Source organism: Mustelus asterias, chromosome 7 (assembly GCF_964213995.1).
Source record: "Mustelus asterias chromosome 7, sMusAst1.hap1.1, whole genome shotgun sequence".
NCBI lineage: Eukaryota > Metazoa > Chordata > Chondrichthyes > Carcharhiniformes > Triakidae > Mustelus > Mustelus asterias.
In genome coordinates, this window is record NC_135807.1 from 73248699 (window position 1) to 73320787 (window position 72089).

Consider the following 72089-nt stretch of genomic DNA (forward strand, 5'->3'; position numbering starts at 1 on the left):
AGCTGGTGGAATTTAAATTCAATAAAAAATATCTGGAGTTAAGAATCTACTGATGACCATGAAACCATTGTCGATTGTCAGAAAAACCCATCTGGTCCACTAATGTCCTTTAGGGAAGGAAGTCTGCCATACTTACCTTGTCTGGCCTACATGTAACTCCAGAGCCACAGCAATGTTGTTGACTCTTATGTGCTATCTGAAATGGCCTAGCAAGCCACTCAGTTGTATCGATCGCTGAAGAAGGTAGCTGACCACTATCTTCTCAAGGAAACTAGGGATGGGCAATAAAAGCTGTCATGATGTGGAGATGTCAGTGTTGGACTGGGGTAAACACAGTAAGAGTTTTAACAACACCAGTTAAAGTCCAACAGGTTTATTTGGTAGCAAATGCCATTAGCTTTCGGAGCGCTGCTCCTTCGTCAGATGGAGTGGATGTCTGCTCGCAAACAAGGCACACAGAGACACAAAATCAAGTTGCAGAATACTGATTAGAATGCGAATCCTTACAGCCAACTAAGTCTCAAAGATACAGACAATGTGAGTGGAGGGAGCATTAGGCACAGGTTAAAGAAATGTGTATTGTCTCCAGACAAGACAACCAGTGAGATTCTGCAAGTCCAGGAGGCAAGCTGTGGGGGTTACCGAAAGTGTGGCACGCACCCAAGATCCCGGTTGAGACCGTCCTCATGTGTGCGGAACTTGGCTATCAGTTTCTGCTCAGCAACTCTGCGCTGTCGCTGGGAGAACGCTTACCTGAAGATCCGAGGCTGAATGCCCGTGACCGCTGAAGTGCTCCCCCACAGGAAGAGAACAGTCTTGCCTGGTGATTGTCGAGCGGTGTTCATTCATCCGTTGTCGTAGCGTCTGCATGGTTTCCCCAATATATGCAGATGCAATGTATGCAGGCGCTGCATGGTTTCCCCAACCATGCAGACGCTTCATGCACAAGTTTGAACAAGACTTCTTCACCGCACATGACCTTCAACCGATGCTATACACTAGATACATCGATGACATTTTCTTCCTTTGGACTCGTGGTGAATAATCACTGAAACAACTATATGATGACATCAACAAGTTCCATCCCACCATCAGACTCACCATGGACGACTCTCCAGAATCGGTTGCATTCCTGGACACACGCATCTCCATTAAGGACGGTCACTTCAGCACCTCACTGTACCGCAAGCCCACGGATAACCTCACGATGCTCCACTTCTCCAGCTTCCACCCTAAGCATGTTAAAGAAGCCATCCCCTAGTGACAAGCCGTCCATATACACAGGATCTGCTCGGATGAGGAGGATAGCAACAGACACCTCCAGACGCTGAAAGATGCCCTCATAAGAACAGGATATGGCGCTCGACTCATCGATCGACAGTTCCGACGCACCAGTGAAAAACCTCCTCAGAAGACAAACACGGGACACTGTGGACAGAGTACCCTTCGTCATCCAGTACTTCCCCGGAGCGGAGAAGCTACGGCATCTACTCCGGAGCCTTCAACATGTCATTGATGAAGACGAACATCTCGCCAAGGCCATCCCCACACCCCCACTTCTTGCCTTCAAACAACCGCACAACCTCAAACAGACCATTGTCCGTAGCAAACTACCCAGCCTTCAGGAGAACAGGGACCATGACACCACACTACGCTGCCACAGCAATCTCTGCAAGACGTGCCGGATCATCGACACGGATGCCATCATCTCACGTGAGAACACCATCTACCAGGTACACGGTACCTACTCTTGCAACTCGGCCAACGTTGTCTACCTGATACGCTGCAGGAAAGGATGTCCCGAGGCATGGTACATTGGGGAAACCATGCAGACGCTACGACAACGGATGAATGAACACCGCTCGACAATCACCAGGCAAAACTGTTCTCTTCCTGTGGGGGAGCACTTCAGCGGTCACGGACATTCAGCCTCTGATCTTTGGGTAAGCGTTCTCCAAGGCGTCCTTCACAACACACGACAGCGCAGAGTCGCTGAGCAGAAACTGATAGCCAAGTTCCGCACGCATGAGGACGGCCTCAACCGGGATCTTGGGTTCATGTCACACTTTCGGTAACCCCCACAGCTTGCCTCCTGGACTTGCAGAATCTCACTGGCTGTCCTGTCTGGAGACAATACACATTTCTTTAACCTGTGCCTAATGCTCCCTCCACTCACATTGTCTGTATCTTTGAGACTTGGTTGGCTGTAAGGATTCGCATTCTAATCAGTATTCTGCAACTTGATTTTGTGTCTCTGTGTGCTTTGTTTGCGAGCAGATATCCACTCCATCTGACGAAGGAGCAGCGCTCCGAAAGCTAATGGCATTTGCTACCAAATAAACCTGTTGGGCTTTAACCTGGTGTTGTTAAAACTCTTACAATAAAAGCTGACCAGCCAACGACGCCCATGTCCCACGAAAGAATTTTTAAAAACAGGACTCATCTCGCAGAGGCAGCAGGTCCGGTAACTGCGCTTTGGTGGGACAGTTAGACAGATAGTTAGGGTTTGACCTGGCCACTCACAGTATGCAAGTGAGCAACAGCAGACTGTGGTGACAGGGGCAGAGGATGGTCTTTGTGTTCCATCTTCTGTGTACTGACAGGCATTTCACACACCTTGTCTACGATTGCAGAGAATTGAGGCATTCAGCCCACGCATGAGTAGGTTGACATTGCAAGGGTGACTCCTTCCATGGATCTATTGGATAACTCAATGCAGCAATCAATGGAGTCATTGACCATGGCCAGGAAGACTCTGGATGTTATCATGCTGGGCATGGTTAACTAGGGTGACTGGCATCTTTGACAGGCTGTTCCAGAGCAGTACTCGCTCCCCTTCCCTGTCTGAAGAACAGAAACGCTACACATACAGTCCTGGTGTTTTGTTGCTATTTGTCTATGAGCTGCTGTGTAGGATGGAGATGCAATTCTGTGTAAATAGACTACAGGTGAGGAGGAATGGGGTGTGGGACTGAAACCATCTGATTTACTTCCTATAAATGTCGCGAGAAAAAACTGATCTGAAATGATCTGCAACATGTACCTCTGAAGAAAATGTTAATTTGAGCAGTTTTCAGTGGTGAGTTTGAGTGTTTGGTTAAAGTGACCAATAACCAGTTCAAATGGATAGAGTGAGCACAGTGCAAGTTCAGGCATTTCACAGTCAGTACACAATACTATACTATAGCAATGGTATATTTGCATATTTAAGGACTAGGATGGCACGGTGGCACAGTGGTTAGCACTGCTGCCTCACAGCACCAGGGACCCGGGTTTGATTCCCGGCTCGGGTTTCTGTCTGTGTGGAGTTTGCACATTCTCCTCATGTCTGCGTGGGTTTCCTCCGGGTGCTCCGGTTTTCTCCCACAGTCCAAAGATGTGCGAGTTAGGTTGATTGGCCATGATAAATTGCCCCTTAGTGTCAGGGGGATGTGGGGTTACGGGGATGGGACCTGGGTGGGATTGTTGTCGGTGCGGGCTCGATGGGCCAAATGGCCTCCTTCAGCGCTGTAAGTTCTATGACTAATGCCCGAAATCCAACTGCAATTCGAGTGTAATTTCAGCACAGACATTTACAATGAAACATTCAAAGATTTTGTGCTGAATTAAGGCAGTCATGAATAGAATTTCTTCACTTCAGTTCTTGCCAGTGTGTCTCGAATTGGGTAATGATTGAATTCAGCTGGTTTGTTTGAAATCTTGGCCCGAATCTTCCAATGTTCGGAGAACTGAAATCGGAGCTGAAGTTTGTGTTATGTGCCAGCAGCCTGCAGAGGTCATGGCACCCATATGTGCACTGCAATCGCTGGGAGGTTTAAACTTATGATAGGCTGATTTCTACTGCCTCAGTACTCACTCACTCACTCAGTCACCCTTGCACTCATTCACCAACTTACTCACTCACTCATGCATTCCTCACCCTCCTACCCAATCAACCACCCATACCCATTTACCTACTCTCCCACCCAACCACTTAGCCACTCTCTCACCAATTCACCCACTCATTCACAGACCTATTCACCCACCCACATATCCACCCACTCACTCACCCACCCACTCACCCACTTATTCACCCACTCATTCAACCACCCACTCATTCACTCACACACCCACCCACCCACTTACCCAGTCACTTACCTACTCTCCCAAACATTCAGTCACTCACTGACTCGCTCACTGAAAAACATTAGACCTTTAAAAACTTATCTGAACATGTCAACTACTGCCATGAAAATGGAATTATCCTCTCTTTGTCTGTCTTCTCTTGTGCTCACCACACTTAGAAACATAGAAAATAGGAGCAGGAGTAGGCCATTCGGCCCCACTATTCATTATGATCATGGCTGATCATCCAACTAAACAGCCTGATCCCACCCTCACCTGATCCCCTTTGCCTCAAGAGCTACACTAACATCTTCTTGAAAACATACAATGTTTTGGCCTCAACTACTTTCTGTGGTAGTGAATTCCACAGGCTCACCACTCTTTGGGTGAAGATATTCCTCCTCATCTCAGTCCAAAAAGATTTACCCCGTATCCTTAGACTATGACCCCTGGTTCTGGACACCCCCACCATCAGGAACATTCTTTCTGCATCCACCCTATCTAGACCTGTTAGAAATTTATAGGTTTCTCTGAGATTCCCCCCTCATTCTTCTAAACTCCAGTGAATTTAATCCTAACCGACTCAATCTCTCTTCATATGACATACCCACCATTCCAGGAATCAGTCTAGTAAACCTATCATGCACTCCATCTATAGCAACAATGTCCTTCCTCAGATAAGAATAACAAAACCGTGCACAGTAATCCAGGTGTGGTCTCACCAAGGCCCTGTATAATTGCAGCACGGCATCCCTGCTACTCAAATCCTATCACTACGAAGGCTGACATGCCATTTGCCTTCTTTACTGCCTGCAGCACCTGCATGCTTACCTTCAGGTACGAGGTTACCCAGGTCTTGTTGCACATTCCCCTCTCTTAATTTACAGCGATTCAGATAATAATTCTCCAGTTTTGCTACCAAGTGGATAACCTCACATTGATCCACATTATACTGCATCTGCAATGCATTTACCCACTCACTCAGCTTGTCCAAATCACACTGAAGCATCTCTGCATCCTCCTCACAGCTCCCACCCAGCTTTGTGTCATGTGCAAATTTGGAGATATTTCATTTAGTTCCCTCATCTAAATCATTAATATATATTGTGAATAGTTGGAGCCCTCGCACTGACCCCTGTGGGGTTACTGCCTGCCATTCAGAAAATGACCCGTTTATTCCTACTCTTTATTTCAGTTCTGCCACCAGTTTTCCATCCATCTCAATACACTACCCCCAATCCCATGTGCTTTAATTTTATACGTTAATCTCCTATGTGGGACTTCTGAGAGTCCAAATAAACCACATCCACTAGCTCCCCCTTGTCAACTCTACAAGTTACATCCTCAAAGAATATCAGTAGATTTGTCAAGCGTGATTCCCCTTTCATAAATCCATGCTAACACTGTCCGATTCTACCACTGTTTACCAAGTGCTAGGCTGTAAAACCTTTGATAATGGATAATAGAATTTTCCCCACTACAGACGTCAGGCTGATTTATAATTCCCCATTTTTTCTCTACCCCCATTTTTAAATAGTGGGGTTACATTTCTACCCTCCCATCTGTATGAACTGTTCCAGAGTCTATAGGACCTTGGAAGATGACCACCAATGTATCCACTGCATTCTTTAGGGAAGGAAATCTGCCGTCCTTACCTGTTCTGGTCTACATGTGACTCCAGAGCCACAGCAATGTGTGGCTGACTTTCAACTGGCCTCTGAACAAGGGCAACTAAGGATGGGTAATAAATGCTGGCCAGCCAGCGACGCCTATGTCTGGTGAATAAATAAAAAAAACTAGATCCACATCCTTAAGTACTCTGAGATGTAGATTATCAGGCTCTGGGTATATATTGTTCTTCAACCCCATCAATTTCTCCAACACCAATTCTCTACCAATGCTGATTTCCTTCAGTTCCTCCCTCTCATTAAACCCTGTGTTCCCCAACATTTTTGATGTGTTATGTATGTGCTTCTTTTGAAAACAAAGCCAAAGTATGTATTTAGTTTGTCAACCATTTCTTTGTTCCTCTTATAAATTCCCCTGTATCTGACTACAAAGGACCTACATTTGCCTTAGCCAATCTTTTTTTCTCTTCACATACCTATAGAAACTTTTGCAGTCAGTTTTTAAGCTCTCTACAAGCTTACTCTGATACTCTATTTTCGCTTCTTAATCAATCCCTTAGTCCTCCTTTGCTAAATGGGTGATTGGAGTCTCAGGGGAGAGGCTGGGGGGAGAGAAGGGAGGTCTGGAAACCACAGGACCTGAAGGAAGGAGGGGGAGGGGTGCTCGACTTCAGAAGGGGGCTTCTGATGAAGACTTCCCACATGACATGTAGCACTTTTGATTCTCAGCCTTCCCCCATACAATTTTAATGCACCCATCCCAACGTAAAATTGCTGCGTGGTTGGGGCAGAACCAGGAGAGAAACCCATCATCTAAAAGCCCACCATGAAATTCTAACCTATGCTCCTGTGCTCAAAAGCTCATAAGCCATTTTTCACTAAGTGATCAACAGCTGTATCCATGACCCTCCTAGGTCTAGTTGAGCAGTCGATCTAAAAGATGAAAAGGCAAATCATTGCAAATGCACAAATCAGAAGTGCACAGTATATTAGTTCTTGTCGAGGGAGAGATTTGTCCAAAGTTTTAAACTGGTTTTGTTTTTAAATGCTGACTGACCTGCAAGCATTTTCTGCATTCTTCAACTCTTACATGGGCTTCACTCTGAAAAGGCAAGTCATTTTACATGCAAACAAATTTAAAATAATTTCATCCAATTGCTTTATCTAAAACTTCCAGTATGAAAAAGAGCTCTGTTTAAAGAGGTCTTGTTGAATAAAGGGTCCAGTGAGGAAACGTCTCTCTAAATAAGCAGCTGAAATGAAGTGTGAACAGATGGTTCTCACCAGGTACTAGCAAAAGTTGAATTGAGGCATCAAAAGATGATATCAGTAATAATTGCTGATAAAGGTGATCTTTCAGTACAGATTGGGGATCTGGCTTTCAAAGCACTTAATTGTGATCAAATGCATTTTCTAACATTGCTTCTTAAAACTGTAATGTCATTGAAATCACAAAACGGATGACTTGTGGAAAAAATATGTGCACAATGTATTCCCTAATCTCCCAAGCAACTCAAAACATCTTCATTGTCAGAGTAATTTTGAATAGTATGCTTCATCCAGAGGCTAGAGGCTATTTCCACTTTTTTATCAATTGTAGAGATGCCATGGTACACAGAAGTACCACTGCAACACCGAGTCATGAGGATGATTCATCTGCATAGAGCTTAGAATCCATTCTTCATTGTTCCACAAGAATACAACTCTCACATTCAAAACTTATTACTCTTTCCAAAGATTATTGGCTATGGTAGTATTGATAACAGCAATATCAATCTTGAATACTCTTTGCACTGTGGACATATTTCCTAACTCATCGATTCCAGATAGATGTCAACAACGCCAAGTTGGCGCCGGAGCATGGTGATTTCTTGTAAGCTGTGCTTGGCATATCCTCTAATTCTATTTTTTACTCTTATTCTATGCTTTTAAAACTTTTCTCTAATTCTTTTAAAATCTGTAACAATGTTTTAATTCAATCTCTTACAGATTTGGATCTTTCTCTAGCTATGACTGTAACACTGCATTCTGCACTCTCTCGCTTCCTTCTCTATGAATGGTATGCTTTGTCTGTATAGCGCACAAGAAATAATACTTTTCACTGTATACTAATACATGTGACAAGAATAAATCAAATCAAATCAGTTAGAAATTATGCAGTGCTTCAGGCGTGGATCGAATATCGTTCCAAATGATTCACAGTAAGAAAAAAATCACAAGTCAGGGATTCCGGTAACCATTTTGACAATGATTTTCAGAAATGCTGCAACAGTCAATATTTAATTTATATTGACACCAGAGAGGTCCTTGAGCTGCTGGGTACAGGCCTGTGGGCTTTCTGCACCCAGTGGCCAGCCCAATTTACATTTACCAAATTTCTTAAATATGGGAAATTAGAAGACTGAGTAAAAGCAAATCTTCACAATGGCCTTATTTTGGAAATCCATCAAGCTTGCCTTGGGTTGCTGCCAGCTGTATAAGGCTCACATTCTGTGTACCAACTGCATGTTATGACGCCATTCTAAAGACAATCAAAGAGGAATTTAGAGCAAGGTAATAACTGGGCAACTTTCAAGAATCCGACCGATTATGTACTAGCTTGCACAATTCTTAAATGATTTGGCACAATATCACAGAGTAATAGGCCCCACAGCAAAAACCAAACATGTCATAAATGACTTGTTTTATTGGTCAGATTCCAGTTGCATCATGTACTAAAACTGTCGAAACTCTCCATACATGGAGAAAGTTAGTTGTTAAAAAAGCTCAAATGACAGAAATTGAATAACCCCAATCAAAATAAGCAGGTCATGGAATCCCTTCAGACTGCTATATATTATTTAGTTTACAACTTGACCAGATTCTGGAAAATGGATGTTTGTCCCTGTGCAGAAGTCACAAGGGTTCAGAATGAGTGAAGTAAGCTGCTGGCAAGTCTGAACATATGCTCACAGCATTGAATTATCTCCAGTGAATTTAAACTAATAAAGAAAAGTGAGTGTCTTTTCTGGTTTTCAAGCATGTAGCATGCATTCAACTTTCCTAAAGCCTTAATTAAAATGGGATTCGCTGTACAAACATAAATTTTATTTTTTTTAATATTAAGTCATGATGTCTTTCATAAAATATTGAAACTCCTGGTAGATTGGTTGCTATAACCTTGGCAATAATGTGTGCGGATTAGTTGGCTGCTGTTACTTGGTTTGCAGGGACATCTGAAGCACCATAGTGCTAAATTCTATTCCTTCCTTCCACAGTGACTGCTCTAAAATGTGTTCCCAAAGCATGAACTAAGTGGTCTATTGGCATATGGTGAAGCCTTCATTTGAGAGCCAAAAGCTAGATGCCTGTTCTGAAACAGCTGCTGTGGAATTCTGCACTATACAGCTGATTCCCTGTAACAGCTGGGAGTCCTCTGTAATCCATAAAGAAAACACAAACCCTGCTGAGAACAAATATTCGTGAAAGCAAAATTATTGGCAAGATTGAAAAATAAGCTGATCAATAATTTAAACTTTTTAATAACCATTTTGTCATTGAGGCTCTGAGTGTAAATTCATATCTAAATCAAATTGAGCAAAATGCATAAAATTGGCCTTTTTTGGGAGATTTGGGAACATTATTTGTTTATTTATTCACAGGACGCAGACATAATTGGCAAGGGCAGTTTTTATTACTCGTCCTTAATTAAGTAGATGGTGGTGAGCTGCCTTCTTGAATCACTACAGTCCATGTGGCGTGAGTACCAGCCACACTGCCGTTAGGAAGAGAGTTCCAGGAATTTCACCTGATGATGATATAGTTCCAAATCTGCATGATGTCTGACTTGGAGGGAAAATTGCAGGTACCGGTGCCCTATGAGCCTTCCTATTCCTCTAGATGTGGAGGTCACAGGGTTTGGGAGGTGCTGTTGAAGGAACACCAGTGGATTGCGGCAATGCATCTTGTAGATAGTACACATGATATGCCAGTAAAAAGGTGTGAATGTTTAAGGTGGTGGATGGAGCGCTAGTCAAACAGGTTGCTTTGTTATGGATAATATTAAGCACCTTGAGTGTCATTGGAGCACTATCCAGGTAAGTGGCAAGTATTCCATCCCTCTCCTGACTTATGCCTTGTAGATGGTGGAAAAGATTTGGGGAGTAAGGAGATGAATCACTCACCACAAAATTCCTAGCCCCTGACCTACACGTGTAACCACGGTATTTATAGGATTGCTTCAATCATGTTTCTAGTTAATTGTAATCCCCATGATGTTGATGATGGGGGATTCAGCAGTGATAATGGCGTTGGATATTAAGGGGAGATGGTTAGAGCCCCTTCTTGTTGGAGATGATTACTGCCCGGCACTTGTGTGGCATTAATGTCATTTGTCATTTATCGGTGCAAGCCTGAATACTGTACAGATTTTGCAATGGGTCACTTCAGAATCTGAGGAATTATGAATGGAAAGGAACACTGTGCAATCATCAGCAAACATCCCCACTTCTGACCTCATGATGGAGGAAGGTCTTTAAATAATTATGAAAATAGCTACGCCGAGGATATTGTGTTGGGAAACTCCAGCAGTGAAGTCCTGGAGCTGAGATGATTGGTCTCCAACAACTATCACCATCTTTCTTTCTGTTAGCTATGACTCCAACCAGTAGAGGGCTCTTACTCCGATTCCCATTGACTTCAGTTTTGCAAGGGGTTCTTGTTGCTACTCAAACAATGCCTTCATGTCAAGGGCAGTCACTCTCACCTCACATATTCAGCTCTTTTGTCCATATCTGGACCAAAGCTGTAATGAGGTTTAGAGTTGAGTGGCTCCGTTGAAAACCAAACTGACCATCAATGAGCAAGCTATTAGTAACTAGGTGACCTGGATAGCACTGTCAATGACACCTTCTATCGTTTTGCTGTTGATTGATAGTAGACATAGAGTGATAATTGGACAGATTGGATTTCTCCTGCATTTTGTGTAAGGATGCACCCAGACAATTTTCTACTTTTTCAAATAGATGCTAGTGTTGTAGCTGGAATAGCTTGCCTTGAGGCATAGCTGGTTTCTGGAGTACAGGTTTGCAGTATTCAGCGCACTCAGCCACGCCTTGATATCACTTTTCTTTTTATACTTTTCCAATTCAATCAAATCAAATCCAATTCAGAGTCTCAACAAGTTGAGACATTTCAGATCCAGGCTGATCTACATGAGCCAAGCTGATTGGAGAAGGGGGAGGTTCCTCCTCCAAGACTTGAGCTCATTTGCATCTTAGCCAAAAGGCCGAGATGCCACTTTTAAAAATTGCTTCATATGAAACATATGAAGCTTCAGTGTAACCTAATGACCTCAACCAAGCGCAGCCGATCCATACTACACTTGATCCCAGCCAAAAGGCCGAGAAGCTGATATCACATTTTTAAAAAATACTTTTCCAATTCAATCAAATCAAATCCAATTCAGAGTCTCAACAAGTTGAGATATTTCAGATCCAGGCTGACAAGACAGGGCGAGCGACCAAAATCACCCTGTCCTGGGCCTGATCTACATGAGCCAAGCTGATTGGAGAAGGGGGAGGTTCCTCCTCCAAGACTTGGACTCATTTGCATCTTAGCCAAAAGGCCGAGATGCCGCTTTAAAAAATTGCTTCATATGAAACATATGAAGCTTCAGTGTAACCTAATGACCTCAACCAAGCGCAGCCGATCCATACTACACTTGATCCCAGCCAAAAGGCCGAGAAGCTGATATCACATGGTGTAAATGGAATTGGCTGAAGAATGGCATCTGTGATGGAGCCCTCGGGAGGATGTGGAGATAAATCATCCACTCGGCACTTTTGACCGAAGATGGTTGCAAATGTTTCAACCTCGTCTCTTGCGCTAGTGTGTGGGCTCCCTCATCATTGAGGATGGGGATGTTCGTGAAGCTTTCTCTTCAGATTACAATTGACCAGAAACACAACTGAACCAGTCTTTCTTGCTTTATGTAAAACATCATTCAGAAATGGAAATGATCAGAAGTTAAGGTATGTACGATGAATTGATCCGATTCAGAATGGAAAAGAACAGTTGAATCTGGTTATTTAAACCACGGTATGAAGCTGAACTCTTTTGGAAGCGGCTATGATGATGGGAGAAAACTGAGCTCCAAAGAAAGGGAAACATATTGTCTTCCCAATCAAACTGCAAGTTTGTCTTTCTGAACCTGGTCAATAAGATGGAAACATCGGTGCTGATGATAACATTTGGTGATGCCATCAATTTATCCTGATATTCGCAGCAAGTGCACAAGACTTGAAACAACAATCTGGTGAAAGCTCTGTTGGAAAGAAATCTCACAATACAGGCGTTAAGTGCAGAGAGTTGAAATTTTTTAGACATGTTGTAAGATTTTGAACAAATAAATCAATTAATTGTGTACATAAACAGTGTTACATGACTAGCCTGAAAGTAAAAATAAATAGCCCATTACTGGTATTTTTATTACCCAATTAAGCTGAAAGGTGCTAAATGTAATTCAATTCTAACATCTGTCCTAGTTCATTAGGACTTTCGAAAGATCTCAATTTTCAAATCCCTCTCCCATTTCAGCATTGCATACAAACTGTGTACGAATCGCCATTTCTGCTGCATCACCTCAGGGTACTGGCATGGAGGAACATCACTTAAAAAGTAATTTGGTAAATAAATACATCCCTGTGGAGAATTTGCTGGGGAAAGTGGTATAAGCATTTAATGCAGGTGGTGAATGCTTTGGGAAAATGAGCCAGTCCCTTCAAACCAACAGCAACTTTTTTGTGTTATTGTTCTTGGGGCATTGGCTGTCAGTATTGTTTAAAGAGAATCCCTTATGATCTACTCATTAATTAATTGCGGTGTTTGTTGATTCTGTACTGATTCAGAGAGCTCCCTGGTGAGTGTTTTGGGTATTCAGTAATGTTTAGATGCAGAATTTTATTTGCAGCCCTTTGATTCCCAAGATGACTTTTGGCTGTCACAAATAGAGAAGGCAAAAAAAGAGACTTTGAAAGAAAATGATAATCTGATTATTTTAAATTCAGATGAATTTTTTGAAGATTTCCCCTGCAGGATAGGTAAAAAAAATACCTGGGACAGTGATTGATTGACAGTTATCATTTAATAGACCAGGGAAAAGAACCACACTTTATGCAAAATAATTAGAATTGTTTTCAGCTAATGGCTTAAGAAAATGTTTTTGGTTGCATTGTTTACAGGTCACATACATACAGAATGCAATGTTGTTTTCTCCGGTGTGAAGTAATGTGTTCACAATGACTATTTAATATGATCCCTTCTCTAAGGTTCGAATGTTAAATAAAGACAGATGATTAATTTGCAATGCTTATTTTGGTGACTGTCTTGCACTATTTCATTGATGTGTTTTTTATTTCTCATCTGAATTAATGTGAATGTATCTTTTGTCAACCTTCTATTTCTCATCTTTCCCTTTCCTCTTTAATCTGTTCGAAAATATTATAATTCTCTCATGAACTATTGAAATCTTTATCTCAGTTTATTTACACCAGAACTCACTTATACTTTGCTCAATTCTGATCAAATAATAAGAAGCAGAAGAATGCCCATTTTGATTAAACAATGTAAAATCCTTCCAGAAAATTGCAGAATTGATATGTAAATAATGTATGCATCTTTTTCCTGTCCATTCCTGATAAGGGATTCAGCCTTATTTCCTAATTTGATCATTAACTGCCCCACCAACGGCAGGGTCCTTCTTAGCTGACACATTTATTCATGTACAGCAATGTACAAACTTCCACAAGATAACAGCCACAAAATTGGGCTCCATCGCACCTGCAGTTTCAGTTATTTTGTCTATTTTGCCAGGACAGCGGGCTCCTCCATGGCACAGGGTGCCATCGAATGCAGATATGTGTTTTTGTGGGCCTCACATCCAAGTGATGAAGATGTTTCACACAGATTGCCACTTGCTAAATTTGCAGTTGGTCTACAGTCATGTCAGAACATTATGCTGGCGAAGGCCTACATCCTGGTAGTGGTCATTATGCATTTAATCTGCATCAGTCGAATCTTCCCTCAGTATTTGAACCCCCCCCCACCTCAAAGTGATGTGACAAGGACTATCTGTTCTAAACTTGGCTCAGGACTCCATTCTGCAGCCAAATTACACATGACCAGCATGAATATAATGAGAATCAACTGCCACAAAGAATGTTGTCAAGCAGAAAATTCCCTTCTTCCTATTCCTCCTTTTCTTATTTCTCCTCCTCCCCCACTTTCACTCCCACTCCTAAACTTCTCCCTCCCCCTTCTCCTCTCCCTCCTCCTGTTTCTGACTCGCTCACCATATCCCTGGTAGCAAAGACTCAGTCTGAGGCAAGCTCCTTTGCCCATGAGACTATGTCCTCATGATGATCAGGATCAATGGCCTGTTTTCCATGTGTCTTTACCTGTCCTAGTGTTCCTCCACAGTGTAACCCCTGTGGCTGCAACATGGCTGGAGGAAGGCTATTGACTTTCAGCAGGGGACACAAAGGGTGGTTTTGAAAGACACACTCGAGTAGCTGCCCCACTGTGGCATATGTGACAACAGTTTGGGCTGACTGGCTAGCAAGCAATGGTAGGATACTGGTGGAGTGGTAGTAAGGGGGCCATGCTGCACCAAGCCACTGTCACTCACCCAGTGAAAGACCTCAGCAATCCGAGTGACCTCCTAGAGTTCCTATTGCTGGACTAGAATCATAGAATCCCTACAGTATAGTACAGGAGGAGGCCATTCGGCCCATCGTGTCTGCACCGACCACAATTCCACCCAGGTCCTATTCTCGTAGCCCCACACATTTACCCCGATAATCCCCCTAGATACTAGGGGCAAAACCCGGGTCCCTGGCACTGTGAGACAGCAGTGCTAACCACGGTGCCACCATGCCGCCTCTACTACTGTGCCATCCTGCAAGCTCTTTTGAACATTGGTATCGCAACCATGATGGCAGCAGCTGAGCCGGCATGGCATCAAGCTGGATTTGCAAGGCAAGGAGCTGAAATTTCATGACCTCAGTCTGAGTTTCCACTGCAACATTCAGGCATTGGGTAGCTTCTGCTTATCTTGCAATAGAAGTTAAGGCATTGGTCATCAGAGCTTGCATGATAGCCAGGCATGCAAGTGTTCGTCTAGAGCTGGCCAGCACTTCAACGCTGGAAAGAAGGAGCTTCGAGCTCTTTGTGAAAACCTGTGCCAAGTGGGTTTCAGACTCCTCCACTAACAATGACAACATGCGGTCTGGCAGGCCTGCATAACGCACCAAGAATCTCAGTGTGTACAGCCTTCAGCCCTTTTCTATACACTGCCCCATCAAAGTCCTCATCTGAGTCCTCTGCAACGGAACTCAAAAGGGGAGCTCGTACCCAAGTTACGCCTTGCCTCTGCCCTGGCTGCAAGCTCCTTTGCCCAGTATTTACAGATCATGCCAATCTGCTCCTCTCAAAAGTTTACATAGTGTCAATATAACAGCTGGTTCCTGCAGCGTGAGAATGAATGGTGGTGTTTCTTCCTCATCAGTTTCTTTTTCCTCTAAGACTTAATACGCCCCCACCAATTCTTGACCTGGTGGCAGGTTTGGTTATCTGAAAGGATAAAAATAAGACAGTCGGGTTGGGGTAAGGGGAAAGGGGCAAGCAAGGGGGGGTGGGGGGGGGAGGGGGGGTGGCGAGTATTACATCATCTGTAGATTGTAAATCTGAAGAAACTTTGTGGTGTGAGGAAGATTAGGTCATATTGTCATCCTCGATGCATTCAGCCCATTAATTGTAAACATGCCAATAATTGCCAGCTTCAGCTCATCCAGGAGGATGATATTATGTAGCTGTGCCTGTTCCCATTGGTTTAAGTGCTGCTGCCTCTGATTATGGGCCATCTTGTCCTGCAAAAGAGAAGGCCCTGTTTCAGTGAGTGCGGAGTATTGGGCAGGATTTTATGGCCTCACTTGGACAAGATCGTAAAATCCTGCCTGAGACCAACAAAGATTTCCGTTCTGGGAACCTCACTCGTCCTGGTAGGGTTTCAGCCATTGTGTCTGGATGATGTGATTCTCAAGGTTGAATAGCTGACAGTGTGTGTAAACTGTGATATGTGAACGCGAGGCTTGCAGGAATCTAAGTATGTGAGGTCAAGGTGAGGCTAGGAATATTAAGTATGCATTGTGTTTGAGAGAGATTATTAATAGATGAGTGAAGGGGGTTTGTGCATTGAACAGTGTGTGAGGCTAGGGATGCATTGGTTGAATATGAAAATGCAGTCACTGACCTTGACGACTCGTGTAAGATCATTGAACTTTTTGCAGCACTGCATTCAAATCCTAGGAGCTAGACCCTGACATTTACCTCAATCTCAACAGCTCCCACTACCTCCTATCTGTTTTGAGGACCTCCTGAGGGAAGAGGAACTCTCTCCTCCTATCCACTTCCTGCACCAAGGAATAGATGACTGGCACAGAATTAAAGCATCATGAACAGGACATTCACCAGTGTGATCTGCTAAGCATCACCATGCACTAACTGCAAAGACAGTCAGTGTTACCACAGTGATTGTCAGATTGCCACTTCATTCAAAAATTCTTCCGATTCGGCATGGTGCGCATTTCTTCTGTAACCTTCCGAGTTTGGCTTCCATGGAAATACGCAATGCAGCATCCTTCGGGGGACTCCATTGGAATGGAATAGAGTTGGGGCAAGAGACCACAAGCCCCTCTTTATGGCACTACCTGCCGCATATTCCAGTTTGAATGTTAGTAAATGGATGAGTGAATGGGTAAATGGGTGAGGTGGATCAGTGGGTAAGGTGAGTAAGTATATTAGGTGCATAGCTGGATAAGTGATAAGATGGATATGTGGGCAAATGTAGCTGGGTAAAATGGTTAAGTGGTATGGTGGTGAGGTGGATAAGTGGGTATGTGGGTAAGGTAGGTAACTGGGTAAGGTGGATAAGTGGCTGAGTTGGATAACAGAATAAGGTGAAAAAGTGGGTAGGTTGGTGTAGCGGGATCCCTCTTTTTAACTCCACTGGGCTTATTATAGGTTTGGTTCTCCGTTACCCAAACCCCACCAATGCCCGAGTGATTCTCTCTCTCGCCGATGGAACAACGGCCACCTTGCGTCTACTTCACTAGAGTAGCGCTCCCAAGAGAGAGAAAAGGAAACTGCTGCCTATCCACTACCTGGCAGCCTTTCCTGAGTGGGCGGTTTCAAAGCGCCCAGGGCACCCTCAGTTCTAGACTCCGGAATTATGGTAAGGGATATTTAATATTGTGACTTGGTCAGAGATCGTTGGTGAGAAATTGAAAAGATCAAAACGGACTCCAATGGAAGTCAAAGATATATATATATATATATATATATATATATATATATGGTGTTATATATATAACACCAGGAAAACAATACACAATGCCTTATGCTCTATAAGACTATGGCTATGGAAGGAATACTAAAACGGGCACAACGGGAATGCTTACTTTACACAAGTTTACCAGTGACTTAAACTATGAAAGGTGCATGCAAAAGCCCCCCCCCCTTTCCCCAAAGCCTCATCCACTATGGTGATCTCGGGAACTTCGCGAATTACCGGAGGATACTCACAATCCTAGTTTAAATTGCTCAGTGGGCTTCAGGCTGCGTGCTGGAGATGAACGAGAGGCAGCCAGGAACAGGAGAAGAGAGCGGAGAGAGCGAAGCCAGAGCTTGCTTGTCCCTTTTTAAAACCTGAACCAGTGATTCTCTCACACAAAACAGTTTCTGATCATTGATAGTTTTGATTGACTGGAACAAAAAGGGCCGGAACTGTCAGGACCGCCCTTAATTGATATTTTAATGTCTTTTAAATGTTCTCTGAGTCATCCTGATTGGAATCCCATCAGCGAGCTGAGTCATTGATGTTGTCTGTGGATGGAATGATCTCTGTTCTCATTGTTTTGCTGCTGGGCTATTTACTCCTCGTCTGCTGGCCATGGTTTCTCCTTTGTTTCCTGTTGATTAGATTATCCCTGTCTCGACCTTCTCGTTATTCCCAGCCTCTTGCATATTCATGTGGCTGTAAAGGTTCCTGACAGCCAGTCGGCCATTTTCCTTATCCCTGGGTTCTTTAATCATGGAGGATTTGCCCTAAAACTTACATTGCTGAGGTGGGTAAGTGGGTAAGGGAGTAAATGAGTGAGTGGGTCGGTGGGTAACTGGGTAAGGTGAATAAATGGCTCAGGTAGTTAGGTGAAGTGGATGTGTGGGTAAGGTGAGTAGGTGGATAAAGATGGTGGGTGGATAAGGAGGGCAAGTAGTCGGATCCAGGGAAGTGGGGGTGAAGAGTTGAGAAGGATAGTCAGGTCAATGGGGTGGTCAGGTCAGGTCAGGCCAGTAAATGGTTGGGGGGAGGTCAAGGGGCAATTGGGGAGTGCTGATTGTGGGGGAGGATTAAGTTTTAATCTAACATTTCCTGGCTAACTATTACCATGGAACTGTCCAAAGTCTCTGACTCTAACTCAGAATTGGTGGGCGGGATTCTGCGGCCATGCTCACCTCAAAACCAGAGAATCCCACCCGAGGCCACCCCCTCACCCGCTACAAACTCCATGGCGGGCACAACGGGAGAATTCCAGCCGGTGTCATTCGTGGGGGATCCCAGGGAACAGGGAAATTGCCCATCAGAAGTTGAGACTTCACAGGCAATTCCTATGTAGGTCCATGAGATCAAATAGACAATTGATCAATCAGTATCAATAAATAATAGAACAAACCCATACAATGGGTTGAGAAAGATTTAATCAGAAGTCACGTTTGGTAGCCAATGGAAAGGTCGTACAATAATTTCCCTTAGCTTCATTTCAAATATCACATTGCTCAGCCTCATTTTACACTCTTTGATGCAGGAACTCTTCTGCCTCAGGGAAAGAGTTCAGCAGACATTTCCTTAAAACAGGTTCTGTTAGTCACCAATCACATAAATAAAGTTGCAAGTTTACAAATGTGCAACTGTACAATTTACACTTTTTTCTGTGATGAATAAAAGCCACAAATTTATGGGCTTAAGAAAAACATGGGGCCAGATTTTCAAGTAATGATTCATTTCACATCAAGATATTTGCAGATCTTCTGTCTTCAATGCATGCAATTTCCATGGACTTTACTCTGCCAGTTAGACTCAATGGCAAGAGTTATAACAAATACGTTTGCAGAAAGAAATTCTGAAAATGCTTAATCTCATTAAAAGTTCCTTCTTGTCTTTTCGGTCAGTTCTGCATTTAAATATAAAGGAACTATTTACCCTCATAATATTAATGAATGTCTCCTTGCACTGTACTATCCGTTAGAAAGTTTATTTCTGATATTGTGCTAAGCATTGCACAAAGCAGCAATTTGAAAGTAAGTCAGTAGGCTAGATTTGCCTCAATGTTCAGTAACAGGTTTACTACCCATGGTACAAAGTGGGAAATTATTGTTTTCTAGTTAATAGCCAGAAAGATCAAAGTTAAATATTTTAATAATGTTTACTTAGGGGATGATTTCTATTGCAGTGCCCAAGCATGATGGATGGTACCAGTGGCAGTCGGATATAATCAGTCTATGTGACTTTTAATATACTTTTATTTCTTTACACACAGCTAAAAAATAGTTGGAGCAGTGATTGGATGAGAAATATCTGTTCCAACTTTGTTTAATAAGCTCCTTTTTTAAAACAGCCAATTGTCAAGTGTTTCAAACTTGGTAATTAAAGATTTGTAAGCAGTTTTCAACATACAATGGCAAATAATGTCGAGGGACTGTGCAAATTCTCATCTTTAAAAATATTTTGAAATTGTTTAAGTTGCAAATTTTTTCAAGCTGTATCTTACCTTCAATTTACTCCTTAAAATTCTACAAAATATCTTGCACTTGAAACGATTCAGCATTTGCCAACCCCATAAGGACGCATTTGAACTCCAAATTTGGTTCTGTTTAAATGCATCCATTTCTGAGATCTGCACCATGGCAGTTCCTCTTTAAGAAGCAATACAGGGTTTGTTTGAGACTGCAAACCTCTTTATGTTTAGCAATATGGTTACTTTGAACTAATTGCTTTATCACCCCATCATAAAATTTTACAATCCTGTCAGTGAATTATTTGGTGATATAAGAAGTTTAGAAACATTGCCTCAACTGTCTAATTATGCTGCAGAAAACACAACTACCTAATGGCCATATCATGATCGCAACCCTTCAGTCACACACAATGTTTTATGGCCTAGATGGGATTCTGCATCAGTGATTGTAACTATCCGAGGCTGATATATGAAGCGACGGTCTGTAAGAGTCTTTCCTAGGCAGAGAGTTAGGGAGGCTCATGTAGTTGATGTGAAGAAATGATTTAGCAGCCAACCAAAGGACATTTTCTCCACTATTAACTCTTGTTTAAGCTCAAGCCTAGAAAATGCTAGGGAAAGGCCTACATATACCTCAACTATGTTACTTTAATTTCAGTCATATTGATTAAGGCAAAGATTATTAAACACAATTATTTTCGTATGTCATACAAATTAAATAATTTGAAGCTGCTTCAAAGTATTCTTCATAGGATTTTATTGAGAAGTGTAGCTCATTATTTTACTTCAAAACATAGCAGCCTTGAATTTAAGTTGTGGTAATCTGATGCAGACCAGGCGGACACCAAAACCTGGAAAGATCTTCTGCCAAATGAAACACTGTCTGGATGGATGTCAGGTGGTTAGAACGTGGTGCTAAGAATGCCAAGGTCATGGGTTCAATCCTTGTACTGGACAGTGTATCTGTTCTAAAAAAAAAGGAAAGGGTGAAGTTACAGCTCCTGTTCCACTTTTTGCTCAAGTTTTGCTTGCACTTCAGTCCCAAGCCCCTGACTTTTGGCCATGCAGTATGGAAGGGGGCAGGTGGATCAGAGGACCTCCTCATTTGCTTGATCCTGGGCCTGGCGAAGGGGGGCATAACCAAGGCAGTGGGCAGTTGAGGGGGTCTTTCAACCCGACTGTCTGCCTCTCTCCTGTGGTTATAACCATCCTTTGTTGTCCTTGGAGAGGAAGCATACAGTGGCCACTGGTACGGTTGAGGCTTTCCTTAACCAATGAGCGCCACAGGGGCTGGAGTGTACCACCTCCCTCCAGAATATTATTTTAATCCAAGTAAGTTTCCTTGAAAGTTCTGATTTTTGTTGCAGTGCTCCTTTAAGGCCTTGTTAACTTATTTGCTTAATAGTTAATTTGTTTACGTGGTGTAAAGAGACACTACGTAATATTTCAGTCCTTCTTTCATGATTTGCGGGGGTTGCTCCTTAGGTTTTGCATGCACTTGAGCCCTGAGCTGCCATCCTTTGGCCACCCAGTGTGGAAAGTGACAGGCAGATTGGAGGACCTCCTTGTGGCCCTGCTCCAAGACTGAGTCAAGGTATCACTAAACATGTTCAGGCAGTGGGGGGGCGTGGGGGGTCTGTTGGACCCAACTGCCCGTCTCTCTTTGTGGTTACATTTGCATTGAGTGTCCCTGGACAGGAAGCATGCTGATCCGCCAATACGCTTGAGGCTTTCCCCTCCTGGTGAGTGTCACAGGGGCTGGAGTGCCCTGTCAGCCCCGGCAATTACATTTGAATTTGTTTTGTATGTTTTCTTTGATGTTTTTGATATTTGTTACAGTGCCTCTGTAGTGGGGTTTTCATTAGTTAATTGTTTCATTTTTTAATAATTTACTCAAAAGATTTTAAAGAGACTCTTCTCATCCCCGTCAGCCATCTGGATACATTGTGGCATTCCATGTTGCCATCCTGGGAAGGTAGGGCCGCCTGGTGGAGGGCTCTCCAAGATGGAGTCCTCCTTTCCTTCTTCAGGATTTGATGTGGAGGATGTTGCATGTAACAACACTGAGCAATCGTAGATGAAGTCGATTCACGGACTTCCAGGCCACTTATAATTTCTGCATCTGTATTCCACATCTAGAGAGGTTGTACAAGATTGCATCCCTCTTTTCATTAATTGAGGGGCTGCTACTCGACACTTGTTTGCGCTTCAACCTCACGCCTCTGATCTTTGGCGACCTGGTGCAGGATTGGAGGGGGCGGGGGGTAGATGGGGAGCAAAGAGATTGGAGGACCTCCTTGGTAGCCTACTTCAGGGCCTGGCCAAGGTGGCTAGAAATAGGTGCAGCCAATGGTCAGTTGAGGAGGTCATTCGTTCAAATTGCCTGTGTCTCTCCCATGGTTATATCCGAGCTCAGGTGTCCCAGGACAGGGAGCATACATTGTCCACCAATATGCCTTAGGCCTCTGTGCCCAATGGGGGTCACAGGTATTGGAATACATCACCAGCCTTGACCAGGACATTTTAATCTTTTGTTGAAGATTTTGGGTGGAATTTTATGGCCCCGTTGGGAGCGGTGGGGAAGAGGGATTGGAATGGAAAATGTGGCAAGCCAAAAATCCCAATGTGGTAGGAGCTGTAAAATTCCACCATTTGTTTCTCTTTACGCTAAGATGAAAGTGCTCCTTTAAGGAGTTGATTTGTGTAAAATTCTTTGGAGGCAGGAGTCCCTCCACCAAAATCCCTTTATTTACAAACTCTAACAGCAGTACAGAGTACTAGTAGTCAGCAGTTTATCTCCAGGGATGTCAGGGGAACTGACACTCCCAGTTAAGTACAAGGCAAAGATTCCCTGATTGGCCCATCAATTGGATCCTTAATCAGGGAATTCATACTCCAATAGGCCAGCCTCAATGGCCTGATTGAAGTCATTACAATTTGTTTATTTGATTTTTCAAAAGAAATACTTGTTGACACTGGTAGTAGATTGTAGAGTTGGAAAGCTCTTTATTTGTCATGTCTCATTTTGTGAATAAACTGAAATGAGTAACAATTGACTTCTGGTCTCCTCCATTAACAACTGGCAGTAAGACGTTTAACAGAGTTGGTGGTATGGGTGGGATTTAAATGTAACTGATCAGTTAGCACAGGGCAATCACACAGAAAAGTGCCAAATTTACAAGTATTGAACTTCAAAAATGTTTTATTTAAAATCTTCAGCTGAAACAGCCAGCCAATCTATGATGCAGCAAATCAATTCTCCACCTTCCCTGCCTTGTGACAGGGTTGAAGACAATAGCTTTGGCCTTCTGAGTGGTTAGTTGGAGGAAATTACAACTCTTCCAAATCTTGATAACAGATAAACAGTCTAAACACACAGGAAGAGTGGAGAAATTTAAAAATGGTTAGTTTAGAAGTGTTAGCTTAAAGTGGAACTTTAGAGAGATGGAGCGGAGTGTGTCAGCATACTTTTGGAAACTGGCCCACGTTTGGAATGATGTTGCTAAAGGGCAACAGGTAATTAAGAAAGTGAAAAACGAGTTCCGTGGGGGGATTGTAAAGCAAAGTCATTGTTGGAGATGTTCTGGTAACAATCAGATACACAAGTACGAAACAGCAGTGTCACTGACTAGACAATGGAGTACCGGCATTGATAGCTTTTAACACATAAGTGAACCACACTGCAAGCCTGACTGAATCTTAAATTGGTTGTCAGTGTAATTCTTAGTGCAATCGGGCTTGTTTAGAAAGTGCTGTTCAATTGCAGAAAGCAATAAAGATGTTTGCTAGAGCTGGGACCAGAAGGAATCCTGCTAAGTCCCAGGAATCCCAGGAACTCAACTGTGCAAGTTGCTAAGTTCATAAGTTCAATTAATACAGATGCAGGTGATGGCTGCGCATCTAGATCACCTTGATATAGTGACACGGTGCAAATGTCTACAGCTTCCTGAAATAGTACATTAGTGAATAAGCCAGCAAAGGGCGGCACGGTAGCACAGTGGTTAGCACTGCTGCTTCACAGCTCCAGGGACCTGGGTTCGATTCCCGGCTTGGGTCACTGTCTGTGTGGAGTTTGCACATTCTCTTCGTGTCTGCGTGGGTTTCCTCCGGGTGCTCCGGTTTCCTCCCACAGTCCAAAGATGTGCGGGTTAGGTTGATTGGCCATGCTAAAAATTGCCCTTAGTGTCCTGAGATACGTAGAGTAGAGGGATTAGTGGGTAAATATGTAGGGATATGGGGGTAGGGTCTGGGTGGGATTGTGGTCGGTGCAGACTCGATGGGCCGAATGGCCTCTTTCTGTACTGTAGGGTTTCTATGATTTCTATGTCAAACGAGCACATAGACATGGCATTGCTATCAGTATGCAAGTCCTGTGTGATCTGCACAAAGTTGAAGGACCATGTTTACTCAGAACTAGTTGTAGTTAGCCAATTCATGTGGTGCAGAAACAGCCATAGATAAGATAGGGCAGAAAGGGACATCACTTCTGTGTGTCTTTGGCAGCCCATATCAATGCCAATGCAATCAATCGGAAAGACGAACCTTATATGCACCAACAGGCAGTTTGTTACATTTACACAAGTCCAATAAGTGTTTTTGTAACTTGCTTTCAAGAAGGATACAACTCTATAAAAATTTGGACCTGTTTTTAAGAAAGGCATGCCTTTTGTCGATACAGTCATGCTTGTTAAGGATGACTATTCCAGTCCCTTTGTCAGATTTACAGATATGTATCCTGGGTTAGCCTTGAGGACCTGCAACACTATTGAATGTTTGTGCTGGGTGTGAAAATAAACCAAGTTATTGGGTATCCTGTAATATGCGTACACTAGATCAGCTAAACACACTTTAAAGAACTCAACATATTAATTGGATGCTGGTTTGTGGTGGGATAGCTGGGGGTAGAGGAGGTTGAACTCGGCAAATATTTTTTGCTGTTCACTATGGGATGAAGGCACGCCAAAACTGAAGCCATACGCAAGAACAAACTCCTCACTTTCAGAGAGTAGATGGTCAGAGACGACCAAATAACTATTTGTAGGCCAGAGACAGAGGGACAACAAAGAACAAATTCAGGATATCAACAACAGTTGGATTCAGAAGTATGTTGAGAACAGGTCTGCTATCTATCAAATTTCTCAGAAAATGTATTAAACCCAAGATTGTGGGTTCATTTCCAGGCATATTGATAATGTGAAATTGAGACACAGTCCTACGATCAAGCGAACATTTATGCAGAATGTGTTTGAACAGATTGGTAACAGGATTACTAATTTATGCCCTACACTTTGCTTGGTCTGAGGTGCACAGATCTCTTTCATTTTTCAATTTGATCCCTTTGTGCTGCTATATTGCCTCAACATATGACTGCATCATAAACAATCCCTGCTTGAAAAAAGCCTGCACTGTAAACTCACTTAAGCGGAAATGGTTTGGCAGTGTAATTAATAACACCACCAAACATGTAGTAAATTTCTCTAACCATGTACTTATTTCAACAATACCCACATGGTTGTAATTGTTGGAAGACAATGATCTCAGCCCCAGGGCATCACTGCAGAAGTTCCTCAGCAAGTTCCTAGGCCCAACCATCTTCGGCTGCTTCATTATAAGATCAGAAGTGGAGAAGTTTGCAGTTTAATGGAAAGAATAAATTAAACTTCCTCGTCAGGTTCAGACAACAGCAGGGGGGCCAAGAAGTGATGGAAGCACTTTGTTGAGGCCTGGTTCGGGTGATCCTCTAATAAGCATGGTCCCTGAAGTAAAAGGCTATGAGTGGGGCAGAAATTCCTTGATCCTTTTGGTTAACACTTGCTGTAATTTTGGTAAGAGTACTCTGAAAGTATAGGCAAGTAATTTGAGCCTATGGGGGATTCTGTAAGACTCTAGTTATTTGAGAGCAAGCTCTCAGAGTTACTTAAATTCTCTCATGGGATGCGGAGGAGGTATTGGTGGTGCAGTAGGTAGCCAGAAACTCTGGGTTCGAGTTCCCAACCCCAGAACTTGATGGGCAAGGTTAAGTGTCAACCTGCAAATCCTTCCAAACGTACCAATGGTTGGTGGTAAGAGTGGAGAGACTCCTGGTCAGCCAAGCTTGATGTGGAGTGGCACCCCTCAAGCTATAACAGCCTCTTCTGGGGATTACTAGCTTGGGAAATGAGAACTGTCGACTATTCCAGGATCTACCCTGAATGTAAAGATAAACCACTGTTTCTTTTTTCTGCCGCATTCCATCTTCTAAAACCCCTCTATTCTCTCTCCTGTACCCTAATCTCAAACAACAAGTGCTAAGAGCGCATGAGATTACTTTGTCACTAAGATTGGGACCACCTGATCAACTCCTTCTGAAACTTCCTTCCCTTTCCTTAGCCCACTGGCTCTCTCTTTCCCCTGTCCTAACCCGGAATTTGCATCTTGCTCCAGTTTCTCTTCTATCTCCCTTAATTTCCTCTCTCAGCTCATTTTGACTCTGAGACCCATTGCCTGCTCCCATGATCCTATTCCCAATAAACTGCTAACATCCAGCCTTCCTTCCTGGCTCCCATGTTAGCAGATGTTGTTAACGCAATGTCAATATTTCAGTACTATATCTGCACCAAGGCCACATGTTTCACCCTCTGTAACATTCCCCAACTCTGCCCCTCTTTCAACTCTTTCATTGCTGAACCCTCACGCATGTTTTTTTTACCTTTAGACCTGACCTACCTTTAGACCTGACCTACCTTTAGATCTCGGGTCACTGTCTGTGTGGAGTTTGCACATTCTCCTCGTGTCTGCGTGGGTTTCCTCCGGGTGCTCCGGTTTCCTCCCACAGTCCAAAGATGTGCGGGTTAGGTTGATTGGCCAGGTTAAAAATTGCCCCTTGGGGTCCTGAGATGCGTAGGTTGGTGGGATTAGCGGGTAAACATGTGGGGGTAGGGCCTGGGTGGCATTGTGATCAGTGCAGACTCGATGGGCCGAATGGCCTCCTTCTGCACTGTGGGGTTTCTATGATTTCTATGATTTCTTTTCTATGACCATTCTAAGTTACACCTCACTGACCTCCTAAATTCTTCCCTCTGTAAACTTTTGATGTCATCCAAAACTCTGCTAGCCAGGATCTATCTTACACTGATTCCCATTCATCTCTCCACTCCATGTTCACTGAACTATACTGATTTGCAGTTGAGCAATTCCTTAGTTTTAAAATTCTCATCCTTGTGTTCAAATTCTCCCGTGGCTTTGCCCCTCCCTAATTCTGCTATATCCTCTAGTCCCACACTCCTCCGTAATATCTGCTCTCCTCTTTTCTGACCTCTTGAGCATTCCAATTTTAATCGCTTTACCATCAGTGGCCACACCTTCAGTTGCCCAGTCTCAAGTTGAGGAATTCCCTCCCTCTTTGTCCACCTTTAAGACACTCCTTAAATCCTACATCATTCACCAAGTTTTTGATGATCTGTCCTAATAGCTGCTTATGTCACTCAGTGTCATACATTATTTTATTATTCCACCGTCTTGGGATAGTTAATTGCATTGCCGGTCCCACATGAATAACAAGTTGTTGAAGAAAAGTCCAAAATCTTACAGAAAACAATTAAACTATTATTTCCATTGCTATGCGAGCTGAAGCAACAGGAACCAATGTGCAGCTCATCCAGTCTGACTGGATTCTTTTAACTAGAAATCCTTTCTTTGGCAGATTCCCCGCCCAGTCTTCCTGATTGGTCCAGAAATCCAGAATCGGAATGCTAAGTTAAAAGTCACAGCAAAGCTTGCAACAGATTCCAACAACTTTCTAACTCCCTTACAGGTTCCAGCAAGGATTTTAATTCCACATTTCTGCCCTCGGCACCTAGAGCACTAATCAGAAGTTCCAATCGTATTGGGGGGTGACCACCCTCCAATCTGCACATGGTTTGGGTCCATCATGAACTTTGCACATTGTGTATTGGTTGTAAGCATCAACAACACTGCAAGCTAAAACTGCAAGGTTTAGGGTTCAAGTATAATTAAATCTTAGGGTTCCAAACCTGACAATACAGAGTGAAAGGGTTAAAAATCACACAAGTTTAAAAATCACATAAGCTGCAAGCTGAACCTCAGTCACACAGGGAAAGCAAATGACAGGTCTTGATTAAAGTAAGCCTAGATAACGCTCAAGGACTATCTAATCGAATGATGTGCGGCTGCAGTTCATGTCTGCCCATCAGAACAAGGAACAATGGAAAGGGATGTTGAGATACCATTGGTCAGAGATATAGCTATAATTTCTTGATGATATAACATGCACAAGTTTTAACTGGACATTATACCCTTATGTATGCATGATATAACTGTAACTATGATTGGATAGAGATAATTCCTACTCTTTTATTGGTATATGCTAATTACTCGTAATCAATGCTGAGACTTTAATTACCTTTGTATTTCTGAATTTTTCACTCTGAATGCCCTCATTGGACATTCAGGGTCCTGTAGCTAGCTATAGTAAAATTCATCTTGGAACCCACTCTGTTACTTTGTTTGGATACTTGAGGGGGAACAATAGATTTTAAATACAACAAGAAAACCATCATAACAGCCCCCAACACAGAGCATCTTTCATCACCTTATCGCACCATGTCTTCTTCGATGCTTCTAGAAAAAGTGAGAGGGCATGGGATCCAAGGGGCTGCTGCCCTGCGGATCCAGAACTGGCTTGCCCAAAGGAGGCAGAGAGTGGGTATAGATGGGTCTTTTTCTTATGTGCCCCAGGGATCTGTTCTGGGACCCTTGCTGTTTGTCATTTTCATAAATGACCTGGATGAGGAAGTGGAGGGATGGGTTGGTAAGTTTGCCGACGACACGAAGGTTGGTGGGGTTGTGGATAGTCTGGAGGGATGTCAGAAGTTACAGAGGGACATAGATAGGATGCAAGACTGGGCGGAGAAGTGGCAGATGGACTTCAACCCAGATAAATGCGTAGTGGTCCATTTTGGCAGGTCAAATGGGATGAAGGAGTACAATATAAAGGGAAAGACTCTTAGTACTATAGAGGATCAGAAGGACCTTGGGGTCCGGGTCCATAGGACTCTAAAATCGGCCCCGCAGGTGGAGGAGGTGGTTAAGAAGGCGTATGGTGTGCTGGCCTTTATCAATCGAGGGATTGAGTTTAGGAGTCCAGGGATAATGATGCAGCTATATAAGACCCTCGTCAGATCCCACTTGGAGTACTGTGCTCAGTTCTGGTCGCCTCATTACAGGAAGGATGTGGAAAAGATTGAAAGGGTGCAGAGGAGATTTACAAGGATGTTGTCTGGATTGAGTGGCATGCCTTATGAGGATAGGCTGAGGGAGCTCAGTCTTTTCTCCTTGGAGAGACGTAGGATGAGAGGAGACCTAATAGAGGTATATAAGATGTTGAGAGGCATAGATCGGGTAGACTCTCAGAGGCTTTTTCCCAGGGTGGAAATGGCTGCTACGAGAGGACACAGGTTTAAGGTGCTGGGGGGTAGGTACAGGGGAGATGTTAGGGGGAAGTTTTTCACTCAGAGGGTGGTGGGCAAGTGGAATCGGCTGCCGTCAGTGGTGGTGGAGGCAAACTCAATAGGGTCTTTTAAGAGACTCCTGGATGAGTACATGGGACTTAATAGGATGGAGAGTTATAGATAGGCCTAAAAGGTAGGGATATGTTCGGCACAACTTGTGGGGCCGAAGGGCCTGTTTTGTGCTGTAGTTTTTCTATGTTTCTATGTTTCTATGATGTTTTTTGGTTTTCCAGTATCCTATCTTCAAGAACAAAGAGTGTCAATTAGGTTTCTTATGGTTGAACCAACATTTTATTAAGAAAACATTCATCAACTTAATTATTTGTACAATTTTCATCCGAAAATTGACTGACTTCTCCCTTCTAACTGATTGGCACTTGCCGATGGTAAGGCGACATTGATAAATTCTACGCTCCACTGAACATATCATTACACACTCTCCAAGCATTTCTCACAGCATACAAGCCAAGAAGATGTAGGCTGAGATTTTCCAGTCATACAGGTGATGGGCATCATTGTGGGCAGAATGAGAAAATTTGGAGAGCGGTCTAAAGCCTTTTGCCTGGTCTCCAGATTATCCTGTCTTGCCAGCGACAATGCCCCTGCTGGCGGAGCCAGAAAATCACAGCCATAGTGCTAGTAAGGTGGAAATGAGATCATTGCTGTAATAGTTCAGAAAAGATTTAAAAATTGGCATCTTGTTGTAAAACCAAGTAACATTTTCCATGTGATAGTCCGTAGATTCTTGTCTAACAAGGGAATCCAAGCATACCATGGACAGGTGGAACATGGAGTTGAGGCCACAATCGGATCAGCCATGATCTTATAAAGGTGGAGCTGACTCGAGGGGCCGAATGGCCTGCTCCTAATTGGTATGTTTGAATGCCGTATTAGCATGAGAGTCACAATCAAAAGAGGAAGACATATTAAAAATCCATTCAACAAACTTTCCATACATGATACATAGATCATGTATTCCTACCAAGGTGAGTGAGCATAAAGTGAGTGAGATTTAACAGGTCCGAGATTGTGTTCCTCTGGACGTTGTGGCACAGTGGTTAGCACTGCTGCCTCCCAGCGCCAGGGACCTGGGTTCGATTCCTGGCTTGGGTCACTGTCTGTGCGGAGTCTGCACGTTCTCCCCAGATAAAGCTCGGCACAACATCGTGGGCCGAAGGGCTTGTTCTGTGCTGTACTGTTCTATGTTCTATGTTCTGCGTGGGTTTCCTCCAGCTTCCTCCCACAATCCGAAAAATGTGCTGGTTAGGGTTCAAGGCAGTGTGCATTGGCCATGTTACATTCTCCCTCAGTGTACCTGAACAGGCGCCAGGGTGTGTGATTAGGAGATTTTCACAGTGTTAATGTAAGCTTACTTGTGACTAATAGATAAACTTTACTTTACTTTGGTCACAGAAATATTCACATCTTAAATTTAGAAGATATACCATGCCTAGAGATGCACAAGGCAGACAAAACACATGCCTCCATCTGTTTTCTGTAGCTTGTTTTTCCAGGACAGATTGTTAGTCTGAAGCTAGAGCTTAAAGGACGACACACCATATCAAGGATGGCCGACCAGGAATTTCTGCCATTCTTACCATGAGGAATGGGAATGTTGGAAGGATTTGCTGCTTCTTTTATGAACACATCTTCATGGCCATCAAATCCTGGAGTGGGACTTGATCCTGAGATTCTAGCTCAGAGGCAGGGACACTGCCGACAGCTCCCAACAGGGTAACCAAATATCCTGGATCTAAAGTTAAAGTTTATTGTCACAAGTAGGCTTACATTAACACTGCAATGAAGTTACTGTGAAAATCCCCTCGTTGCCACGCTTCAGCGCTTGTTCGGGTACACTGAGGGAAAATTTAGCATAACCAATGCACTAACCAGCACATCTTTCAGACTGTGCGAGGAAACTGGAGCACCTGGAGGAAACCCATGAAGACACGGGGAGAATGTGCAAACTCCACACAGACAGTGACCCAAGCCAGGAATCGAACCCAGGTCCCAGGCGCTGTGAGGCAGCAGTGCTAACCACTGTGCCAACATGCCGCCCCATGATCCCAGGATTTCCTGGGATCCTCCCAGATTGGAAGACTTCGACCTTAATGCCAGGTTGTGCGCATCCAGACTGTTTGACCCTTAAACTCAATCATCGAATTTTGTACATGTGCAATACGCAACTGCCTTTGGTACACTACGATGCTACGACAGACTTGCCAATGCTGCCCCGCCCAGGTCTGCCAGCATCTGCACCCCCAACATATTCGCCAGCACTCCACCAACCTCCATCCCTGTTCAGATGTCAAAGTTTCTCTAAATTTAATTCCTGATAGTTGGTCACCACAAGACATCACTTCCGGTTGCATCACAGCGTGATATAGCTCCTGCTCTGACCAAGACCATAAGAAACTACAAAGGATTGTAAACATAGCCCAGTCCATCACACAAACCAGCCTCCCATCTATTGACTCTGTCTACACTTCCCACTGTCTTGGAAAAGCAGCCAGCATAATCCATGCACCCTGGACATACTCTCTTCAACCTTCTTCCATCTGGAAAAAGATACAAAAGTCTGAGATCACATACCAACCAACTCAAGAACAGCTTCTTCCCTGCTGTCATCAGATTTTTGAATGGACCTACCTTGCATTAAGTTGATCTTTCTCTGCACCCTAGCTATGACTGTAACACTACATTCTGTACCCTCTCCTTTCCTTCTCCCCTATGTTCTCTATGGATGATATGTTTTGTCTGTGTAGTGTGCAAAAAACACTATCCCAGTATGTGACAATAATAAATCAAATTCATACCTCAACCTACTATTAACATTTTTTCAGAATATGATGATATATGCAAACAAATAAAAAGTGGACTTGTGTCCTGGAATTCTGCAATAGATGCTCGTAAAACAGTGTACATTCCACCGGTAGAAAAATAACAAAATGTTAACTTTTAGACTTGGACTGAACAATGAAATTACACCAAGGTTGTGTTCCTTCATTTTGATAGATGAAGTTTATTTATTTGTCACAAGTAGGCTTGTATTAACATTGCAATGAAGTTACTGTGAAAATCCCCTAGTCACCACACTCTGGCACCTGTTTGGGTACACTGAGGGAGAATTTAGCATAGCCATTGCACCTAAACAGCACGTCTTTCAGACTATGGGAGGAAACCGGAGCACACAGAGGAAACCCACGAAGATACGGGGAGAACATGCAGACTCCTCCCAGACAGTGACCCAAGCTGGGAATTGAACCCGTATCCCTGGTGGTATGAGGCAGCAGTACTAACCACTGCATCACCATGCTGCCTGCATGATAAGATGGTAAGATCATTCTGACAAGTGACAAGTAGATGAAGAAAGTTAAAAGATCAGATGAAAAAACTAAAGTTTGATTATACTGGCTTTGTTATATCATTACCAAATTAAATATCACCTCACTAGCCAATTTTTGTTTAATGGTTTTAATGAGTAAAAAACACACTTGCCGGAATATTACTTTCCCGCCTGCCACGGGAATTGGAGCAGGCAAAGGGCAGATCATGGAAAGGTCCATTGACCTTGGGTGGGATTGTACAGTTTCGGGACGAGCGAGGCCATAAAATCCCACGCCCAGTGACTATTCCTATACTTTTCCTTTGTGTCAAATAATACAACATTGTGATGCCACGAGCATTAATATTTTCATTAAGGCTGGAATTCACTGTTAAACAATAAACAGAACCCATTCTCATGGTTACAATGATAGATGCTGCTGATTTAATTTTGTATGCCGTATTGAGAATGTGCAGTCTTCCAAGTAAATTCTACCAATGGATGCTAGCACAGGGTCACTGCAAATGAAAATGCCACATTTAATGGAGAGGTGACCTTGAAAGAGGTCTCATTAATGGGTGTTTGCCAAGAAGGAAAGTTCATCACATGATCATTGTAGATTACAGGATGTGGGGCAGATGCCAAATTTGTGAAAACAGAATGTGTACAAGGGTCCAATATATTATTTTTATTGTTTTACTGCTTATGGCATCACAGCAAATTATTTATGTTCCTATTGTGTTTGCATTTGCCAATTATTGTGTAATATTCACCACATTATTAATTGTAATTACATCAACTAATGAAGGGAACCCTGAAGTATTAGAAGCCAACACAAATTGCTCAACTAAAAAAAAATATCTGCACAATCCCCATAAAGCAGTTTTATTATGGTACATTTATATGTCTAATGTTCCCTAAAATGATGAAAACACATCTAGGTTACTCACTGACCCTTTCACAGCAGCAATTATTTGGGGTTTATACTCCATGTTACCTTTCACGAGCACTTGCCAGAGTCTCATTGTCCAGCATCATGAAGGTAGAGATTGCCAAATGACAGCTGATAGCATTTCATGAATAATGTGATATTAGTCATCACTTCAGCAACAACAAATGCTTCAGATTAATGCACATAATCTCAGTCTGTCTGATAGTTTAGTTCTTGGAATGCTAGTCAGTGCTCCATTAGAATGAGTGACAGCTGATTCTATGAGCCAGTCACAACAAAGACACCTTACTGCTGCAGTGCCACCATGTAGATGACAATGTCAGCTGCGGTGAGTGACATTCAGCAATTTGTTACTTCCTGTCTTAAATTGTAGTTAATCTTTCATCCTAAACTGTACACATGTGTGGCTTTAAGTAGGCTATCACAACAAGTACCCAGTGATATTACAGCACATGGAGAATGACAGAAGGTAAATTGCTTGTCAGGAGGCCTGTATTTCAATTCGAAGCATATTCCTTCCATGCTGCAAACATTTTCCAATGAAACCTCTTCTGAACAGCTGCTTTCAGTGCTAACTATTTTTGATTTAAATGTCAATAAAGCTCCAAGCCCTTTCAGATTGTTGGCAGGGTACTGCACAGACTGTCCTTCTTTCTCTATGTTTGCTGGCAGGTTGAGTTCTATTTACCTAATCCTAGGAGCATGCCCCATAATAATTATCATCCCAAGAGACGGTTTACAGTGATAAAAAAAATGCTGATCAGGACAATAGGTTGCTGAATTTCATTTTTGGATTACTGTGACAGGTGACTGCAGTTGTAAATACAAATCCCTCTGGGGGATTCGAGCAGTTTGTAGCGGACCAACAGCTGTGAAAATGTTGTCTTGTGAAGCACATAAAAAGACGCATATCTCTAGAATGCCGGGGTATTTAACTTCCACTTTGAACAAAAGAAGTGATGTTTTCCATTTTACCATTAACAAGATCAAATCCAGCAAATGAAGAAGTTGCTTGCTGGAGCTTGAAGGTGTTTAGCCTTGCTAATTAAAGGCAGGAGATGTTTCTCCAAACTGAATTCCCACAATCAAAAACTGAAAATGTTGGAAATAGTCGCAGAACAGTCAACATCTGTAAAGAGAAAAGCCAACTCCTCACAACTGCATGGGTCTTCCAGCAATTGAATCATAAGAATCTCTGCAGTACAGAAAGAGGCCGTTTGGCCTATTGAGCCTGCACCGACTACAATTCCACCCAGGCCCTATCCACATAACACCACTTACTTACTCAGCCAATCCCCCTGACACCAAGGGACAATTTACAACGGCTAATCCACCTAACCCACACATCTTTGGAAGGGGTGATTTAGCATGGTCAATCCACCTAACCCACACATCTTTGGAAGGGGTGATTTAGCATGGTCAATCCACCTAACCCACACATCTTTGGAAGGGGTGATTTAGCATGGTCAATCCACCTAACCCACACATCTTTGGAAGGGGTGATTTAGCATGGTCAATCCACCTAACCCACACATCTTTGGAAGGGGTGATTTAGCATGGTCAATCCACCTAACCCACACATCTTTGGACTGTGGGAGGAAACCGGAGCACCTGAAGGAAACCCATGCAGGCACGGGGAGAATGTGCAAACTCCACACAGACAGTGATCCGAGGCTGGAATTGAACCCGGGTCTTGGCGCTGTGAGACAGCAGTGCTAATCACTGTGCCCACCATGCAGCCCTATCAAGATCACGAGATTACCTTGTCATTTATCACCTTGTAATTTGGGGGATCTCATCATGCCCAAATTCCTTTCCTTTTTAGCGCTACTGTTGTGACCATATTAAATGATAATGATGACTTCTGTCTGAAAAGACTAGTTGACATGTAATCAGTAACCTATTTTATATTATGTAAATATTAAGTTTAATTTTTTCTGCAACAAAGGATTAAAGAAAAAGTCAAAAAGGCTGTTATAAAGCATAGAGGATCATAGATCATAGAAACCCTACAGTGCAGAAGGAGGCCATTCGGCCCATCGAGTCTGCACCGACCACAATCCCATCCAGGCCCTACCCCCACATATTTACCCGCTAATCCCTCTAACCTACGCATCTTAGGACTCTAAGGGGCAATTTTTTTTTTTTAACCTGGCCAATCAACCTAACCCGCACATCTTTGGACTGTGGGAGGAAACCGGAGCACCCGGAGGAAACCCACGCAGACACGAGGAGAATGTGCAAACTCCGCACAGACAGTGATCCGAGCCGGGAATCAAACCTGGGACCCTGGAGCTGTGAAGCAGCAGTGCTAACCACTGTGCTACCGTGTCGCCCAAGAAAGGATCCTTGGCTTCATAAGCAGAGGTATAGAATGCAAAAGAAGTTAGAAATAGAAGACTTCATGTATCTAGAGGCGCAAGGGACACATGCATATATCTAATTTCCATGGCTTGTGTTTTCCTGGAACAGGTCACTAGTCTGAGGTGCATCACTCCATATTAAGCATAGTCAGCCAAGAATCTCTCCTGTTTGTACCACCTACCACAGGCCTGTTGGGAGGATTTGCAGGTTGATAATCAAACTGTTTGGTTGAATTACGAAGGCACTTTCCTTGGCCATCAAGTCCTGGGGTGGACTGAGACTGGGAGCTTTTGGTTCAGAGGCAGGGATTCTATCCACTGCCCCACAAGACCTCCAGAAGAAGTTATGTTAAACCTTTATAGATCATTGGTTCAGCTAAGTATTATGTCTGATTCTAAGCAGCACGTTTTAGAAAGGATGTCAAAATCTTGGAGAAGAAGCAGTGGAGATTGAATAGAATGTTATTGGGAATGAGGGGCTTCAGTTACAGGGCAAGACGAGAGGAATAAGGGTGTTTTCCTTAGATCAGAGAAGATGAAGAGGAAGTTTAATAGAGATGTTCAGAACTATGAAGATTTTTGATAAAGTAAATGAGGAGAAATGATTTCCATTGGTAGGTCTGTCAGTAACAATAGACATAGATTCCAGGTGATTGACAAAAAATTCAGTTGTGACACGAGGAAACAATTCTTTACACTGTGAGTTGTCATCTGGAATGCTCGGCCTGAAGTGGTAAAAGGAGCAAATTCAATCAGAACTGTCATAAAGGATTTGGATAACCAACGCACCATCTACTGCAGGATGTACTGCAGGAACTAGCCAAGACAACCTTCCACATCTACAACCAGTACCACCTAAACTGGCAAAGGCAGCAGCTACATGGGAACCATGACTTCTCTGATCTAAGGAAAACATCCTTATTCCTCAAATCTTGTCATGTAATTGAAGCTATTTAGGAAGTAGGATTGGAATTTAAAGGAATCAAAATGTTCCAAAATAATGAAATCAGGTTACAGGAATAGAGCCTGGGAGGGACTGTTGTCAGTACAGACTTGATGGGCCAAATGGCCTCCTTCTGTACTGTAGGGATTCTATGATTCTACAAAAGAAGGCTAGAGTACTCTACATGCCATTGCTAAACTTTAAAAAAAAATCCCATCAGTCCCATTACCCTGCCCTTATGCAGTAACCCTGCAATTCTTTTTTATTTATTCATTCACAGGATGCGGGCGTCACTGGGCTAGGCCAACATTTATCATCAATTTGCATTTGGGAAGATGGTGGTGAGCTGCCTTCTTGAATCGCTGCTGTCCATGTGGTGTAGCTACATCATGATGTGGAGATGCCGGCGTTGGACTGGGGTAAACACAGTAAGAAGTTTAACAACACCAGGTTAAAGTCTAACAGGTTTATTTGGTAGCAAATAAACCTGTTGGACTTTAACCTGGTGTTGTTAAACTTCTTACTGTGTAGCTACATCCACAGCAGTTAGGAACAGAATTCCAGGATTTTGACCCAGCAACAGTGAAGGAACAACAATACAGTTCCAAGTTTGAATGGTGTGTGGCTTGGAGCAGAACTTACAGGTGGTTATGTTAAACTTTTATGGATCATTGGTTCGACTAAGTATTATGTCTGATTCTAAGCAGCACGTTTTAGAAAGGATGTCAAAATCTTGGAGAAGAAGCAGTGGAGATTGAAAGAATGTTATTGGGAACGAGGGGCTTCAGTTACAGGGCAAGACTAGAAAATAAGGATGTTTTCCTTAGATCAAAGAAGACCTAGACAAACTGGAGCACCCGGAGTAAGCCCACGCAGACACGGGGACAATGCGCAAACTCCACACAGGCAGTCACCCAAGGCTGGAATCAAACTCAAGCCCCTGGTGCTGTGAGACAACAGTGCTAACCACTGTGCCACCATGCAATTCTATGATTCCATGATTTTACAAACAACCACTGAAAATTTGTTGCACCCATCTTCATTAAGCTGTTGCAGCCAACATTTTTGAACATATTTAAACATGTAGCTTTCCTGTTTATTATTTTTTGACACATATAGCACAGCGCCATCTGGCGTACACGCAGGTGAGAAAGATTGCAGTTTGTGTGTTAAGGGAGTGAAATTTCTCTAACAGGTTTTCAGTTTCAAAATGTTAGTCATAGTTGCCTGGTGCATAGAAAGTAATAAGCAACCCCAATGGGTTTTTGAAATTAATTATCTTTGCTCAGATTTTGTTCCTGTTTACAAGGGGAACCCAATTTAGATTCACCAGGTACAAGGATTCCTACCCCAACACCATGTTCAGCCCAAGAACTTTTAGGACTCAGCATTACCTAGGTAATATTAGAAGAATTCTGGTCCATCTAGAAGCTTACTGTGTTTACCCCAGTCCAACGCCGGCATCTCCACATCATGACTACCATCTAGAAGCACAGGAGTTGATAATGTCATGTTCAAGGATTCTGGCACATTTGCACATTGTACACAGGTAACCTATATCATGGATTAGTAAGGCATTGCTGTTGCATGCAGAGCATAAGAAATAAGATCAGGCAGGATTAGACAATTTGGCTTTGAGTCTACTATGTCATTCAACAAGATCATGGCTGATTGTCTATATCAATTCCATCTTCCCATACCATCCCCATTTTTCTTAATTCCCTTAAAACCCAAAAATCTATCAGTCTTTGGTTTCTTTAATTATTCTTTCATCAGGATGTGGGCATCAATGGCTAAGCCAGTATTTTTTACTGCCCATCCCTAATTGTCCTTGAGAAAGTGGTGGTGAGCCGTCTTCTTAAATTGCTGCAGTTCATATGGTGAAGGTGACCCATAGTACTGTTTGAAAGACAGTTCCAGGATTTTGACCCAGCGACACTGAAGTAACAATCAGGATGGTGTGTGGCTTGGAGGGAAACTTGGTGGTGTACCCATGTCCTTTTAAGTGGTAAAACGTCTTTTAAAAAAAAAATTAACTTGTGGAACATGGGTGTCACTGGCTGGCCAGCATTTATTGCCCATCCCTAGTTGCCTGAGGGCAGCTGAGAGTCAACCACGTTGCTGTGGCTCTGGACTCTCATGTAGGCAACACTAGGCAAGGACGGCAGATTTCCTTCCCTAAAGGACATTAGTGGACGAGATGGGTTTTTCTGACAATCGACAATGGTTTTATGGTTATCTCAATTCCAGATTTTTTTATTAAGTTCAAGTTCCACCATCTACCATGGCGGGATTCGAACCCAGGTCCCCAGAACATTAGCTGAGTTTCTGGATTAATTGTCTAGTGATAATACCACTAGGTCATCGCCTCTCCTGGGAAGGTACTTTTGGAGGAAATAAATGCAAAATACTGCTTTTGTTGGAATCTGATGAAGGGTCATCTAGACTCGAAATGTTGGCTCCATTCTCTCTCCACAGATGCTGTCAGGGTTACTGAGATTTTCCAGCATTTTTCTGTTCTTGCTTTTGGAGGGGCCTTGGTGAGTTTGGGCAGTGCATCTTGTAGATGGCACACACTATTGCCACCACGCGTTGGTGGAAAGAGCGAATGTCACAGCTGGTGGATGAGATGCCAATCAAGCCGACTTTTTCACAGTAATTCCATTGCAGTGTTAATGTAAGCCTACTTGTCCTGGTTGGTGTTGAGCTTCTTGAGTGTTGCTTGAGCTGCACTCATCCAGACAAGTGGAGAGTATTCCATTAGACTCATGGCTTGTGCCTTGTAGATGGTGGACAGGTTTTGGGGAGTTAGGAAGCGAGTTACTCGCCACAGAATATATTCCGTCTTGAATATACTCAGCAAGTGAACATTTACAGCTCTCTGGGGTAGAAACTTCCAAAGATACAAAATCTTTTGAGTGAAGAAGGTCCTCCTTATCTCAATGCTAAACGGCCAACCCCTTTTTTTCTGAGACTGTGATCCTGTGTTCAAGATTATGTGGTTAGAGGATTTATTTTTTAAGCATTTACCCTTAAAAACATAATTGCTGAAAATCTCCGTCCTTATTTGTGGCTAGGATTCTCCAGTGCCACTGAAAGTGAAATGGAGTTTTGGCTGGAATGCTAAACTCTCCGTTCTCTTTTGCAGTGAGGTGGGCATGGAAGAGATCGGAGAATCCTGCCCAATATGTTTTAAGAAGATCACCTCTCATTCTTCTCAACTTCAGCGAACACAAGCCCAATCTATTTAATCTCTCCTTATTTGGTAATGATATCCAAATTGTGCATAGCATTGCAGATGTGCTCTGTATAATTGTAGTGAGACTTCTTCAAACCAGTTCCTTTGTAACAAAAGTTGACATACCATTTGTAGTGCCAAATTTGGACATCCAGGTATCCTTTTGACCATCTTTACCATTGAGTTTAAGAGGAGAGTAGGAGATTGCAGTATTGGCAGAGGTATGAAATACAAGCTAGCCTAGATAAATAAATGAATATCATTTCATGTGTCTTATACAACTTAATCTAAAGGAAAAAATGCATAAGATGAGCACAGGCTATGCTTTGGAGCATATCGTTCACTGAACTACAACATCCACAATGTCTCCTTTTAACAAGCAAGGGATTTATCGATTATGAACCTCAGTCAGTCCCATCAACGGTCATATTTGTTGAATGCCATCTGTTTCTGCAAGAAAAGTACGCACTTCTTTAGAGGTAAGTCTGTAGGGAAACAGAGGTTGCACCATATTGTATATGACTCTGATAGAATACAAAGTACAAAGTAATTAAGCTTACTAGCTGAAGATTGAAAGTGAATTATGTTGTCTAACTCATTCTATTTGTGCACAAGAATAGTTAGGGATAATCATTCTCGGGTGCTAACACATGCTGTTGCTTTGCCTATTGCAGAAATGTCCGCATTCTCTGACTTTTCCACTTCATTTACAGCAGGCCACTGGCAAAATTCAAATCTAACAATGTTCAGGCAGAAAAGATCAGCATTCTCAGACTTTTAGTTCAGGTTATTATATTGAATTACATCAGATCTACATAGCAGAAATAGGCCATTCAGTCCTAGCAATCTGTCGGCATGTATACTACACATGGATCTCCTCCCGCCAGTGAGGTAAATGATGTAAAGCATTGATGTAAAGCAATGTGATAAACCTGCACTTATCTTCAAATCAGACATCTCGAGGGGAAATTAACCACTGAGTGGGCTTGGATCAGGTAGCATGTAAAATCTTTTAAAATCTGAACACAACCAGCCTTAAACCACCCACTTCTGGTTCTAATGGAGATGGACAGAAGGCGGGCAACCAACCCTCTTCTAAGGGGCAGGTTGGTCATTTGAATATTTTAATGAGGCTGCATGCCACAGATTTTATCTCTCTTCCAGGTTTAACACTGGTTGCCAAGGTTTTCCAGGCCTCAAGAAACCCAGAAGCTAAAGGGAGGCAGGGATTGCTGCATGCGAGAGGCAGATATCTTCGCAGCACTGCTTGTGGGCCAGGACAAGCAGGAGTGCTTCCTCCAAGATCCCAAAGCCAAATTGCTTCCCTCAAGACCAGACTCCACCATTGTGATTGGACTACCTTCCGTGATTGGACCGCTTCCCACAAATAGATACCCTTCAGCATGATTGGACCATTCCCCCCTCCCCTTCCAATGATGTGCTCGCCCCCTTCCGCCCACATCTCAAGGTGGTATCTTCGATATTTGCTAGGCTCTGTGTCTAGTGATGGACTGTCATTTCCTCATTTCTTCATGATGTGAAAATGCCGGCGTTGGACTGGGGTGGGCACAGTAAAAAGTCTCACAACACCAGGTTAAAGTCCAACAGGTTTACTTGGAACCATGAGCTTTTGGAGCACTGCCCTCTCTCCACTTGCACTGTCTGTACATGTAAAGACTTGATTACCTGAAAAGACTTGCATTCCAACCATTATCTTGCTATTGTGTTTTTGTCCATATATGTCGTGTTTGAGAAACCTACCTCTCCGCTCACCTGATGAAGGAGCAGTGCTCCAAATGCTCATGTGGTTGACTCTTAGCTGCCCTCTGAAATGGCCTAGCAAGCCACTCAGTTGTAACAATCGCTATAAAGTCTCAACAAAGAAATGAAACCGGACGGGACCACCTGACATTGACCTTGGCACCGGAAAAGACGATGGCAAAGCAAACAGCCCTGTCGACCCTGCAAAGTCCTCCTTACTAACATCTGGGGGCTAGTGCCAAAATTGGGAGAGCTGTCTCACAGACTAGTCAAGCAACAGCCTGACATAGTCATTCTCACGGAATCATACCTTACAGATAATAGCCCCAGACACCACCATTACCATCCCTGGATATGTTCTATCCCACCAGCAGGACAGACCCAGCAGAGGCGGCACAGTCGGGAGGGAGTTGCCCTGGGAGTCCTTAACATTGACTCCGGATCCCATGAATCTCATGGCTTCAGATTAAACATGGGCAAGGAAACCTCTTACTGGTTACCATGTACCGCCCTCCTTCGGCTGATGAATCAGTATTCCTCCATATTGACCAACACTTGGAGGAAGCACTGTGGATGGCAAGGGCGCAAAATGTATTCTGGATGGGGGGATTTCAATGTTCACCACCAAGAGTGGCTCAGCAGCAGCACTACTGATCGAGCTAGTCAGGTCCTAAAGGATATAACTGCTAGACTGGGTCTACAGCAGGTGGTGAAGGAACCAACAAGAGGAAATAACATACTTGACCTCATCTTTACCAATCTGCCAGCTGCAGATGCAATGGTCCATGACAGTATCAGAAAGAGTGACCACCGCACAATCCTTGTGGAGACGAAGTCCCGCCTTCACATTGAGAATAACCTCCATCGTGTTGTGTGGCACTATCACCGTGATAAGTGGGGCAGACTTCAAACCAATCTAGCAACTCAAGACTGGGCATCCATGAGGTGCTGTGGGCCATCAACAGCAGCGGAATTGTACTCCAGCACAATCTGCAATCTCATGTCCCAGCATATCCTCCATTCAACCATTACCATCAAGCCAGGGGATCAACCCTGGTTCAATGGAGAGTGCAGGAGTGTGGTGAACCATCGTTGGTTCCCACTAGATAGTACTGAGCCAGGGTCTGGCCAGTACTACAAGTATGTATATATGTTGCTGTTGGGGTTAGGGATGGGTTGTTCTACTTGTTGCTGTTGGGGTTAGGGTTGGGCTGTTACACCTTGTATTATAGTTATTGTGGTTCATCCCAGTCGGGCTCCACCTCCTGGGAGAGGTATAAAGGTCTCTGCTCTGTCTGGGACCCCTCAGTCTGGGATCGTGTATATAATTAGTAGCTTCATTGTTACAGCAAATAAAAGCCTTTATTTCCTGAGCATCTCAAGCCTCGTGTGTGATAACGTGCATCAAGGAGGGCCTGCCAGGAGCAGCACCAGGCATGTCTAAAAATGAGGTGTCAACCGCTTGAAACTACCAAACAGGATTACTTGCATGCCAAATGACAAAAACAGCAAGTGATAGACAGAGCTAAGCGATCCCACTACCAACGGATCAGATCTAAGCTCTGCAGTCTTTCCACATCCAGTCGAGAATGGTGGTGGACAATTAAACAACTCACTGGAAGAGGAGGCTCCACAAATATCCCCATCCTCAATGATGGAGGAGCCCAGCACATCAGTGCAGAAGATAAGGCTGAAGTATTCGCAGCAATCTTCAGCCAGAAGTGCCGAGTGGATGATCCATCTCGGCCTCCTCCAGTGGTCCCCAGCATCTCAGATGCCAGGCTCCAGCCAATTCGATTCACTCCACGTGATATCAAGAAACGGTTGGAGGCACTGGATACTGCAAAGGCAATGGGCCCTGATAACATTCCAGCAATAGTAATGAAGACTTGTGCTCCAGAACTTGCCGTTCCCCTAGCCAAGCTCTTCCAGTACAGTTACAACACGGGCATCTACTCAACAATGTAGAAAATTGCCTGTACACAAAAAGCAGGACAAATCCAATCCGGCCAATTACAGCCCGATCAGTCTACTCTCGATCGTCAGTAAAATGATGGAAGGGATTATCAACAGTGCTATCAAGCAGCACCTGCTCAGCAATAACCTGCTCAGTGATGCCCAGTTTGGGTTTCACGAGGGTCACTCAGCTCCTTTCCTCATTACAGCCTTGGTTCAAACATGGACAAAAGAGCTGAATTCCAGGGGTGAGGTGAGAGTGACAGCCCTTGACATCAAGGCCGCATTTGACCAAGTGTGGCATCAAGGAGCCCTAGCAAAACTGGAATCAACGGGACAAATTCTCCGCTGGTTGGAGTCATTTCTGGTACATAGGAAGGTGGTTGTGGTTGTGGAGGGTCAGTCATCTCAGCTCCAGGACATCTCTGCAGGAGTCCCTCAGGATAGTGTCCTAGGCCCAACTGTCTTCAGCTGCTTCAATGGCCTTCCCTCCATCATAAGGTCAGAAGTGGGGTTGTTCGCCAATGATTGCACAATGTTCAGCACCATCCGCGACACCTCAGATACTGAAGCAGTCCATGTTCAAATGCAACAAGATCTGGACAATACCCAGGCTTGGGCTGACAAGTGCCAAATAACATTCACGCCACACAAATGTCAGGCAATGACCATCACCAATAAGAGACATGCTAACCACCGCCCCTTAACATTCAATGGTGTAACCATCACTGAATCCCCCACTGTCAACATCCTTGGGGTTACCATTGACCAGAAACTCAACTGGACTCACTACATAAACACAGTGGCTACAAGAGCAGGTCAGAGGCTAGGGATACTGGGGTGAGTAACTCACCTCCTGACTCCCCAAAGCCTATCCACCATCTAGAGGGCACAAGTCAGGAGTGTGATGGAATACTCCCCACTTGCCTGGATGGGTGCAGCTCCAACAACACTCAAGAAGCTTGACACCATCCACGACAAAGCAGCCTGCTTGATTGGCACCACATCCACAAACATTCAAAACCTCCACCACCAACGCTCAGTAGCAGCAGTGTGTACTATCTACAAGATGCACTGCAGCAATTCACCAAAGGTCCTTAGACAGTATCTTCCAAACCCACAACTACTTCCATCTAGAAGGACAAGGGCAGCAAATAAATGGGAACACCACCACCTGCAAGTTCCCCTCCAAGCCACTCACTGTCCTGACTTGGAAATATACCGCTGTTCCTTCACAGTCACTGGGTCAAAATCCTGGAATTCTCTTCCTAATGGCATTGTGGGTCAAACCACAGAACATGGACTGCGACGTTTCAAGAAGGCATCTCACCAGCACCTTCTCAAGGGCAACTAGGGATGGACAATAAATGCTGGCCAGCCAGCGACACTCATGTCCCATGAATGAATTTTTAAAAATTGACAGTTAGTGTAATGTACAGTGTTGCTTTTTCACTATTAGGGGAGTTAATCGATAATTCAGATCAATTATTGCAAGATTTTTCTGATTGCTTGTCCAATTGTATGTTAGTTTCAGCACAGCTTAGTTTTCTGAATTAAGTCTGCCTATTCCAATTAGTAGGATTTAGTAAAAGAAAGAGGGGGAAAAATCTTTCATTTAAAGCACAGTCCGTGCAGAATGACCTGAAATTTATTCTGTGTACACCACAAAACAGTAAGTGTTTTGTTAGTGGAAATTTTCATTTGAGGAAAACATTTGCTCAGGCACTGTTAACCTTCATACATTCTACAGTTGTTGCTTAATAACAGGAATTACATCAGAACATTTCACTCACCGCATGTGTGTTTCTATTAAGGGCGTCTCAATATTTGATGATAAGACTGTGCCAAAATCTCAAAGCCATGATCGGAACAGTACAAAACAGACATGTATGCTACTTGGCCTCTCTAAGCTTGAATTCAGTTTGTTTTACAGCAAGTGAAATGCAGTTAAGTATCCAACTGCTGATTGTGAACTCAAGTGCTGTTTCTGTTAGCTACCCCATACTGAGTGCAAATAGCCAGATAAAAGTTTGTTTACATGCACGCTATGTAAGAACCATCTGCATATTTTTTTTCCTAAAGGTACCTATCACAGTATTATTAATCCAATATTTTTTTAAAAATCAACTTGAGCATCAAATGTCCTCATTTTCCCCTGCTTTTAGCAGAGCACCATCCAAGCTGAAGATTGAAAATAAATATGTCACTACTTGTTTCATGTCATTAATCCCACTTGAACAGGACTGCTACAACTATTGTGCCTCGTGAGAATATTCCCTTGGATATAACTGTGAAAACTCATGTGTAGTGCGTGGCTCATATATCTGAAAGCAAAGACAAATAGCACCGAACAAAAAGGTGAAAAAAGATCAGCGCTTGATCATTTTGTCTGTGATGTGCCGTTTATGCACTCGGTCTACATGTACTAATTAAATATGAGGCTTCGTCTGCCTGGGGACCCAGCAGTTGTCAGCACAGACCAGGCCGTGTCCATCCCAAGGGGAGGCGATGCTGCAGTGGGGCACTTTTTCATGGGCTACCTGCTTCAGCTCATCTAAGCAACAATGATAGCCATATGTGAAGCTGCAGGAAAACAGATGCTGTTTCTCCATTTGTGAAATCAAGTTGTTGGAAAACGGTCAGATTTTCAATTGCCGAATGTGCGACAGGAAAACAAAGAGAAAGGGACTGAATATCTGATAGGAATTCTAGTTGCCAGTTTATGGGCTGTTTGCGCTGCTTGTATCAATTTATTTTTTTTTTAAACTTACTCTTGCTGCAGAGAGCTGCAGCCTTAATGAAGAACATTAATTTTTGTGCATGTGTGCCTGTGGTCACATTACTGCTAATTACTGGGCATTTTCCTTTATCTATTTCCAAGAAAGCCTCCTCTGGTTAGAGACAAAAAAATGTTTACGATGCTTTCATTTTCTAATCAGCATAAATTACATACATCAATCAGTGTAGTTTTAAATTAAAACTTCATTTGGCAAACTAATATATACATTTCGGCCCCAGTGGTGGATCAGAATTATTTAATAGGGTGTCTGCTCTCATTGCAGCTATTTACCTTAATATGAACCTTCTACAACTAACACTGATTTTCTCTTACAAGTCCATGAAAAGCATGTTCCAACCTCTGATTGCATTGTGATGAATACTGATGAGCGATAAAGAGAATGACTTTAATGATTCAGGTCACTTTTATCTGAGCTGACCCAAGATCTCTGAAAGCAGTGCCACAAGTGAGTATCCAATAATTAGATTTCTACTGTCCATACTATCCTTCCAGTCCCAACTCCGCTCACTTGCTATCATTGCGCCCTTTCAGACTTTTTCACAGGGCCAGCTAGTGCCTATGGTCATTTGGACCAAAATTTCATCCATGATTCTTTTCAGTGTCCAATTTAGCTCTGCCCTTTGCCATCTGTGACAAACCGAGGGTTAGCGCTTCATCTGCAGCTCGTTTTAACATTATCAAAAGCCAATGGCAGCGGTTCCAATTCCTACCAGCAGTTTGTCTGTTCAAACTTTCAGATCTTGGCAGTGGTCTCTTTCATCCAAGTCCTTCAACGTTGAATTATTTAATAGGGTGTCTGCTCTCATTGCAGCTATTTACCTTAATATGAACCTTCTACAACTAACACTGATTTTCTCTTACAAGTCCATGAAAAGCATGTTCCAACCTCTGATTGCATTGTGATGAATACTGATGAGCGATAAAGAGAATGACTTTAATGATTCAGGTCACTTTTATCTGAGCTGACCCAAGATCTCTGAAAGCAGTGCCACAAGTGAGTATCCAATAATTAGATTTCTACTGTCCATACTATCCTTCCAGTCCCAACTCCGCTCACTTGCTATCATTGCGCCCTTTCAGACTTTTTCACAGGGCCAGCTAGTGCCTATGGTCATTTGGACCAAAATTTCATCCATGATTCTTTTCAGTGTCCAATTTAGCTCTGCCCTTTGCCATCTGTGACAAACCGAGGGTTAGCGCTTCATCTGCAGCTCGTTTTAACATTATCAAAAGCCAATGGCAGCGGTTCCAATTCCTACCAGCAGTTTGTCTGTTCAAACTTTCAGATCTTGGCAGTGGTCTCTTTCATCCAAGTCCTTCAACGTTGCACATTAACATTATCAAAAGCCAATGGCAGCGGTTCCAATTCCTACCAGCAGTTTGTCTGTTCAAACTTTCAGATCTTGGCAGTGGTCTCTTTCATCCAAGTCCTTCAACGTTGCACATTCCATCTAGACTGTTATATCCATCGATAGCCATTCGTTTAATATGATTGGCACTTGGATAAGTATAGACTAATAAACAAAAGCCAGCAAGGAATTATTAAATGCAAATCTTGCTCGACTAACTTGATTCAGCTCTTTGCTGAAGGAACAGAGAGGGTCCATGAGGGTAATGTGGTGATGTTTTGTATGTGGACTCACGAAAGGCATTTTATAAAGTACCACATTTATAATCAAAGCCCAAGACAATTTACCACTAACCTCTGCTTTTCCCCCTTAGTCCAATATTGACTCAGAGGGAAAACAGAGGATAGTGGTGAACAGTTATTTTCAGATTGGTTTCCTAAAGGAGTCAATATTAGGACATTCATTTTAATATTTAATCAATGATCAGGAATTGGGTAAAGACAGCATAATTTCAAAGTTTGCAGATGATGTGAAACCTAGAAAAGTAATCATTACGAGGAGAGTATCAAATTTCAGCAGTACACAAACAATCTGGGTTTCACTGCCTCGCCACCCCCGTCAGGGGGGAATGACAGGCAGGGTAGCTGGTAAAGTGGGCACCATGCTACTGGTGCCCATCCCTGTCTTGCTTACTTGCGAGCCCACACCCCTGTCTTCATTGCAATGGCATGAGAGGCAACAGAAGGCCCATATGTGCAAGGGCCAATTGAGGACCCCATGCAGCCAATTAATGGCCACTGAAGGGCCTCCCCATATTGCCTCTGCAACTTAACCAACACCAAGAGAGGCGCAGCCTTAAAGCTTTCGCTGTTTTGGCTAGTGAACAGGCAAGCGGGTGGGTGCATCTCCTTAACGGACCCTCTGTGCCCTACTGGAGGCCCTCCCAGGTCTTCTAACCCCCATGTTTGCCCTCCCCTCTGGGCTCTGGGGACCCGCCTTTAGAGCACTCCCGACTTTTAAGCCCTTTGTCCTTGGAAGCCCCACTCCCCCACCCCACTGCTTGCTCTCACAATGACCCCTATCCCTTCATCTGTACCTGCCTGACTATCCTCAGCGAGCCTGCCCCATTTACCTTCTCCTCAGACTTCCATTGCTGGCTGCTGCTCCGGAGTTTCCTGCAGTCCCAGAGGTGGCCACTGTTCCCAGGGATGCTGCAAGATCTGAAGAGCTGTTGGCTGTCTTAGTGAACTGTTGTGATCGGGACTGCCTGAAATTGTGAAAAAGATTCAATAGTAACTTTCAAAAAGGAATTGGATAATATTTGACAGGGTGTGTGAGAGCACAGGAGTATGGCAAATTGAATAGCTCAGTTCAAAAAGCAGTACCAGTAAGATGGGCTGAATGGCAGCTTCTGTGCTGTCTCATTCGATGCTTCTTTGATTCTATAACTAAAAACCACTTGTTCCCCTTCAGAAAAGGATGACAATTCAGAAATGCAATGATGAAACTTTTTCAACTGCATTCACTAATTAGTAATCAGTGTTATAAAGGCACTTTTTTCATTGCCTGCTTTCAGTGCAGTCTGGGTGATTCCTCCCAGTGCATTGTGTGTGTGTGAAAATGTGGCAGAAACCATTCACAACAGCAGGACTGGGTAAGAGCAGTTCCTTGGAGGGGTGGTGGGATAGTTTAAAGATCGTAGAAGCAGGAAAAGCATGTTTAATGGAGGCCTACAAGAAAGGTGAGGTGCCATGAGGAAAGAGCAAGAATGGAGAAGCTGAGAGTCGTACTCTGGGGAGGAGGAGGAAATAAAGCACTATTGGTAAGTGAGTGGGAATGAAGGAGAATGACAACTTATAACTGAAAGAGACTGTTGGCCTGAACTGAGGGAGAGCACTACATCCATTGAAATGCCCGGGAGAGGAAAGTGCCAGATGGGTCAAATAGGTCCAGAGCAATAATTTGAATTGGAAGAAGGGAACAATGGTCATATTGAATGGTATTCCAAAATGGAGCCGGAAAGTTGGGTAATAAAAGTGTCTTTCCATACTGGAGGTAGAGTTGAGATGGGAGAATCATTGCTGGGATCAAATTTAGAGTAATAATGTACTGCTTGTACATTGAATTTACAAAAGTTGTTTGTTATTTATTCTGAAGATTAAAATCAATCCATTGCAAACTTTCAAAATGCTTAAAAATAACCGGAATGCGCCATCTGTAAGTTAAAGGCAAATGTATTTCCAGGGGATTATGTACCCACACACCATCAAGAGTATGTTACTAGTTGCCATGGAAAGGGGCCAGAGATGACATTTGGGAGGATGCCACATATCATTCTAAATTTGTTGCCCACATCACTGACTGAAATCACGAAATGACCAGTAAGATTGTGTTCAAATCTGCTGTTTAATTTGTATTAATATAGAAAACTTGGAAAACCTTTTTCCTCACTGATAGATAATCAACTGCTGGAGACATATATTAACAAAAAACAATTAATTCCCAGATGCCAGTGTATTTTTTAAATATAATTGAGCACATGGTTCTTCTATTTTGGGTGTAACAAATTGTAATATCTATGGCCCTGACATTCCAAGTTGCTGCTTTAATGGAAGTGATTGAAGACACTGATTCAATGCCGAGGGAGTTGGAGGGTAATATGCTGCTCCAGTTACTGATTGAAAGCCTGGGAATGCATGCAGAGGAATAATACCGCTTTTTATTAAATGATCCGAGGAGAGTGCAGTGCCATTTGGGAAATGCAATTGACCTGCATTCAGATAAATTGCCTTTGTCTGAAAAATATTTAGGACCTTCTGAAGAGCCTCAAATGAACCCAAATACACATAGCCAGCAAGTCTCCTGTTGACGTCAGACAAGGTCGTAATAGACGGCATTTCCAGGATAGCTTGAGAACCTCAAATCAGGCCCCATAAAAATGGGAGGCCATGGCATAACCTTCACCCATTTCTACCACTCCACTCACCAGTCACCCCTCCCAACTCCCCAGTTCACTTTTTTACCCAAGGCAATGTCAAGCATGACGCAGTTGGTAGAACTCTTGTTGCTGAGTCACTCATTTCCAGGTGTAAGCCTAGTCCAGGGTTTGAGACAAAAATTAAGGTTGACACTCCAGTGCAGTGCTTAGGTACACAGAACCCGTGCTGCAGTGTCAGAGGTACTGGCCTTCAGATGCAGTGTTCAACACAGGCTCCATCTACCTATTTGGGTGGAAGTAGATGATCAGATCAGATATAGAAGGAGATGGTGTCCAGGCCAATATTTATCCCTCAATCAACATCACAAAAACAATTATCTTGTCATTGTTTTCTTTTTTCATGGGATGTGGGTATCAATGGCAAGGTCAGCATTTGTTGTCCATCTCTAATTGCCCTTGAGAAGGTAATGGTGAGCCACCTTCTTGAACTGCTGCAGTCCATGTGGTGTAGGTATACCCCCCAGTGCTGTTATAGAGCGAGCTCTAGGACCTTGGTCCGATGACAGCCAAGGAATGGCAATAGAGTTCCAAGTCAGGATGGTGTGTGACTTTGAGGGAATTTGTAGGTGGTGGTGTTCCCATGAATCAGTAGCCTTAGTCATCCTGGGTGGTAGAGATTTGGAAAGTGCTATCAAAAGAACCTTGGTGAGTTGCTGCAGTGTAACTTGGAGGTGGTGCATACTGCTGTACTGTATATCGGTGGTGGTGCCAATCAAATGGCTGCTGCATCCTGGATAATGTTGATCTTCTTGGAGAGGCAGGTGGAGAGTTACCAATGACTTGTGCCTTGTAGATGGTGGACAGGCTTTGGGGAGTCAAGAGGTGAGCTGCACAAAACTGAATTCCCTACATAAATAAAAGCAAATTACTGCGGATGCTGGAATCTGAAACCAGAAGAGAAAATGCTGGAAAATCTCAGCAGGTCTGGCAGCACCTGTAAGGAGAGAAAAGAGCTGATGTTTCAAGTTCAGATGATCCTTTGTCAAAACTTTGACAAAGGGTCATCTGGACTCGAAATGTCAGCTCCTTTTTCTCCTTACAGGTGCTGCCAGACCTGCTGAGATTTTCCAGCATTTTCTCTTTTGGTTACTGAATTCCCTACCTCTGACCTGCTCTTGCAGCCACAGGAATTATAAAGGGGAGGCAGTGATATTGGTGCCGGACTAGTAATCCAGAGACCCACAGTAATGCTTTGAGCGCCCGGGTTCGAATCCCACAATTGCAAATGGTGAAATTTGAATTCAATAAAAATCTGAAATTAATGGTCTTAGAATAACCATGAAACCATTGTTGTAAAAAACCCATTTGGTTCACTAATGTCCTTAAGGGAATGAAATCTGTCACCCTACATATAACTACAGATCCACTTCAATGTGGTTGACTCGTAAATGCTCTCTGAAATGGCCTAGTAAGCCATTGAGTTCAAGAGCAATTAGGGTTGGGCAATAAATGCTGGCCAGCCAGCAATGCCCACATCTCCTGAATGAGTAATAAAAAAAACAGCTAACAAGTTCAGTTTCTGGTCAATGCTAACCTCCAGGATGCTGATAGTGGAAGATTCAGCAATGGTAATGCCATTGAATGTCAAGAGTTGTTAGATTGTCTCTTGTTGGAGACAGTTATTGCCTGGCACTTATATGACGCAAATGTTACTTGTCACTGATCAACCCAAGCCTGGATATTATTCAGATCCTCTTGCATTTGGACATGCACTGCTTCAGTTTGAGGAATCGTGGATGGTGCTGAATATTGTGCAATCAGCAGCAAACATCCACATTTCTGACTTATGATGGAGAGAAATGAAACAGCTGAAGATGCTTGGACACTACCGTAAGGCAATATCCTAGAACTGAGATGATTGACTTCCAACAACCACAACCATTTTCCTTTGGCTCTAACAGTGGAGAGATCCCCCCACCCTCTCCATTTCTCATTGACTCGTATTTTGCCAGGGCTTCTTAGTGCCACATGTCAACTTTTGTCTTGATGTTAAGGGTTGCCACTCTCAGCTCACCATTGATGTTGTGTGTGGGTGTGCCTATTGCATTACTGTGGTGACTAGGTTTCAAAAGTATTTCATTGACCTGAATTTTACACATGATGGATTGGAAGCAGCCGTGTTTTCCAGTCCCGCCTGAGATCAGTTACTGAACGCAATATTATGTAGGCATGGAGGAGGGAGTGATTCCGGGGGACATTCACCTGCATCCCATTAGTGGGATGCAAACCTGTTTCATGCTGGCCTCTGACAGAATTGTGACCTGTGGGCAGTATCGGAAGATCCCACCGACATTTCAGACTGCTGGGAAACTGATTTTTGGAGCTCCTGCTGCATTAGAACATAGAACATAGAAAAGCTACAGCACAAACAGGCCCTTCGGCCCACAAGTTGCGCCGAACATGTCCCGACCTACTAGGCTTACCTATAACCCTCTATCTTACTAACTTCCATGAACTTATCCAAAAGTCTCTTAAAAGATCCTATCGAATCCGCCTCCACCACCACTACCGGCAGCCGATTCCATGCACCCACCACCCTCTGAGTGAAAAACTTACCCCTAACATCTCCTCTGTACCTACTCCCCAGCACCCTAAACCTGTGACCTCTTGTGGCAACCATTTCAGCCCTGGGTAAAAGCCTCTGAGAATCCACTCTATCAATACCCCTCAACATCTTATACACCTCTATCAGGTCACCTCTCATCCTTCGCCTCTCCAAGGAGAAAAGACCTAGCTCTCTCAACCTATCCTCATAAGGCATGCCACCTAATCCAGGCAACATCCTTGTAAATCCCCTCTGCACCCTTTCTATGGCTTCCACATCCTTTCTGTAATGAGGCAACCAGAACTGGGCACAGTACACCAGGTGGGGTCTGACCAGGGTCCTATACAGCTGCAGCATTATCTCCCGATTTCGAAACTCAATTCCTCTATTGATGAAGGCCAGTATTCACCACAGCCTCCACCTGCGACGCTGCTTTGAGCGTCCTATGAACCTGGATCCCAAGATCCTCTGATCTTCCACACTGCCAAGCATCTTACCCTTAATATTATATTCTTTCATCCTATTCGACCTGCCAAAATGAACCACCACACACTTATCTGGGTTGAAGTCCATCTGCCACTTCTCCGCCCAGTCTTGCATCTTATCTATGTCTCGTTGCAACTGCTGACATCCCTCTACACTATCCACAACCCCACCAACCTTTGTGTCATCAGCAAACTTGCCAACCCATCCTTCCACTTCCTCATGCAGGTCATTTATAAAAATCACAAAGAGCAAGGGTCCCAGAACAGATCCCTGGGGCACTCCACTGGTGACCGACCTCCATGCTGAAAAAGACCCATCTACAACCACTCTTTGCCTTCTGTGGGCAAGCCAGTTCTGAATCCACAAAGCAATGTCCCCTTGTATCCCATGCCCCTTCACTTTCTCAATGAGCCTTGCATGGGGCACCTTATCAAACGCCTTGCTGAAATCCATATAAACTACATCTACTGCTCTTCCCTCATCTATGTGTCTAGTTACATTTTCAAAAGATTCAATTAGGCTCATAAGGCATGATTTGCCTTGGACTATTGCTGGCTATTTCTGATCCAGATGTTCATAAATCCTGCCTCACAGGATCTTCTCCATCAACTTACCAACCACTGAGGTTAGACTCACTGGTCTATAATTTCCCAGGCTATCTCTTCTCCCTTTCTTGAATAACGGAACCACATCCGCCATCCTCCAATCCTCCGGAACCTCTCCCGTCTCCATTGATGACTCAAAGATCATCGCCAGAGGCTCAGCAATCTCTTTCCTTGCCTCCCACAGTAACCTGGGGTACATCCCATCCGGTCCCGGCAATTTATCTAACTTGATGCTTTTCAAAAGCTCCAACACATCCTCTTTCCTAATGTCCACATGCTCAATCTTCTCAGCCCACTGCAAGTCTGCACTGCAACTACCAAGATCCTTTTCCACTGTGAATACTGAAGCAAAGTATTCATTGAGTACCTCTGCCATTTCTATCAGTTCTATAGAGACTTTCCCACCATCACATTTGATACATCATACTCCTTCACATTTTATCCTCTTGCTCTTAACATACTTGTCGAATGCCTTGGGGTTTTCCTTTATCCTGTCTGCCAAGGCCTTCTCATGACCCCTTCTTGCTCTTCTAATTTCCCTCTTGAGTTCCTTCCTACTAGTCGTATACTCTTCTAGATTTCTAACATTACCTAGCTCCCTGAATCTTTTGTAGGCTTTTCTTTTCTTCTTGACTAAATTCGTTACAGCTTTCGTGCACCATGGTTCCTGTGACCCACCATAACTTCCCTGTCTCATTGGAACGTTGCTGTGTAGAGCTCCAGACAAATTTTCCTTGAAAATTTGCCACATTTCTTCTGTACATTTCCCTGAGAAAACCTCCTTCCAATTTATGCCTCTAATTTCCTGCCTAATAGCCTCATAATTACCCTTACTCCAAATGAACACTTTCCTAGCTTGATTGATCCTATCTGTCTCCAATGCTAATGTAAAGGAGATAGAGTTATAATCACTATCCCCAAAATGCTCTCCCACTGAGAGATCTGACACCTGCCCAGATTCATTCCCTAATACCAAATCAAGTACAGCTTCTCCTCTTGTAGGCTTATCCACATACTGTGTCAGGAAGCCCTCCTGAACACACCTAACAAACTCCTCCCCATCTAAACCCTTTACCCTAGGGATATTCCAATCGATATTTGGGAAATTAAAATCTCCCATCACGACCACTCTGTTATTATCACATCTCTCCAGGATCTGCTTCCCAATCTGCTCCTCCACATCCCTGCTACTATTGGGCAGCCTAGAGAAAACACCCAGTAAAGTTATTGACCCCTTCCTGTTGCGAACCTCCACCCACAGAGATTCTGTAGACAATCCCTCTGTGGCGTCCATCTTTTCTACAGCTGTGACACTATCCCTGATCAACAGTGCCACTCCCCCACCTCTTTTGCCTCCTTCCCTGTCCCTCCTGAAACATCTGAAACCTGGCACTTGAAGTATCCAGTTCTATCCCTGAGATAACCAAGTCTCTGTAATGGCCACCATACTTCCAAGTAGTGATCCACGCTCTAAGCTCATCCATTTTGTTCACTACACTCCTTGCGTTAAAATTCACACATCTCAACCCTTCGGTCTGAGCGCTCCCCTTCTCCGTCATCTGCCTATCCTCCCTCTCTCACTGTCTACAAGCCCCTTTTATTTTTAAGCTAACCTCCTCTCTCCCAGTCACCTCATTTCGATTCCCACCCCCAACCATTCTAGTTTAAACACTCCCCAGTAGCCTTAGCAAACCTTCCCGCCAGGATATTGGTCCCCCTGGGATTTAAGTGAAACCCGTCCTTTTTGTACAGGTCGCACCTGCCCCTAAAGAGGTCCCAATGATCCAGGAACCTGAATCCCTGACCCCTGCTCCAATCCCTTTGTCATCCCTCCCTCCCAACCACCATTAAAGCCACCACGGGGGGCAAGGGGAAATTCTGTCATGTGACCATAGAATCAATACTTCCGTTAACCACACAATAACTTGATGGCATGAGCCATGCCGCATAATGGGGAATGAATGGTGACCATTCTGTTAGGGAACCAGATCAAAAGCCCCAAGGTGTATTATGAAGTCAGACTAGACTCCCACAATTTTCTATTTTGGCATTAATGTGAGGATAGGATGTTTCATTCCAGGTGTGATTCTACTGACAAACAAGGGAGCTTTTATCAAAACAAACTTTGTTTGACAGTTACTATAACAAATGAATTAGCTTAACTTTTAACAATTGACAGATACTTAAACATGACAAGATACAATTCTAAACTTTTGACCTATCACTAAGTTCCAATCAAGCAAAATGTCTTTATAGACTTAAACACCTCTTTGTAATTAGTTAGCAAAACACAGGCATACAGGCTTGTGACTCAGCTTAAAAGTCCTAGAGCTTTCAGAAAACCTCTGGAGAGAGAGAGATAGAGAGACACCTGTTTCTTCTAGCAGGTCCAGGCAGAAATGAAAATGAAACAAGTCCTTTCTGCAAGCTTAGCGCCTTCCATTAATCACATGACTCTGTCCCTGACAATCAACCTAATCAAAACTCACATGACTCTGCAAAACTAATCTAAAATTCCAAGAGAACCTAAATAAACAAAAGGTCCATTAACTCTACAAAGTAACACATTCATAGCTAAAATCAGTTATTATGATGCATTCTCAGCACTTGAGTTTCCCAGACATATTGACTCCTGTAACTAAACATGGCCTCTTAAAGCAGTCTCACCTTACACAAAATAAATCAAAATAGCACTGTATCATCACAATTCACTTCTCCTGATATCCCATTTTTGGGACTTTATGTTTGTAGACACCAAGCCCTGAGTGACTATTGTATCTCAGTTCTTGCAGATATCCAGATAATAGTAACTGTTATTTCTACATGTGATCTGTCGCATCTTGATGTTTCTTCAGTGCCATGTTCCCCCAGAAGGTCACTTACATTTGAATGACTTCCCAGAGTCAGGTCCAACATGAGTTAAGGCAGAAACCACAAAAAAGTTAGCTGGCCTTCTTGGAGTCAATTTTATCAGGATAAATTGTTCATATTCAGTGCTCCATTTTAAATCCACCATCTTCACACTTTCAGGCCTTTCATAGAATCATAGAATCATAGAACCCTACAGTGCAGAAAGAGGCCATTCGGCCCATCGAGTCTGCACCGACCACAATCCCACCCAGGCCCTACCCCTATATCTCTACATATTTTACCCGCTAATCCCTCTAACCTACTCATCTCAGGACATTAAGGGGCAATTTTAGCACAGCCAATCAACCTAACCCGCACATCTTTGGACTGTGGGAGGAAACCGGAGCACCCGGAGGAAACCCACGCAGACACGAGGAGAATGTGCAAACTCCACACAGACAGTGACCTGAGCGGGAATCGAACCCAGGTCCCTGGAGCTGTGAAGCCGCAGTGCTAACCACTGTGCTACTGTGCCGCCCTTTGATATGATCATAACACTGAACAGATTTTTAAAAATGACCTGATACAGTAATCATAGATTAATGATGAGTCTGGGTCTGCTCTGGATTTTAATACAATTTATGCATTCTGTACTTAACCAGCTATGGGAGAGGCATGAAATTCATTGTCTTAATGGTACTGGAGGGGATGCCACACAGGTCTAATGGGGTACAAGGCACAGCCAGCCTCTTCCTATATAGTGCATGCACTGTTCTATTATTAAAAAGGATACACGAATGGCTGGCCCCTGTGTTGTTGAATCCGCGCAATCCTAGTGTTGCACAGTCCAGTTGGCTGATATGATGCTAGGTACCAAATTTGGATCACACAAGCCCTGGCAACATATCCATACAGCACTCTGCAAATAAAAGCACAGAATATAAAATGGGCACTGCACTTGTGTTCCTTTAAGGGCCAGACACCCAAATTGCAGGGTAGGTAATCTTTTAAAACTTCTGCTGCTGTAAAGGGTGGCACTGTGGAAACAGTGTTTAGCACTGCTGCCCCACAGTGTCAGGGACCTGGGTTCAATTCCGGTCTTGTATGACTGTCTATATGGACCTTACACGTTCTCCCTATGGGTTTCCTTCCACAGTTGAAAGATATGCCTGTTAGATGGATTGGCCATGCTCAATTGCCCTTTAGTGTCCAAAGATGTGTAGGTTACCTGGATTCACCATGGTAAATGCACAGAGTTATGGGATAAGGTGGGGGGGTGGACCTGGGTAAGATCCTCCATCAAAGAGTCGGTGCAGACTGGATGGGCTGAATGCCCTCCTTCTTTGGATTCTAAAGTGCTGGAAACACCCTGAAGTGATGTTGGAGCTGTTGTAGTGAGTTCCTGGATTTACTGGAGAAGTTTGCTGCCTCCTGGCAGAGAAGGCAATGGATTTTATAATCTGTCTAAACAAAGGTTGCAACGGGTTTGACAAATGCAATCGTTGTGCCTCTGGGTCTACAGCACGGCAGGAGGATGTCGGAGAGGCTATGGAGAGGGCAAGCTGTGTGCCATTCCCTCTGTCAACCTGAAATTGGACCCCTCCAAGCTCCTTGGCAGTGACAGGAGGCTGTCTGGCAGGCCAGTCAGTGCACCCAGCAACTTGGTGTACATGGCATTCAGTAACCACTTGTATTCCCCCCTCACCTCCACTGAAGTCCTCATTTGAGTCCTCTGCGGTAGAGCACCCTTGCCCTCTGATGAATTAGCAAATTAACTATCCCTTATACTAGTGGTAGGGCCCATTCATGCCGAGATGACTCACCATGTACTGATCCCAACTCCATACTGGCCTCCATGGTATGCACAGTGTCAGCATCTGAGCTGCTTCCTGCATTTTGAGAGATCAAGTGATGGGGCCTCTTCATTAAAGCTGTCAGGAAATTTATGTTTAATGAGTAGTTTTAGTTTAGTTAAGACACAATCGAAGTATCGCGACCCAATATGGCTTTATGCTGAATTCTGGGCCACAGGCTCATCACATGACTTAGTCTTAGCAACACACTCACATTTGACGAGGGACAAAGAACATATGGCCTTTGAAGCAAGATGTCAAGGTAGAACAATTTACTGGTACAAAACCCTCCACCTCCCTCACAATTAAAATTATCAGCTCCATTCTCTAAATTCAAAATCCTCCTATTGTGCAAAGATAAACAAATATTAAAACATTCAGCCTTGTGGATTATATTAGTGCAGTTTAACTTGTGGGGTGGGATTTTACAGCCTTGTTCATCGCGAAACTATAAAATCCCACCCGAGGTCAATGGACCTTCCCACTGTCTGCCCTTTGCCCGCTCCGATTCCTGTGGTGGGCGGGACGGTAAAATTCCGGTCGTGATGTTTAAAATACGTTTATTTCACAATATATAATTATCTTTAATTTTGTAAGTTTAGAATTAAATTCTGTAATTAGCGTTTTTACCTCTGTAGTTCTTTTAAAGTTTAATATCTGTTAGTTGAATGTATTGTGTTATATTTAGCATTGATATTTTTTTTATATAGACTTTGTGTAATTGCAGCAACTTTGTAAGTTTTGCAGAGCTATTCTGTATGTTTAATTGTCTTAAACCAAGCTCTGACAGGTACAACAAAGACATACTCGAGCAAAACAATTGTCTCAGCAAAAACACACTGGAAAAGTGCCTGATCAATGAAATAATTTATAGATCAATTAGACATCCAATGAATCCATGTCCCCAAACATCGGGCCCAATTCTACCATCGAGTTGCGCCCGTTTTTGGTCACGAAAACTTGGTAAAGTTGGGCGTGAGGCGGGTAGTGTGGTCCATGACTGCCTCCATGACTGTTCTCCCTTTATCAATGGCTGAAAATGGCAGCGATTGGGACCACGCCCGAAACGGGCGCGACGGCAATTTAAATGCATTTGAATGCACTTAAATTGAATTAATGGGCTGGACGCTCAACTTCACCAGCACTTCCCCCTTTACCAACGTGTTCTCCCATCCAGATTCGGCACGAAACAGACATGGTCCGCAACGGCCCGATTCGGGCGCTCCAACTTCTGAGGAGGTAAGTTCAGACTTCCGGCGGCTCTCTGACTCAGATCGGTGGTGGTGGGGTGGGGAGGGGGAGGGGGGGGAAGGGGGGAGGAGGGAGGCAGGTCAGATGGATCTCTGGTGGGGGGGTGTGGGAGGGCGGTGAGCCAGATGGCCTCTCTGGTGGAGGGGGGAGGCGGGTCAGATCGCTCTCTGGTGGGGGTGGAGGGGGAGACGGTTCAGATCGCTCTCTGGTGGGGGTGGAGGGGGAGACGGGTCAGATCGCTCTCTGGTGGGGGTGGAGGGGGAAACGGGTCAGATTGCTCCCTGGTGAGGGTGGAAGGGGAGGTGGGTCAGATCGGTGGGGGGGCGCAGGGGGCCACGATAGGTCTGGGTAGTGGGTGGAGTTGGGGGGGATAAGGGGGACAGTAATGTTGTGGGGGTGGGGCAATGTCTGTGGGGCCAGGGGAAGGCATTATCTGGCCCGGGAGTAATGTGGCAGGGGAGCGTTTTTCTATCTTTTGTTTACTGCGCATGCGCAGTTGAAGGCTCCGATCGGAGCAGCAGCGTTTCGGGCATGATAAGCCCCATGCACAGGCTTGTGCATCACGATCCAGAATTGCTGATTTTTTGGATATACTACATGGTGACAAGGATCAATTGGAGTTTCTTCATACTACTCCAGAAATTGGGAGAGCAGACCTCAGGTAAAAGCCTGAGAAAACTCATTCAGCAGTCCGTGAGTGACAAAATGCCCCTTTTTGGGAAACTAGATCTATTTGGCCCTAACATGGAGAAATGGGTGTAATATATTGAACGCCTGATTTTTTTAAGGCCAATGAAATCGGAGGTGGGGCAAGTGGGAGAGAAGCAGTGAGTAATCCTATTAACAGCCTGCGGACCTCCAACCTATAGCCTGGTAACAAGTCTGACTTCCCCAGATGCCCCCCAACTCCAAAACTCCTGAGTAGTTTGTGGAATTAGCTAAGGAACATTATCATCCAAAACCCTCAGATGATCATGCAGTGATACAAATTTCATCCAACAACAAGGGTCCCAGGGGTGTCATTAGCATTTGTGGTACGCTTAAGACAAAAAGCTGAACAGTTTGGATCTGCACTCACCGACATGTTGGAAGTTTATTTCTTAGTCACAAGTAAGCTTACATTCACACTGTAATGAAGTTACTGTGAAAGTCCCTTAGTTGCCACACTCCGGCATCTGTTTGGGTACACTGAGGGAGAGTTTAGCATGGCCAATTCACCTAACCTGCACATCTTTGGACTGTGGGAGGAAACCCACGCAGACACGGGGAGAAGGTGCAAACTCCACACAGATAGTGATCTAAGCCGGGAATTGAACCTGGGTCCCTGGTGCTGAGGCAGCAGTGCTAACCACTGTGCTACCGTGCCCCCCCTGGGAGAGACAAACGAGTCAACGGTGTTAACAACAGAAAGAAATGACTAGCAGAGGCAGAGATTAATTTGAAGAAGGCATTAGAGGTCACCTAGGCCATAGAAAGTGCTCAAAGGGAGGCGATGGAACTACAGAATGTGCAAGAAAGCAAGGTCCACCAAGTTTGGAGGGAGGCCACTGATAATCGAGGTGTGAGAGAGGAAGGTACAGGAAGTAATGAGCAAAGAGGCTCGGAGCAATAGAGAGTGCAGAGGTATAGGGAATTTGGCCCACAAACCAAGAGATATGAAGAATGCTACCAATGTGGGGAAGATGTAAATTCAGGGAAGCTGCAAGTTATCCCTGCTTCATCTTGCATTAGGAGCAAATGCAAGATGAAGCAGAGCCTACCGGAAACCAAAAAAAATTGAACTCCAGGACCCAGTGTTGAGAATAACCTTGAAAATGATTCTGAAGTATACAGGTTAAACAACACCAAGGTGGACAAGACAACTCCAATTATGATTGTTTGTTAGTAAATGGTCAGCCACTCAGAATGGAGGTGGATACTTGTGCCTGCATTACAGTTATAGGGGAATAAACTTATCGTTATTTACAAAGAGACGTTCAGCCCCTAAAGTTAAGAAGCGCGATGGTCAGGCTAGCAACATATTATGGGGAAGTTGTAAGCTTCCTAGGAACAACAACAACGCCCATAAGCCCCGGCATCAGTCAGCTCAACTGTCTCTAAAAGTAGGTGAGGGCCAAGGGCTCAGTTTGATGGGCTGAGAATTGAAGATTTGTACACCGAATTAGCAGGAGGCTTAACTTATACTGAACTTGATATGAGCCATGCTTACCAACAATTAGAATTAGAGGAGGCTTCTTGAGCATTTGCTACAATAAATATCCACCAAAGCTTATATCAGTAAACTCAGCTACCCTTTAGAGTCTCATCGGCGTGTGCAACTTTCCAGTACATGATGTAAAGCTTACTATGGGACCTACTGAAGGAGATTGTCTATCGAGGTGATGTACCGAATACAGGAGCATCTGAAGAGGAGCATTTGGCAAATCTCAAAGAAGTTTTAAAGAGATTTAAGAAGGGAGGAGTGTGGTTAAAAAGGGAGAAATTTACATTCCAGGTTCATGAAATAACGCACTTAGGGGTCAGAGTAGAAGCAAACGGGCTGCACTCTGTGGAAGAGAAGATAAAAACAATTAAGGAAGCACCAGTCCCCAGAAATATATCAGAATTAAAAATTTTTTTTAAGGAATGGTGAACTATTCTGGAAGATTTATTCCTAATCTTTCTACAGTGTTGGCACCCCTACACGCACGACTCAAGAAGCACCAGACGTGGTATTGGCAAGAGCATCAGAAAGAGGCCTTTGAACAGGTTAAACTGGCATTGCAGTCATCCAGTCTCTTAGTTCATTACAACCCCTCAAAAGAGATAATTCTAACCTTTGATGCATCTCCTTACAGAATTGGAGCGGTTTTATCATGAGATGGAAGATGGTGTAGATGTTACAAGCCAGGTTGGAAACTTCAAGGTGTTCTATGAAGCTCGCCTGATCTGTAACATTTTACATTGAATTTGTCTGGGATGAGCATGAGAGGTTTCACTTCAGGTGTGATTCACCTGACCCACGGGGAGCTTATATAGAGTATGTTCATAGTTCATAGAAACCCTATAGTGCAGAAGGAGGCCGTTCAGCCCATCAAGTCTGTACCGACAACAATCCCACCCAGGCCCTATCCCCATCACCCCACATATTTACCTCACTAATCCCTCTAACCTACGCATCCTGGGACAGTAAGGGGCAATTTAGCATGGCCTATCAACATACCCCACACATCTTTGGAGTGTGGGAGCAAACTGGAGCACCTGGAGGAAACCCACACAGACACGTGGAGAATGTGCAAACTCCGCACAGACAGTGACCCAAACCAGGAATCAAACCCGGGTCCCTGGAGCTGTGAGGCAGCAGTGCTAACCACTGTGCCATCGTGCCACCCAATTTTATCAAAAACAAAGTTTAATGAAGAACATTGTGATATGTATAGTAAGACACTTAGCAAGAACTTTTAACAATTACAAACAAGAAACGCAACAACTTTGATAATATATAACTCTTAAGGAAATATCTCTAATGTGTTCCAACCAAAGCCAATGTCCAATACACAAAACCCTCCAAATAAACACAATACAGCATAGGTTAATGCCCATTTGTTACAGGAATCTCGCTTCCTGGGTTGAATGCTGAAAATCCCTTGTGAAGAAACTCAGAAGATATTGTAGTCGAATCTATTTCCCAAAACACAGCTTCTTTGAGGCAGAACCAAACAAAGAGAAGAACAGAGAAAGAGACTGCTTCTTAACTTGCTGCTAAATTGCTTCCAAAAACACGCAGCACAAAGGAAAAAAATCCTATCGCCTGACTGCCCCAAACAAAACTGAAAGCCCTATCACCCAACTGCCACAGCTTAACTCCACCCCCAATGACATCACTGAAGCTGTAAGCTGCATGATTTTTAAAAAACTTTTCATAAAGGCACACTCACATCACACAGAAAGGACTATCTCTTCCACCTCGAGGACACTGACTGATGCTGAAATGCTCACTCTCAAATCGAAAAAGAGGGACTCGCCATCATGTTCGGAGTGAAGAAGTTCCATCAGTTAATGGACAACATTTCATATCAGCCACTGAGCACAAACCTCTATTAGACCTACTTAAAGAGGATAAGGCCATTCTTCCCGTTGCTACAGTGTAGGTCCAAATGCTGAGCTTTTTTGCTAGCAGTCTACAAGTATACTTTTCTACCAGGCCAGACACACACATTTCAAACACAATTTTTTTTGAGCCACCTTCCCTACCTGAAAGTGTACCACCTCCACCGGTACCTCAGGAAATCGGTCTTGTCCCAAACTTTCTCGATACATTGCCTATGTTGGCGCAACAGGTCAAGTTCAGAAAGACCCCATATTATCTCGTGTAATCACATGATTCTCCATGGCTGACATTATGTTAACAGGTCTGAGCAATTCAAGCCTTTTCAGATACAAAAAGACAAGTTAATTTGTGAAGACAGGGTATTATTATAAAGAGTAAGAGTGGTCCCACTAGAACGTTATTGTTGCAAGAATTACATTGTTCCCATCCTGAGATGACAAAGATGGAAATGCTTGCACAAAGTTGTGTGTGGTGGCCCGAATAGATACCGACATCGAGAATCTGGTCAAACAATCTGACCAATATCAAATGCAGAAAAAGATTGCCATCTGTGGCTTTAATGCACCCGTGGGAGCGGCTGAGTCGACCATGGGTGTAACTGGACATCGATTTGCAAGCCCATTCACGGGCACCATTTACCATTACTCATGGTAAATGCGCACTCCAAGTGGTTAGACAGACATGAAATGAAGTCCACGACCTTGTCAGTAATGGTCACGAAATTGCAACAGACATTCACCATCCGCAGGTTGCCTGAGGTGCTAGTATCCAATATTGGGATTGCTTTCACTAGTGAAAAGTTCCAGCATTTCATGAGAAGCATCCATATTCAACTGAACTGCACCCGACCACCCTGCTTCAAATGGGCTGACAGAGAGAGCCATCAAAACGTTCCAAACCACCAAAAAACCGCTGAAAAAATAGTCATCAGCCTCTCTAACTGGTCTGTTCCCTCCTCTCTATAGAACAACACCCCATTTCACCATTGGCATTACACCTGCTGAGTTGCTAATGGGCAGATGTATTAAAAGAAGATTGGACCTCATATTTCCGAATTTAGTGGGGAGGGTGGAGGCAAACAGAATGTACAGAAGAAGCATCACAACTCGACAAAAACAGAGAGGGCATTTGAGGTGGATGACTGGTTTATTTCAAGAATTATGGTGCTGGTCCGCATTGGATCCACTCAACAGCCATGCCCAGAACAGACCAGGTGTCGTATGAAATAATTGTCCAAGGGAAAAGGGTAAAGAAACACCTGGACCATTTGATTGCAATCGTCTGTTGCAATTTCGCAACCATTACTGACAAGGTCGTGGACTTCATTTCACATCTGTCTAACCAGTTGGAGTGCGCATTTACCATGAGTAATGGTAAATGGTGCCCTTGAATGGGCTTGCAAATCGATGTGTAGATACAGCCATGGTCAACCCAGCCACTCCCACGGATGCATAAAGACCACAGTGGCGCAGTCTGCCCCTGGTATGCCTTTCAGTGATATAGCTCTGGATGAAAGTAATGCAGAACAAGCTACCCCGAGGAAGAGCCAAGTATTGTTCCAGTGCTAACTGGAGAAGTTATCTGTACTGACCCACCTTCACCAGTCAACAGTCCGCCCATTGAGGATCAAACCAAAGTTACCTCTAAGGCTGGAGTACCTGCTAGCGAGTTACAATTCTTCCAAAGGATCAGGAAGTCCCCAGAATGACTTATTTTATAAAGGACTGTGTTTGAGATCCATTTGTTGTATCATATTGTAAATAGTTGAATTGTTATGGGAATGCGTTAATCAGGAACTAAAAGGGGGAGGGATGTGGTAGAGTGCCCTCTATGGGCAGGTTCCTTGGGGTGGGGGGTGGGCAGTCATTGACCTGTTCAAAGAACAAAGAACACTACAGTACAGGAACAGGCCCTTTGGCTCTCCAAGCCTGCACCGATCACGTTGTCCTATCTGGACCAACCACCTGTGTCCCTCTATACCCCACCTGTTCATTGTGTCTATCCAGATAAGTCTTAAATGTCACTAACGTATTTGCCTCAACCACTTCACTTGGCAGTCATCCCAGGCCCCCACCACCCTCTGTATAAAAAACTTCCCACACACATCTTCATTGAACATTTCCCCCCTTATCTTGAACTTGTGCCCCCTTGTAATTGTCATTTCTGCCCTGGGAAAATGCTTCCAACTGTTCACCCTTTCCGTACCCCTCATAATTTTATAAACTTCTATCAGGTCGCCCTCTCAGCCTCCGTCTTCCCAGGGAGGGCAATCCTAGTTTATTCAATCTCTCCTCATAGCTAATACCCTCCATCCCAGGCAACATCCTGGTAGACCTTTTCTGCACTCTCTCCAAAGCCCCCACATCTTTCTGGTAGTGTGGTGACCAGAATTGGACACAGTATTCCAAATGTGGCCTTACTAACGTTTTATATAACTGTAACAAAGTTTGCCAACTTTTGTACTCATTGACCCATCCGATGAAGGCAAGCATGCCATAGCTTTCTTCGCCACCTTTTCCACCTGTGCTGCCACTTTTAAGGACCTGTGGACTTGTTCTCCCAGATTTCTCTCTGTGTCTATGCTCCTGATAGTTCTGCCATTTATTTTATAGCTCCCGCCTGAATTGGATCTACCAAAATGCATCACCTAGCATTTGTCCAAATTAAATTCCATCTGCCATTTCTCTGCCCAATTTTCCAGCCTATCTTTATCCTGCTGTATTCTCTGACAATCTTCATTGCTATCCGCAACTCCGCCAATCTTAGTATCATCCGCAAACTTTCTAATCAGACCAGCTACGTTTTCTTCCAAGTCATTTATATATATTACAAACAGCAGAGATCCCAGCACTGATCCCTGTGGAACACCACTAGTTACAGATCTCCATTCAGAAAAACACCTTTCCACCGCTACCCTCTGTCTTCTATGGCCAAGCAAGTTCTGAATCCATCTAGCTAGTTCACCCCTGATCCAGTGGGATTTAATCTTTTGCACCAGCCTGCAATGAGGGACCTTGTCAAATGCCTTACTAAAGTCCACGTAGACAACATCCATAGCCCTTCCCTCAATCATTTTTGTCACCTCCTCAAAAAACTCAATTAAATTAGTGAGACATGACTTCCCTCTTACAAAACCACGCTGTCTGTCGCTAACAAGACCATTCAGTTCCAAATGTGTAAAGATACTATCTCTAAGAATCTTCTCCAACAATTTCACTATCACTGACGTCAAGCTCATTTGCCTATAATTACCCGGGTTATCCTTGCTACCCTGCTTAAATAACGGGACAACATTCCTCCAATCCTCTGGGACCTCACCAGTGGCCAACAAAGAAACAAAAATTTCTGTTAGAGGCCCAGCAATTTCATCTGTTGTCTCCCTCAGTAATCTAGGATAGATGCCATCTGGCCCTGGGCATTTGTCTACCTTAATGCCTTTTAATTCACCGAGCACTTCCTCCCTCGAAGTGATGACTTGCTCTAAAGGGTTTACACACCCCTCCGAGACGCCATCAATCGACGTGTCCCTCTCCTTTGTGAATATCAATGCAAAGTACTCATTAAGGATCTCACCCACTTCCTTTGGCTCTCCACATAATTTCCCTCCTTTGTCGTTGAGTGGACCAACTCTTTCTCCAGCCACTCACTTGTTCCTAATATATGTATTAATCCTGTCTGCCAAGGACATTTTGTGACCGCTTTTTGCCCTCCTAACTTCCTGTTTGAGCTCTTTTCTACTTTCCCTGCATTCTTCAAATGCTTCATCTGTTTTTAGTTGCCTAGACCTCACATATGTATTCTTTTTCTTTTTGACTAGACTCACAGTTTTCCTGGTCATCCACGGTTCCTGAATCCTGCCTTTCCTGTCCTTCCTTTTCATAGGCACATACCTGTCCTGCAATCCGATCAACTGTTTCTTAAAAGACTCCCATATGCCAAATGTGGATTTACCCTCAAACAACCTCTCCCAAACAACAGCCTCCAAATCTTGCCTAATGCAGTTGTAGTTAGCCTTCCCTCAATTTAGCACCTTAACCCTTGTCCTTTTCCAGAGTATCCGGAAGCTTACGGAATTGTGGTCACTGTTCGCCCCATGTTCCCCCACTGCAAATTTGATGACCTAGCTGGGCTCATTCCCTTATACTAGGTCCAGTATAGCTCCCTCTCTTGTCGAACTATCCACATATTGTTCCAAAAAACTTTCCTGGACACACTTAACAAGTTCCTCACCATCCGGACTCCGAGCCCGAAGTGATTTCCAGTCAACATGAGGAAAATTAAAGTCTCCCCCTACAACAGCCCTATTATTTTTACATCTGTCCAGAATCTGCTTACATATCTGTTCTTCAACTTCCCATGGGCTGTTGGGAAGCCTGTAGCACACACCTATCATAGCGACTGGCCCCTTCCTGTTTCTGTGTTCTACCCACAGTGTCTAATTATATGATTCTTCCAAGGTGTCCTCCCTCTGTACAGCTGTTGTGTGTTCCCTAACCAGTATTGCAACTCTCCCACTTCTTTTACCCTCTCCTCTGTCTCACCTAAAACACTTATATCCCTGAATATTTAGCTGCCCGTCCTGTCCCTCTTTTAACCCAGTCTCCATTATCGCAACTATACCCAAGTTCCGTGCAAGAATCAAGGCTCTAAGTTCATGTGTCTTACCTGTTATACTCCTTGCATTGAAGCAGATGCACTCCAGACCTCCGGGCCCACTGGGTTCGACCTCTCCCAGCCTGCGCTTCTTCTTAATCAGCCTGGCCTTGGTACCATGCTCATCCCCAGTCTCTGCACTTGCTGGCCTATTGTTCTGATTCCCACTCCCCTGCCACACTAGTTTAAACCCACCCAAACCATACTAGCAAACCTCCTAGCCAGGATATTGGTGCCCCTCCAGTTCAGATGTAACCCGTCCTTCTTGTACAGGCTCCATCTTCCCTGGAAGACATCCCAATGATCCAAAAGATTGAAACCCTCCCTCCTGCATCAGTTCTTTAGCCATGTGTTCGGCTGCACTACCTCCCTGTTCCTAGCCTCACTAGCATGGGGCATGGGGAGTAATCCTAAGATTACTACCGTAGAGGTCCTGCTTTTTAATCTTCTACATAACTCCCTAAATTGCCGTTGCAGGACCTCGCTACTCTTTCTACCTATGCCATTCATGCCAATGTGGACAATGACATCTGTCTGATTTCCCTCTCATTTTAGGATGCTTTGCACCCGCTCAGGACCCTGGCACCAGGGAGGCAAACAACCATCCTGGAGTCCCTTTCACAGCCACAGAAGTGCCTATCTATGCCCCAGACTATTGAATCCTTACCACTATCGCTTTACTGCGCTTTGTACCCCCCCCCCCCCCCCCCCCTCTGTGCAGCAGGGCTAGCCGTGGTACCTTCGCTCTGGCCACTGCTGTTGCCATCCCCTGATGGAACTTCCCCCTCATCAGTATCCAAAATGGCATACTTGTTAGATCGGGAGACAGCCATAGAGGACCCCTGCACTGTCTGCCTACGCCGTCTAATGGTCACCCATTTATCTTCCTGCACTTGTGTGTGACTACATCTCTGTAGCTATTGTCTATAACAATTTCAGCTAACTGTGTGCTCCTCAGTGCCTCCAGCTGCTGCTCTAACTGATCCATGCGTCGGTGAGCCTCTGGAACTGGATGCATTTCTCACAGATGTAGTCCTCAGGGACACTTGAAGTGTCCATGATACCCCACATCGTGCAGGAGTAGCACACAACCCCGCCAATTGACATCTCCCTCCCTCTATTGGTTGTTAGATTAAAAACTAAATACTAGTTAGGCACTTAAAAAAGAAAAGACTGCTGCTGCTCTCGCAAATAGACCCTCCTGATTAGTACAGGTTGGTATAAGCATTAAGTCTAGTTTGCCACGTTCTAGTAAGTATGAGAAAAACTCTTACCTTACAAAATGTAGCTTAGATTCTATTCCTGTGAACCTGAGAATGAACGGGTTAAGGACACGGGTCACCTGATTTATAAAGAACCAATCAAGAGCCGCTCTCTCTTTTCATCAACTTAGGCTAAAGCGTGTGGATCCTGTAGCGTGGGTTTTCCCTGCAATTGGGAGTCGCGAAGCCTTTATATCCCTCTCAACAACTCGTTATTCACCTCTAATAAACTGTTCATTCATTAATCTACTTGGTGGTCGCCCATCTTTGAAGATACTACAGTATCTTCACAATGTTGCTTGACCACCACCACCACTCCCCTCGCACAGGGGCAGCCAACAGCACAAAGAAGAAAGAAGCAGCTTGGGTCCCACTCGGCAACAAGTCACAATCATACAGATGTTGACGGACGCACCAAGTTGACGTGATGGCACTTCAACCAGAACCAGCATGGACAGATGCAAAGTGCAACCCCCACATCTAATGAATGAGACCATGGTCTCCTATGAGTAAGGTTATTGTTACACCCGGATAAAGTCCAGTTTAATATTCTTTAATTTAATAGTAATGGGGATCATTATTTATAATGAAAAACTTTCAACAATAATCATTAATCACATATTTTGCAAAGAAATTTAAATTCCAGACCTTCAGCACCAACAGCATTATTTCATCCATGTTAGAAGCACAGTTAAATATTTTATTAATAGTTTCATTTTAGTCCATCACAAGACTGATTTTAATAAATGAATATCCTAATAATTTACCACATGAGGCATTCATAACTGTTACCGATTTTCATAGTCCCTTGTGAAATTGTGTTATGTTTAATTCACAAGTATGAATTCTAAACCAAATTGTTAGAGTGAATGTAACACTTCTGTTCCTGCATACCCTAAGGCTTGCAATTAACGAATAAAAAAGAGCATTTAAATTGCAGGGCAGCCAAAGTTTTAGAAGAAATTAAATTATTCTATAAAATTGACCTATTCTATTGCACACTCACATCATTTGACATCTTTGCTCCAACCATTGCTTGTGTTTACTATACAGATGTATGGGAGGTTCACCATATTTAAAATTATCATGAATATCTCACTACCAAAAATGAGTGTTACCAAATATGGTAAATGGATCAGCAGACACTGGGTTATGATCTAATCCCCAGATTGGCACTTCCAAAGTGGTAAAAGGAGAGTTGCAGAAAGTCACGATGTTGTGTAAAACCTTAACATTTCAATATTCTGACAAAGTCAATGACCTGAAAAGTTAACACTATTTCTCCTTTCACAGATGCTGCCAGATATGTTTAAGTTTATTTTATTAGCGTCACAAGTAGGCTTACATTAACACTGCAATGAAGTTACTGTGAAAATCCCCGACCCGCCACACTCCGGCACCTGTTCGGGTAACTGAGGGAGAATTTAGCATGGCCAATGCACCTAACCAGCACATCTTTCAGACTGTGGGAGGAAACCAGAGCACCCGGAGGAAACCCATGCAGACACGGTGGGAATGTGCAGATTCCGCACAGACAGTGACCCAAGTCAGGAATCGAACCCGGGCCCCTGGCACTGTGAGGCTATGCTGGGAATTCCATCATTTTCTGTTTTTATTTCAGAAGGAAATACTTGTTTGCAAGATATTAACTTTACACATGTTATTTACTTAGTTCCTCTGGTCCTGTGTGGGCCAATGGGCAACAAGACTCCACCACTTGCCCCGCTCCATCATGGTCA